Genomic DNA, 72,089 nt, shown 5'->3' on the forward strand with positions numbered 1-72,089 from the left:
AATCAATTCAATTGAACACCGTCCCCGGCACCGGCGCCATTTTTGGTGTGGCTTAAATATACTCATCGTTAAAGCTACCAACCAAAACAATATTTATAACTTCACAAACTACTCTTAGTAAAGAGGTAAGTAAAGGTCGGATCCCAGGGGACGGGTATTGATGTAGGATTTTCAATTGCAAGTAGCTATGTCTTAGGGTGTCACAAATTGGGTTGAGGTGAGATGTAATCTAAACTAATCAACAAGATGAATGAAAATAAAGTAAAGCAATTAAAGGGGTTTGTAAGCAATTGATTAAAAGCACTAGGGTGTCATGGGTTCATAGGGGATTCATGGAAATAGATCATATCATCATACAAACATCTTCTCAATTAAAAGCAAGCACTTATTGTTGTGATGGGATCGAGTTAGTGTATATCTTACAATCCTTGGGAAGATTTAGGTCCCGGAGCCGAGTCGTCTAGACTGTACAACACCTACAAGTCAACTTAGTCTCCTCCTATTAAACTCTATGCATGGTCTAATGAGGCTCGAGTTGGTTTATGTCTTACAAGCCTCATTGAAAAGATAAGGGATGGTAAAAAATGCAAGGTTTCATAGTCTAGCTTTTCATCAAACATAACATGTGCATAGGTTGAAATCACAACAAGCAAGCAAATTAATTATGAGAACATATTAGATTAAGCATAGATAAATCCCCATGTTTGTTTCCCCTAATTTCCCATTAACCCTAGCTAAAGGACTACTCACTCATGATCAAGTTTAACATGCTAATAAGGTTGTCAATCATACTAACAAAGCAAAACATGATGAATAAATGATGTGATTAACAATAATTAAACAAGGGTAAAAGAGGGATTATACCTATATGAGATGATCCAAATAATAAAGCAAAGTATAATAGAAGTACTTGATGATTGATGAAAGGTTGTCAATCCTCCAATAAACCCAAATAATCTTCTAATTACCCAAATAAAACTAAGAACAATTGAGAAATTAAGGAAAGATTAAGATGTAATTAATATTGAAATGTGTATTATAACTAAATTAAGAGAGGATTAAGATGATATTAAAGCTTGATTAAGATGATATTAAGAGATGATTCTAATCTAGGTAGTACAATGGGGTATTTATACTAAAATTAAGTACAAGGATTAGGGTTACTAAGGGTTGAAATGACTATTAAGACCCTAAGAGAAACTTGGTAATTTTGCTCCTCATAAGGGATATGCGCAGATCGTCTTTGCAACTCCCACTTGGATCCGCTCGTCCTCACCTGAGGCACGGCCTGCCCTGTAAGAAGATCCGCTTGGATCGCCTAGGAGACGCTCGGATCCTGCCTCTGGGACGCTCATCCTGAACTCAGGCCGCTCGGATCGTGGCACAGGGTTCTCCTCTAGTTTGTCTCTTTAGCAATCCGCGGGGATCGTGTTGGGGATGCAAGGATCTTTTCATCATTGCCCATTTCACTTTATTTATTTGCTTAGGCCTCTAGTGTCGGTTTCCTCTTGTTTGTTTGGTCATTAGATGTGATCCATTTAGCTCTCATTTACCTCATAAATGCAAGGTTAGCAATCCTCCCCTACCAAGGACACAAAACCTCAAAGAATATGCAAAATGGGAAACTAAAGATAGGAAATGACCCTAATAAATGCTAGAAAGCATGGGAACGAGGCTAATTCGGGGACTAAATGTGCTCAAATATGAGGAACAACACATACCTTACAGCGAGTTGTTTTGCTTGGCGAAAATCGTCAAGACCATCCCCTCGAAACTCGATCAGAGCATATCCAAGAAACCCACGACCAGAAATCCAAGCCGGGTGGACTGCCTTAACATTTCAAAACCCATTCTCAATGAGGATGTCTCTGAATGGGTTAAGAGACTTAGAAGCTGCCTTCCCAGCAGCATCGCGTATGACTGGGAGATTGTGAATTATGCACGTAATCGGGTTGATATAGCGGGTTACCGATTGGTGAGGAGGTGCAACTGCGGATGATGAAGACGACGATATTTTAATTATGATATGTATGTATATGTATATTATTTAAAAAGTGAAGTAGAAAGGTTAGTAATAATAAAGTGATTCTTATTATTACTGCAAATGTGATGTTATTTATAGGATAATAAAGTTATAATTAATTAGATTAATTTCATCCATAATCTACATTCAAACTTCTATTAATTGTGCATGTATGCATGTGTGGAATAATGGTCAAACAACCAATAATAATAGGGCATGCATTGGTAAAACCACAAACTTTTCAGTTTTCACAATGGATCTGTATTTACAATGGTTATAAGAAAAACCGTTGTTTATTGGTCTAATATGACAACGGATTTACAATAACCGTTGTTGATATATGAAATATGATAACGGCTTTATAAAGAACCATTATCATTTTGTGTTATACATACGGTCAAACAATCAGTACTGCAACTTTGAATCAGAAAAAGTAAAAATTACAGGGCATGCATTAGTCAAATCACAAACACTAGAAAATCAAAAATAATTAAACAATTTTTTTTAAAACGGGTTATGTCTAACTGTTGTTAATATATGTAATATGATAACGGCTTAACAAAGAACCGTTATCATTGATACGTGCCTAATGTATAGTCTTTTTAGCGTATTTCAGCACGTATTTCTATGCATTTTCATATTGTTTTTATAATATTTTGCCCCGAATTGGCTACTTTGGTTCGTTTTGTCCATTTTGTAGAAATGAATGCGAAAGTAGTGGAATCGTACCCTTTTTCGTCCTTTCTGCATGTATTTAGAGGAGACGGCAATTTTCCTGAGTGAGATACTGTGTTCGGAAGCGTCGTGGCACGCATTACGAGGCATTTAGACGCGGTCTTGAGCTGAAATGAAGTCAAGTCACTCGATCGAGCTGTTTTCCACTCGATCGAGTGGTTTCTACATCCAAGAAGTGGTCGATCGAGTACTTTGTACTCGATCCTTATGCTGCAGAAAGAGCTGTTGCTCGATCGAGTAACTTTTCAGTCGATCGAGCTGTTTTGGCTGAAGAGTTGGTCGATCGAGTGGTTTCAATCCACTCGATCGAGTGGTTTTGATGGGTTTGGGCTTTAATTAGCCCGCGTGATGTTTTATTTCGCTAAACTCTTTTGCTTTGCTATTTAAGCACGCTTTACTAGGTTAATTAGGATTATCTTTGATATTATCAAACACTCTACTGTAAACTTTAGAACGCTGCTTTTCCTCTCTACTGTTACCTTATTTCGGGATTATTTTCACTCGGATTTCGTGTTCTTTACGCCGGATTCGCTTGGATTGTAATTCCTTCTCTCCCTTTAATAATAATTAATCACTTGTTTGCTTTTATTACTTGTTTCGTTGCATTTACTTCTTTGCCCTAATTTTCCTTGTTGCGATTTATTGTTATTTCATTATGTTTTCTGCTGGAAATTTAATTGCTGTTAGTTTAATTAGAAATATGAGTAGCTAATTTCCTTTCATGTTGGGATTAGGGGATCTGTGGTAGAAATGTGACGATGTAGTGAATGAATTAGACGAATTGATTACGACACTCTGTCACTATAGCAATTTAATTGTATTATTTCGACTTAGTTGAGTGCACGCTTCTATGTCACCCCTTAATCTGGCTAAAATTAATCCTGGATCGAAAGATTGGACTAAATAGGCCTGCTATAAACAGTAGACTACCCTAATGAGGACGAAAGTTAAGTTAGTGGTATTTTAGGATAGAAAGTGGACCAAAAGGACCTTTCAACTTCCGTCTCACATTAGTTCGTCTGAGTCATTTACAGCTGAGTTACAAGACTACCGTAGTGAACCGAATTCCCGACATGTCCCTCTCTTCTTGATAGTTTAAACCGATTTTCTGCCCTTATTGCTTTTGTTTTTATTTCTCTTTCCTTTAAATCTCGTAGTTTAGAACCAAATTCAAACAACCCCCCCATTGTTACTTTAGGACTAGAATTAGGCAACTGTTAATTACATTACCTCCATGTGGATTCGATACTCGACTGCCTCTGCTACATTTTAGTTGAGACCGTTAGGTTTTATCTTTGATAGGGTTGCGATAGCCGTGTCAAATTTTGGCGCCGTTGCCGGGGAGGCAATTGTTTACATTATTAGTTGTTTATTTTTAGTCTTTCTTTTAGTTTAAGGGGCATCCGTTCCTTAAACTATTCTTATATCCTATTTGTAGTTTCTTCTTATGCGCAGGTCACAGGGTGGTGAACTACTACCATTCAATCATGAGATTGAGAGAACCTTGCGCGCAAAGAGGAGATTATTTCAAGACCAACAGTTAGAGGAAGAGCCCAGTTCTCATTCTAGCTTTTACGAGAACGAACTTTTCGAGGAAGATCCACCTTCATCTCCAGTTTCCAATTCATCAGCTGAAACAGTCACTTCTCCGGACATTCTAGAAATGGCCGAAGAAGCAACCATTTCCAATCACTCTGAACCGACAGCTGCGAATCTCTATAAGGGATTTGTACTACCAGGGGAGGCTAGAAAATTCGAGCCGAAGCCAGCTTATATCAATCTGGTTGAGAAAAACCAATTTGGGGGAGCTGCAAATGAAGATGCAGCTAAGCACATGGAGACTTTTATCGATTATTGCTGCTCCATACCTCCACCTGCTGGCGTGACCCAGGATCAGATAAAAGAAACCATGTTTATTTTCTCACTCCGCGATCTTTGCAAGGGAGTGGTATAGGGATTTGGACCGGCCGCTCACGGTATAACCGATCGGAATTCACGGCTTTAGCATTTTATAAGAAGTACTTTTCTGCATCGAAGACTATTGCCATTAGAGCTCAGATCACGAGCTTTAAACAAGGGCCTGACGAGAACTTTCACGAGGCATGGGTTCGCTTCAAGAAGTTGGTGCGAACCATTCCGCACCATGGGTTCGAAAAGTGGAGTCTATGCAATCAGTTCTATAACGGGTTGTATGACGATCGAGGGGCTATTTTGGATGTCACGCAATGGCCGATTTGCTGAGAACATGGGAGAGACTAAAGGGTGGAAGATCATTGATGATTTGGCCACCCATAAGGCTGAATATGGGAACTCTAGAGGCAATCAAAGAAGAGCTGCTGAATCTTCTTCTGTAGCTGCACTTGAAGCTCTCACTGCAAGATTTGATAAATATGAGTTGGGAGGAGCGTCCAAAGGAGGGATGTATCGGTGAATCTTTGTGACGACGGTCCTTTCGTCTCGTAGAAGATGTGGAGGAGAGGGACATGTCTCGGATCATTGTCCCAATTCCTATGAGTCATGTCTGCCTTCCAACACTACAGGTAGAACAACACTTATTACGAGCCGAACGTCCATCCCAATTTGAGGTGGAGTAGTCGAAATGTGCTCAATCCCACTGCTCCTCCGAATCAGCAGCAGCCGTATATTCCTCCACACAAGAATCAACAAGGCTTTTAGAAGCCTCCCTCTTTCGCTCCTTCCAATCAAGGTGCATCATCTTCTAGTGGGGTGAGTGAAATAGGTGAGATAAAGTCTATGTTGCAGACCATTTCAAAGCATTTGCAGCTGAATGATCAACAAAATCAACAGAAGGACGCGTCATTTAATTCACTTGAGACTCAAGTTGCCCAACTGGCCGCGAATCAGTCCACGAGAAAGCAGGGTCATTTAACGACTCAAAATGAGAAGAATCCACATGAGACGGTAAATCTGATAGAATTGAGAAGCGGTCTTTCTTATGAGGGACCGGAAGTGTCGAAATCAGACCCGAGGGAAGCTGTAACTAGTGATGAACAGTGTTCTGTTAAGAGAAAAGGGCTCACGACAAAGGAATTACTCGATCGACTGAAATCTGGTGTTCGATCGAGTAGAACTGAAGATGAAAGTCCTCGATCGAGTGGTTTTTCCACTCGATCGAGTGAACAGGAAGAACAAGTTGGTCGATCGAGTAGTTTATCTACTCGATCGAGTGAAGCAGAAAGTGGAGTTGGTCGATCGAGTGGAAATTGTACTCGATCGACTGACATTGATGAAGGAACTGCTCGATCGAGTGAGCAAATGAGTCGATCGAGTAGTATTGATGACGGGAAGTTTATTCGAGAGCCTGCTAGTGCTCGTGTAAGCGATATATCACCGGAAAGACCTCGTTCGAGAGGTAAGAAGCGTCCAAAGGATACAGAACTTGCACCGGAAGATACATTGGAAGCGAGAAACAAGGGACTCGAGATACCTATCACGGTTCCCTTCCCGAGGCGGCTGCAGAATACAAAGGCTAATCAACAATTTGGCAAATTTGTCGAACTTTTGAAGAGCTTGGAAATCACCGTGCCGTTCACTGAATTGCTGACTAAGGTACCCTCTTATTTAAAGTTTATGAAAGAAATTTTAGCGCGTAAGAGGAATATTAATGACAGTGAGACCGTAGCTTTGACTGAATTGCTGACTAAGTTACCCCCTAATCAATTAGACCCGGGTAGTTTTTCAATTTCGTGTCATATCGGTATGCATTTGATTGATAATGCGCTATGCGATTTAGGCGCTAGCGTGAGTGTCTTACCTTTGTCTCTGGCTAAGAGATTTGGTTTGACCAAGCTGAGTTGTACCAACATGACTGTCCAGATGGCCGACCGTAGTTTATCACGGCCACTAGGTGTCGTAGAAGACGTACCTGTTCAGATCGGGAAGTTCTTTATTCCCGTTGATTTTGTTGTCTTAGACATCCCGAAGATGCACACACCCCTATAATTTTAGGGAGACCATTTTTGTCCACTTTGCCCGTGCAAAGTAATAGACGTCGGGGAAGACTTTGACCTTTCGGTCGGGGACGAGGAGCCGATTTTTCATCGCCTAAGTTCCAGAGAGCTTCCATGCAAGCCCAGCCTTGCAATGCTCTCTCTTCTATTGATCCTATTATTGACACTCCGGATGAAAATTTGGAGAATCGTGTTTGCTATTGTTAACCCTCCGCCTCGGGGCGAGAGCAAAAAGGAGGAAAGTTCGTTTGTTTTCCTTGCTTTGCAGTGCAGGATGAAAGCAATGAAGGAGTCACAAAGGACATGGTGTAATTATTATCAATCAAATTGAAGATGATGACGCTAAAGCTGGTGATAAAGGAGCAAGGACGAGGAAAGTTCGCGCTTACGTGGATGTGAACTACTCCCCTCCTACCGTTTCAAGTGATAATTCATGCTCATGGAAGATGAAGAGGACAGTCAATATTGTTGAGGTGACGTCCTCCAGTCAGGAGCCCACCAAGGGGCTACTGAAATTTGATGGGAATTAAACGGGAAAATGCCCCGTGTAACACTTTGTAATAGATAATTTTTGAATTTGTTTTATTGCGTTTTAATTAGGACAATTAGTTTTAGACAGTTTTTAGCATAGACGTAAGACTATAGACTGTTCTTACGCGTATTTGGTATATTGGGAAATTTTTGCGTGTGTTTTTATGCAGGTTTGGGGAAGTTTCACGCAATTCAAGGAAGTAAAGACGAAATTCAAGAAGCTTACGCGAGAAAAGTCCTCGATCGAGTACTTTTTGTACTCGATCGAGTGAAAATCTGATCGATCGAGTAACTTCCAAGTTGATCGAGTAAAGCAAAAAGAGGGATTGGTCGATCGAGTGAAATTTTACTCGACCAAGCTGCTGGACCATCAAAGTGCTCGATCGAGTGGTTTAAAACCACTCGATCGAGTGAAATGAACAGAACACGGGAGTTTTTCTACCTTAAACTCTTATTTTTGTTTTCTAATTCATTTCATCCCCTAATTCCGTCTAACCCTTCCCCTAATTGCGATTTTAACTCCCCCAAATCCCCATTTTCTTGCCCAAATCTCCAAATCCGCCTCCTACATTTCATTGTTTACATTTTAATCTACAAAAGCCCCTTACTTTCACCCTTATTTGTGTTCATTTTCGCGGTTTTAAAAGGGTTTTCGGGTTTACGGGTTTTTCGACTGAAAATCCGCCATTGTTGCTTGTTTATTTGAGGATTATTTGCATTTGTTGGTTCATCATCATCAAGTAAGTGATTTCCATAACCTCTTGCATTTTAATCTCGATTATTTTGAATTTTATGAGGTGAAATTGAATTAGGGTTTCCTGTTTAGTCGAATTTTTCGACTTTAATTGTGTTATTTGCCCTTATTCTTCTTGCTTGATGATTAATCCCAACTCCTCGATGTTTATCACATGCTTAATTCGAATTCCACATGATTTTTGTGATATGGGTTCAAGACAGTCGAATTTTTCGACTGTCACTTTGATTTTTGCTGTTGTAATATGTCTAGCTAGCATCTCTGTTGCGATTTTGATGCTGATTGTTGACTAAAATCAAACCCCTGTCGATGTTTAGACATGTTTACTCTGGACCTTGCACAGAAATTGCGATTAGGGCTGCTTAAGTCGAATTTTTCGACTGTCAGACGGTTTATATACTGCATTGTCTTAATTAACTTCAGTTGATGCTTACATGTTACTGATGTTAACTGCTATTCCCATTCCCTATCGCCATTTGCATTCTGTAATTCGAAATTTTTGAGGATTGTTGGGATTTATTTGCTGTAAAGTCGAATTTTTCGACTGATAGGGCATTCACATGCTGTCACATGCTGGTTTTACGTGTTGTTTTAGCCACGGTTAGCAGCTATTTTCTCATCATGCCCTTTACCTTTTCACAGGATGGAGTCCAGTACTTTACCTACTACCAGTACTACTTCCAGCCCGTCTTTGAGTGAGTCAGTGGCCTCTGCTGTCGCCACTGCCTCCGCGTTAGTTACCACTGCAGCCCCTTTGTTCCTTGTTTTAGCTGCAGGGACGGTTTTTACTCTAGTGAGCTCACCAAGAGCTCGGTTCCGCTACCACTTCCTCCACGGTCACCACCACAGCCTAGCACCGCCGCTAGTTCCTCTTCGCGGTGACCACAAAGAGCCACTACCTGTACACCACCACCACTTCCACACTGTGGCGGACTCACTGCGGTTGCGGCTGCCTTCATAGTCGCTTTGGTTCCTTACACCGTCCGAGAGCGAGCGCGCCTTGCGTTCCAGAGACCGAGGCCGGGTCGTAGATGCGATCTCGAGCTACGCCGGCTCTTGTTGCCTCTACTCCCGCTCCCGGTATTTCCACAACCGTGCTTCGCTTACTTACTTCACCGCTCCGTCCACGTCTCGAGACGATTCTGATCCGAAGGACACTTCCCTCGACTCCCACCTGATTACCCACAGTATTATTCGTCAACGCTGTCCATCGTACGAAATTCTTTAGCTTGGCCAAGTGTGTACATGTGCCTTCCCGATTTTTGGATAAATCGGCATTAGAGAAACTCGGTATTTACGAGTCGGTCAGAATTTACTACGGGGCACGGGGATGCCTCGGCCTCATTACCATGAGGGGTCGTACCTTCTTAGAGCCGAGCCTTGAGTTTCTCGGCTCTTTTTTACCTTCTCCTCGGGGGCATACGATACGACCCGACGTTTTGTCAGTCTCCTTCCGGTTGTTCAACCGGACTTTCCCGATGCCTCTAGCGGAGTTTGGTAGGTTACTTGACCTTACCTCCTCGGGTGTGACATCAGACTCGAGGAAGGTTTACCGTCAGGTTTGGCGGTGCCTGGCCCAGACCCGTTTCCAGGAGCGAAAGCTCCACCAGGTCCACCATCCCCCCGTCCGTTGTTTTCTTAGACTGATGGGGAGCTCTATTTTCGGCCGAAAGGAGCCGAACAACACTACCAACACCGAGCTCTCCATCCTGGGCGGTTATCTGAACGTCGACTGTGAAGGTCCTTTTACCTTCAACATTGCCTACCTCACCGCCCAGTACCTCCACGACCAGGGGAAGAAGGAGGCGGGAACCATTGCCTGCGGTGGCATAGCCACCATTCTTGCCCATCGCCTTTTCCCCACTTGGCCTCGTGACCTGCAGTACCTCGAGGGAGAGAGGTCACTGAGTCTAGCTGCCATGCTCGCTCAGCATTGGCTTACCCCAGACTACCAGACTTGGAAGATTGACGGCTCCTTGTTTGTTGACTTACCTTGCGACAGTCTCCCCTGTCTTGAGCCCTTACCTACTGTGGTAAAGGGCCACCGTCTTCCTGCCTTGCCTCTACTTTACCTTCCACTCCAGCCTCGACCACCTCCTGATGCACCTGCCGCCAAGAAGCGGCGAGTTGAGACTGGAGAGGGGTCCACACCTTCAGGGAGTACCCAGCCTTCCACGGCTACTCCCGATCCGACCCCTACTCCCACTACTACTACCATTCCTACTCCTGCTCCACCTCCCACTGACCAGACACAGACTGAGCCGGTCTTCCCGGCTACTTTTAGACCACCTCCTCCCTTTGTAGCGTCTGCGGTTTAGGACCAAGGGGGCGCAGTTTACGGTTTGTTGATCGAGCTTGCAGAGCGTCAGGCTCGTATGGAGAGGGACATGGCTCTTGCCTTACACCCTCTGTACGAGTACCACTTGCGGCGACACAGACCGATCCCGGAGGGTTGGCCACACCCTTCCTTCTTCCAGTACCCAGCTGAGGGGTACCCGGTTTCTGACGAGGAGGAGGAGGACGAGGACCCAGAGGTGGCAGTGGAGAGAGCTCGCGCTGAGGAGCGGAGGAGGAGAGAGGAGGAGAGAAACCCGGAGTACAGGGCGGAGGTTGACCATGAGAGCAGTGACGACGACGAGTAGCTACTGGTCTACTCACTTCCCTAGTTTTCTGGCTGGTTTGGGGAAGTTCGTATTTTGTATGTATCTCTTACTCTTTTATTTTGTCTCCTTTAATTTTATTATTTTTATTTTGTTGGTTGTATATTCCCGTTCCCCTGTATATATCTGCTGGTGTATGCTGGAGGACAACGAGGGCGTTGTCCGTTTTGGTTTGGGGAGGGTATTGCATCCTTTTGAGTCTGCATCTGCATTTGTTTTGCATCCACGTTTATTTTTCAGTCTTGCATTGTTTTATTTCATTGAAAAATCCAAAAAAATTGAAAAATTTCAAAAATTCAAAAAAAATATTCACGTTTATTTTTGCATATAGGTTGAGTCGGAACGATAGATTCCCATGATGACAATGCACTATAACTTGTCTTTTTGCTTGAGCCTTGCACTTTTATTGATAGTTATTAGCTTTGTCATACGCATAGTCTACGAATTTCTGTTCAAATATAGCTGACTGTTTAGACTTGACCGACAAATTGGCAAACTACTTAAAAATTCTGAGCTTTAGAGCCATAACTGGTGACATTCATGACCAGTTCATTAGGAATTGAGAGTAGTAATCCTTGCATAGCATGTTCATCATTTTTGCACATTCATGATATTCAATTTCTTGTTAAATGCACATATTCGGTTTGTGGTTGGTGTCACATGCAGGGAGGTGTTTGTAAATTCCCCTTTCCTTATACTTTTCACCCATTTAGCTCCAAATTAGCCAAAACTTGCCTTTTTGACCCATTAGCTACATTCCAAATTAAGCCTGCCTAGTCAAGCTAGTTTAGTATGTTCTTTTGTGGTATGAGTTTTCGTCTGCAGTTTGGCCGTATCCCTTTTTGTATGGAGTTGTTGGAAAGTTGAGGAAAAGGAGAAAGAAAGAAAAAATTTTGAAAAAAAAGGGAGAAAACGTGGAAGAAGAAAAAAAATGAAAAAAGAAAAAAAAAAAAAAAAATGAAAAAGAAAAGAAGGCTGAAACGTGTAAGAAAAGAAAAAAAAAAGAATGTGAAAATGGAGGAAACAGACGTGCTCCTCTTGTCTGAGTTGAGAAGATGTTTGAAGATGTACAATTGAAAAAGGTTGATTTGTTTCAGTTAGTTATTTCAGAAGGTGTTTAAAAAAGGGAAGTTTGTGACCGTCTGACTCCTCCGTTCTATCCCATATTTTTTGAGGAGATTGTGTTTTGAGTCTAGTGAGTTTTGTGCCGAGTGAAGGGCACTTGTACTTAGTTTTTCAGTCAGTTGAGATTCGGATGGTTTCTTTATGGTCCTGTTAGGAACTAGCTTGACGCTTTTACCTCCACATTTCCATAACATGTTTTGCCTTTTCTCACCTGAACCTCCCTATTCCTAAATTATTTGCAAGCCCTCGGCTGTGACGGACATTATTGGTTGGAATTTGTGCATTAGTACTTGAATTATCTTTCATTTTTGTTGCATGCATGCTATGTCGGTCGCAGTTAGGTGAGTGACTGTCTTTCCTTCTCTCTTTTACATATAACATTCACCCTTTGCTTCATGAGAGAAGAGTGACCGCGTGAAAGTCCGATTTTGTTGGTCTTGCAAGGTCGATAGGTCAGCTTTATTTCTGAACAGCTTATAATTCGTTTGCGTATTGACTGCTTAGCTTTAACTGTTAATTTTTGTTGCATTAAATTGGTTCAAGTAGACAAGCTAAGCTAGCTCTGAGTTATCATTTCCGTTCCATTAGTGTATAGTTTTGAGTTTACTCGAGGACGGGTAAAGGTTCGGTTTGGGGAGATTTGATAAGTGCCTAATGTATAGTCTTTTTAGCCTATTTCAGCACGTATTTCTATGCATTTTCATATTGTTTTTATAATATTTTGCCCCGAATTGGCTACGTTGGTTCGTTTTGTCCATTTTGTAGAAATGAACGCGAAAGTAGTGGAATCGTACCCTTATTCGTCCTTTCTGCATGCATTTAGAGGAGACGGGATTTTCCTGAGTGAGATACTGTGTTCGGAAGGGTCGTGGCACGCATTACGAGGCATTTAGACGCGGTCTTGAGCTGAAATGAAGTCAAGTCACTCGATCGAGCTGTTTTCCACTCGATCGAGTGGTTTCTACATCCAAGAAGTGGTCGATCGAGTACTTTGTACTCGATCCTTATGCTGCAGAAAGAGCTGTTGCTCGATCGAGTAACTTTTCAATCGATCGAGCTGTTTTGGCTGAAGAGTTGGTCGATCGAGTGGTTTCAATCCACTCGATCGAGTGGTTTTGATGGGTTTGGGCTTTAATTAGCCAGCGTGATGTTTTATTTCGCTAAACTCTTTTGCTTTGCTATTTAAGCACGCTTTACTAGGTTAATTAGGATTATCTTTGATATTATCAAACACTCTACTGTAAACTTTAGAACGCTGCTTTTCCTCTCTACTGTTACCTTATTTCGGGATTATTTTCACTCGGATTTCGTGTTCTTTACGCCGGATTCGCTTGGATTGTAATTCCTTCTCTCCCTTTAATAATAATAAATCACTTGTTTGCTTTTATTACTTGTTTCGTTGCATTTACTTCTTTGCCCTAATTTTCCTTGTTGCGATTTATTGTTATTTCATTATGTTTTCTGCTGGAAATTTAATTGTTGTTAGTTTAATTAGAAATATGAGTAGCTAATTTCCTTTCATGTTGGGATTAGGGGATCTGCGGTAGAAATGTGATGATGTAGTGAATGAATTAGACGAATTGATTACGAGACTCTATCACTATAGCAATTTAATTTTATTATTTCGACTTAGTTGAGTGCACGCTTCTATGTCACCCCTTAATCTGGCTAAAATTAATCTTGGATCGAAAGATTGGACTAAATAGGCCTGCTATAAACAGTAGACTACCCTAATGAGGACGAAAGTTAAGTTAGTGGTATTTTAGGATAGAAAGTGGACCGAAAGGACCTTTCAACATCCGTCTCACATTAGTTCGTCTGAGTCATTTACAGCTGAGTTACAAGACTACCGCAGTGAACCGAATTCCCGACATGTCCCTCTCTTCTTGATAGTTTAAACCGATTTTCTGCCCTTATTGCTTTTGTTTTTATTTCTCTTTCCTTTAAATCTCGTAGTTTAGAACCAAATTCAAACAACCCCCCCATTGTTACTTTAGGACTAGAATTAGGCAACTGTTAATTACATTACCTCCCTGTGGATTCGATACTCGACTGCCTCTGCTACATTTTAGTTGAGACCGTTAGGTTTTATCTTTGATAGGGTTGCGATAGCCGTGTCAATCATTTTGTGTTATACATATGCTCAAACACGCATTACTGAAACTTTGAATCAGAAAAAGTAAAAATTACAAGGCATGCATTAGTCAAATCAATACCGTTGTGTTTTTAGTCATTCGAAAACGGTTTTTTGATAACCGTTTTGTTTTTACTAATTCGACAACGGTTTTTTGATAACCGTTGTGTTCTTACTTATTGGACAACGGTTTTTTGGATAGTCATTGTTGTTGGGGTTGGTGTCCTTAACAGTTAGTGCAAGGACTTATAAATCTCTAAAAGGATTAAAGGGCATACTTTTGGTATTATTATCAGTTGATCCACGTTTATCAATAACGGTTGGCTTGCTAGATAAGTTTGACGTTATTGTCATACAGATGGCGGTGATCAACTGGTCCCTAAAAGTCACACCTATAGGATACGTTTGAGAGATGTGACAGTATGAAAATACAGTCATGTAGATGCCAAATTTGACTAACCAGTTAGTCTGAGTTACTTGACTAATAATTAGTCAAAATGTGATGTTGAGATATTTTTATTTAATACGGATTAAATAAAATGGCTAAGGCGAATTAAGCGGTTAATTCGTAAAATTAAATATAAGCGATTTATATTTGATTAATGTATATTGGACAAATTAATTATACAATATTGTTTTTGTCGGACACGTATTAATAATTCAACTAATCCGTGTTATTAGTTGATGCTTTAATATCCGATAACCGATGACAGTTTATAATGAAACCGTGTCATATACATTCAGCGGATTTCGGGTCGTACCATGAGTTAAAAAATTAGAGAAAGTGGAAAGCCCACTCTCCCCATTCATAGCTCACGGCCGAACCAAAGGAGACAAAAGGGAGAGCCTCTCCTCACTTGTAACCTAATTCATTTGAGACAAAAATTTAGGGTTTTTGAGAAGAGTGCCTCTAAAAAATCCGGATCTCTCATCCAACAAAACTCACAATACCAATCCTCTCAATATTGCAAGGCAATTAGAGGATTCATTCTAGCACAAGGGCATTTCTCGGACAATCTTGGGTGCATCATTTAGGAGGAGGTCTACTTTGATCTCTCATTGCCATATTGCACTAGGACCGAAGGTTATTCCTTGATCTTTATCGTTCTATCATGTTTTTCGTTTTATGACCATAATCATATGTAAAATTTGCGTTATAATCCTATAAAGAAAGGGTTTTATACGGATATTACCCTACAAGTGGTATCAGAGCGAGGCCACGTAAATTTTTCTATGTGATTTTCATCAAACGAAATGGATCGATAATTTTTTGTTGTATAAAAACACACGGCTAAAAGAAAAAAAAAAATTGCACGGTTTTTATTTTTTTTGGCACGGCTGCTATATTTTTTTTCGTGCCTTGTATTTTTGTTTTGATTTAATCTTTGCATATTATTTGTAATCGATATTCATTATAGTATGTTAAAGATCTATCAATTGCAAAACGTTATACCGTGTGGCTGTTTTTGTCTCGGCTGTTTTTATACACGGAATATTGGGAACCGTGTCAAGTTTACACGGTTGCTTTGTCGATTTTTGGTTTTGTTTTCGATTTGTTCTTTGCGATTGTTGTTTTAAACGATAATTACAACAATATGTGAAGATCATGTCAATTGTAGTTTGAATTCTATACGGATTAGATTAAAATTGCAATTGAGTTTTGTCAAATCGTTTCGGCATTGTTTGTTGTTGCTCACGGTTTGAGCAATTTAATTTTTAATTTTTTTTTTTCTTTTTTGTTGCTCACGGTTCATTTAATAAAAATTTAATAAAAAAAAAAAAATTTTACTGGTACTTATTCACGTACAACAATTTTTCTGTTTTTTTTCTCGGCCCTTTTTATTGCATAAAACGGTTTTTATGCTCTCGCTTGATAGTGAAACGGTTCACCCACGTAAAATAAAGTTACTTTAAAACGATTTATTGTAACGGATTATCTCGGATTAAAATTAACTTGACTAAAGCGGTTTTGTCATGTAATTTTAATTATCTTTGGTGGTTTGGATAAAAAAAATTAACATAATTACGGAATTATGTCACGAATAAATTTAATTTTTAGTTGATGCACTTTATTTATCGTTCTTGTTTAATTTGAATGCTTTTAATTACGTATTTATTTATTTTTGCAAACGGTTGTAACTTAGTGTGGCCTTAGTAGAACGTGTTACCGTAATGATGGAACACGGTCTTGGTTGTATTTTGAGATCTCGTATCTCCATTTTTATTTCTTTTAATTACAGTTTTTATTTAGAATGTAAATAGGTTTATATTTGTAAATTTTAATTTGTAATTTTTGAGAAGACTAAAGATGGAGACCGGATGCTCACTCCCGCTACATGGATCAAGATGGAACATCAAGACAAGCTTCTCGGGTCCAACGGTGGATTCCAAAGTTGTTTTATGTTTTATTTTACTAGGATAGGCCACACTAGGAATTTTTATTTACGTATTGCATTCATTTATTTATTTTATCGTAACGATAGTATGCATCATTTTCCGCCTAAAAACCAAACCACCTAATTATTGCATGAAAACTGACACATATAGAGGTCACGAGTTAGTTTTCTTTTGACATTCTCATGTCACACGATCATGCTAAGCCATCACCTAAATTGATTCATTCACGCAGACGCTAGTTATTCGTTCACTTAAAATGAATTATAATTAAGTTGATGGGATCTTCCTCGTATAAACCAAAATTGAGAACGGTCTTTATAGGTCAAACTCCAATGAGTCCCTTCTTCGTCGGTAGGCATAATATGACCCCTTCTACGTCGGGTAAGTTGGAACCGATTGACCTATTTTATCTCAACACTATGGTCACTCGTACGATCCTGTGACTATGGTGGACTATAGATAGGATTTACAGAAATCTATCGACCAAGAGTTCTTACGGAAGAATTAGCTAAACAGTTGGCTTATCAATTTACAGAAATTGAGTCTTGGGATCACTTGTATCATTTTTGAGGGAGATCAATAATACAAGTGCAATGAGTCTACACGATTAAAATGAATTTTAATAGACTTAAATCACCTCGATGAGTTGCTTATTTCGTTTTTGTTTTTCTTTCTTTTTCAGTGTAGATCACGAACTTTTAAACTGCTAATAACAAATGGCTGGTCACTTGAACGACCCAATGCCAAGTGCCACATTGGACCGTGAGTCCTGGTTTCGGATCTTCATGAATTAGATGAATCAAAAATCGATATGGATCAAACTTCGGATCGGGAGGCGGCATTACGGAATGCTTTCCGCTGCCGACGGAAGCTCAAATATCTGCTTGAGCCCATGCCGTTAAACCCAGGCCCCACGGCCGGAATTAACGAGATCGACAAGTATAACGATTTCGCCTTGGAAGCAAAAAAAGTGCGATTAAAAACGTAATCATTTTTGCAATGGAACCCAAATTGCAGAAACGCTTCATAGCCCAAGGTGCAAACAAGATTTTCACCACGCTCACCAAGGAATTCTCGAAAGCACCGAGAATCGTGACCTATGAGCATACCACACGCTTCTTTGATGCGAGACTCGAAAGGGCCAACCAAGCAGCCCACACATTCTCGATGATTGAGAATGTCGAGAATTGAGACGCTTGATTGTAAAATCAGCGAGAACATCGTGATTGACCGCATGCTTCATTCACTCCACGATGGTTTTTCGCAATTTAGAGCGAATTACTATATGAATGATTTGAAGAAAAGTCCCCACGAACTGCACTCCTTCTCGTATGGACCAGAGAAGGACATGAAGTTCGGTGGGAGCATGAAACAAGATGTTCTCGTTGTGTCAAACAAGGGCAAGGGTAAGGGCAAGGTTCAGCCAGGCCTAGCAGTAGGTAAACCGAAGTTTAAGAAGTCAGGTTCAGGAAAGAGTGGGCCTGGTGAGTCGAGCACCTCATCAGGCGCGACAAAGAGCAAGAATGAAAACATGGAGTGCCATCATTGCCACAAGACTGGGCATTGGAGGCGTACATGTCCTGTTTATCATGAGGACTTAAAGGCAGGTCGTGTTAAACCTGTTGGTATGTCTTCTCTCTCTTCTACTTTTATTCATATGATTGAGATTAACCACGCAAGTTACGGAACTTGGGTACTTGATACTGGTTGTGGTTCTCATCTGTGTAATCATGTGCCGGGGCTCCGAAACATCGAACCCCTCGTAAAGGGTGAGGTGGACTGCGTGTTGGGAATGGAGCAAGAGTGGGCCGCCATCTCAAAGGGGACATATGTGATCCAAATTTCCTAGCGGATTTGAGTTGTCATTATATAACTTATTATGTACCTAGTCTTTCGAAAAACATTATTTCAGGTTTACGCACTTGACAAACTTGGTTTTTCATTTGTAATAGAAAATAATACTTGCATTTTCTCATTACACGATATGATTCTGGCAGGCAGTCTCCATGAACGGAATTTATGTTTTAGATCGGACCACCGAAATATTACACGTAATGAATAAAAGGTTAAAGGTTGGTGACAAAGATCAAACGTATCTATGGCACTTCCGTATGGGACACATTAATGAGAAACGCGTAAAACAACTCATCAAAAATGGAGCTATCTCGGCCTTTGATTTTCAATCATTTGGCACGTGTGAATCATGTCTCATCGGTAAGATGACTCGGATTTCTTCAAAGGTGTTGGAATGCGCGCTGCTGACCTATTAGGACTTATACACACGGATGTACGTGGTCCTATGTCAATCACCGCACGAGAAGGCTATAGGTATTTCATCACTTTCACGGACGATTTAAGTAGATATGGCTATGTCTACTTAATGAAGCACAAAAGTGAATCCTTTGAGAAATTCAAGGAATACCAGAATAGGGTACGGAACCTATTGGGTAGAAAGATTAAAACACTACGTTCAGATCGTGGTGGCGAGTATCTTTCTCACGAGTTTGATCAACACCTAAAGGACTGTGGGATTGCCCTACAGTTAACTCCACCTGGAACACCTCAATTGAATGGTGTGTCCGAACGGAGAAATCGAACTTTACTTGATATGGTTCGATCCATGATGAGTCACACCGTGTTGCCCGACTCATTATGGGGTTATGCTCTTCTGTCATTTGCTCTAATACTTAACCGTCCGTCTAAAGCTGTTGACAAGACTCCATATGAACTATGGAAGGGAACGGTCCCTAACTTGTCCTTTATACGGGTTTGGGGCTGCGAGGCTTATGTCAAGTGGAGACACGAGGATAAGCTCGGCCCGCGATCGGTCAAGACATACTTTATAGGTTATCCTAAAGGAACACTTGGTCATTACTTCTATTCGCCAACCGAACAACGTGTTTTTGTTGCGGCTAGTGCGACATTCTTAGAGAAGGAATTTCTCGAGAATGCAAAGAGTGATAGAACCTTCGACCTGTCGGAGGTTCCAAACAAATACCGAGCAACTATTGGAGGAACCTATTCCTTCAATCCCTACTGCGTTAACATTCCCGAGGAACCTAGGAGGTCGGGAAGAGTCTCTATTCCTCCAGACAGATACATTGGTATGGTCGAGGAACATGACATAGATGACGTTCTACTCTTAACGAGTAGTGAACCCGCAACCTATAAAGGTGCCATGACTAGTTCCGACTCAAAGCTATGGCTTGAGGCCATGCAATCCGAGATGGACTCCATGTATGAGAACAACGTGTGGGATCTTGTTGACTTAGTCATTAAAGGTTCGTCCCCTTCAATGCAAATGGCTTTACAAGATAAAGCATTCTGTGGAAGGTCAACAAGATATCTACAAAGCACGACTAGTTGCAAAAGGTTTCACCCAAGTGCCAGGTTTGCACTACGATGAGATTTTTGCACCCGTAGTCATGCTGCGTTCCATTCGGATTATCTTAGCGATTGCCGCTTTTCATGACTATGAAATTTGGCAAATGGACGTGAAAACCGAGCTTGTGTCCTCCAGTTAGTGCGGATAACGTCATTGCACATACACTTGTACGGACAAGTGGGAGCTTGTTGGGGTTGGTGTCCTTAACAGTTAGTGCAAGGACTTATAAATCTCTAAAAGGATCAAAGGGCATACTTTTGGTATTATTATCAGTTGATCCACATTTATCAATAACGGTTGGCTTGCTAGATAAGTTTGACGTTATTGTCATACAGATGGCGGTGATCAACTGGTCACTAAAAGTCACACCTATAGGATACGTTTGAGAGATGTGACAGTATGAAAATACAGTCATGTAGATGCCAAATTTGACTAACCAGTTAGTCTGAGTTACTTGACTAATAATTAGTCAAAATGTGATGTTGAGATATTTTTATTTAATACGGATTAAATAAAATGGCTAAAAAAATTAAGCGGTTAATTCGTAAAATTAAATATAAGCGATTTATATTTGATTAATGTATATTGGACAAATTAATTATACAATATTGTTTTTGTCGGACACGTATTAATAATTCAACTAATCCGTGTTATTAGTTGATGCTTTAATATCCGATAACCGATGACAGTTTATAATGAAACCGTGTCATATACATTTAGCGGATTTCGGGTCGCACCATGAGTTAAAAAATTAGAGAAAGTGGAAAGCCCACTCTCCCCATTCATAGCTCACGGCCGAACCAAAGGAGACAAAAGGGAGAGCCTCTCCTCACTTGTAACCTAATTCATTTGAGACAAAAATTTAGGGTTTTTGAGAAGAGTGCCTCTCAAAAATCCGGATCTCTCATCCAACAAAACTCACAATACCAATCCTCTCAATATTGCAAGGCAATTAGAGGATTCATTCTAGCACAAGGGCATTTCTCGGACAATCTTGGGTGCATCATTTAGGAGGAGGTCTACTTTGATCTCTCATTGCCATATTGCACTAGGACCGAAGGTTATTCCTTGATCTTTATCGTTCTATCATGTTTTTCGTTTTATGACCATAATCATATGTAAAATTTGCGTTATAATCCTATAAAGAAAGGGTTTTATACGGATATTACCCTACAATTGTAAGCTTATATGTTTAACACGGTAGAGTTGAACGATTCTTATTTAACTTGTACCGTTTCCACTTTCCAATTCTTAACTTGTTAAGTTTCCAATTCTTATCTTATTATTATACCGGTTCTAATTCTTACGATCTTATTATACTATTTCCAATACAACCCAAACTCATTATAAGTAGAATTATAATTTTTACAATCTTAACTTGTACCGTTTGCACTTTCCAATTCTTAACTTGTTAAGTCCTCCATTAATTTTCCACATCGATTATGTCGTCAAGTTCATCAACTTATAGTGGTTCATATTATTCATCCGCTGATGATAATGATGATGAAGCATCATATGAACCTCTTGCAGGACCTCCAAGTAGATTTATGTACGCTAAACCCTTTATCTGCATCATTCACAATCTAGCGTATACAGTGGACGGGCATGGAAAGGCTATACTCTCGTATAGCCTTGACTGGTTAATAGATTTAATTCGGTTAGCCGGATTGAATTTGGTTCAAATTATATATTCGGACAATGATGCGTATGATGGCTTCGGGCGGTGCGCCCTCATCGAGTTTGGCGAGGGTGAGGAGCAGGAATGCTTTCGTCAGGCTCGCAAACTTGAGCGGGTATTCTATAACAATGACTCTTCGAGACTCTAGTTTGATCATGATGATTAGTGGGTAGGCCCATATTTATGGGTTGCGAATGAATCTGACCGTCTCCTACTACTTCCGATTCTGCACCGCCAAGGTCGTATTGCCGAACAGGGGATAGTGTCGTTGGAATGGGAAAACGACTGTGTGGATTGGGCTGAAGGTGAAAGAGACATATATGGTGATATTGTCTCTCAATGCCAAAGGATGGGGTAACAAAAAACATACTCCCTCTATTCAACTCCACACTACACATTTGCTTTTTCACGTTTGTCAATGCTTGTTTTACGCGATAAATATCTTTAGCCTAATATTTTAATGTACTCCTAAAAACCTAAGTCATTATAATAAAAGTTAGATATTTTTCTAGTTATATTGTCTCTGAATTCCATAGAATCGAGTAACAAAAAATATAAATAATTAAACTTTAATTCAAACAACCACCATAATCCAAATACAACTTACAATACCAGATAATAATAAAGACTTAATTATTAGAATCTGATGAAGTATTAGGATACTCATCATGAATTTCAGTATAGAGCAAGTCGTAGATCGGCCCTTCATTATCACCGGGAAGTGCAGGTGCAATGGCCTCTTTCTCCCATGACATAAGCACGGTGGCAAGAATGTAATGCTTCCTGCAATGTGTCAGCAGTTGATGATCAAGATGGGTCACAACCCATAGATAAGGGCCTTGTTGTTTATCATCCGAATAGAAGTCCTCTTTCCCCTCAAATCTCGCTCCTAATTTTCTTGCCTGACAAAAACTATCATGGCAGTTGGCTTCGTCAAACACGATAAAAGCGAAGCCTACAAAACCTTGCTTGTTTGTAGACACAGGGTACACTTGTTTAACCGCGGTGAAACCGGAATCATGAAGCATTTGCGTCAACCACGCAAAATTAGGGTTTAAACCCTTTCCATTCACACCATAATGAACCGGGAGATTATGGAGAATGCAAGTAAAAGGCTGTGCGTAACGAGAATGTGATTGTAGCTCCGATACACCAGCCATATTTTTTTTAGAGAGAAATTAAAGAGTAAATGTTTGATAATTAAGAATTCGACCTAAAATATTATGAAGACATATTTATAGAATTATTTTGGTCAAATTGAATATTATTGGTCAAATTGAATATTTATTACAGTTTTGATAAAGTTTTGAATGCAATAGTCAAACTGAAAAATCTAATCAAATACTGACAACGGTTGAATTGAAAAACCGTTATTTCATAATAGAAAATAATAACGGTTATGAAAAATATGTAGCTATAACATAACAACTGGTAACAAAAACCGTTGCTGGTGTTAATTTAGTAACAGTTTTCGAAATGCAGATATCTTAAACTGGTAACGGTTTTCTAACAACCGTTGATAAGAGTGATTATATAACGAGTTTTTGGAAACCGTTAAACATTTTTTACAACAGTTTGTTAAGCTGCCGTTGTCAAATTATAATAACAACGGATTTCGAGGGAAACCGTTATTCATATTAGCGCGGTCTATGTTTCCGCCAACATTTGAAAAACGGTAATCTAAGTGTCGTTATTAAATGCATTAAATCGTTGTCATATGCTCCTTATTGATTGCCAGATTTGGCGTAGTGTTACCTCATTCGGACTAGGGTTAGATGGAACTTTCATGTTTATCTCTCCCACTGGTTTTGAAAATTGATGGATTGTACTTCATTTGAAAAGAAAAGGTTTTAGTGCAAAGGTGTTTATATTTCTAACGGTTTCACTTAATTGTTGTTTACGAAAATGTTTTCAGTTTTTACTGGTTGTGGTTTTTCCTTACTCAGCCACTTAGGCTGATACTTCAAAATGTTTTTGTAGCTTGCAGGTACTAATGGGTCATACGCAGGTAATGGAAAGTGACGTTCAACTATTAAAATAAATTGTTAGCTATCTTATTTCGCTTCCGCACATTTGGCATGGTTGGATTGTAGTTAGTTTTATAACTTGGAAATTTATCCAAGCTAAGACTTTTGTAATAATTTTGGACCATATCTATGTATTTCTAGTACTCTACCCTTTAATGTTTTGTTGATATTACTAACACGGAGTAATCCGTGTTGGTAACACTCCCGATTTATCCAACAATTCATTTCCGAAAAGGGTACCTTATTATTTAAAAAAATAGTTGGAAAATTGGGGGTGTTACAAGTTGACTTTCTCGTTATGGATATGGCTGAGGACTCCCTAGTCCTTATTATTCTAGGTAGTTCATTCCTACACACAGCGGGGGCGGTCATAGATGTTAGGGATGGCAGTCTTACACTACAAGTTGGGGATGATAAAATCACTTTTATTCTTTATAAACCATTAAGACATCCCAATATAGAAGCTACTTGTCATATGATAATGCTCTTGCTCCTACTATTAATGATTCCCTTGCTTATTGTTTGGACAGGAATCCGTCTGACGCCCCTGCTGTTGCGTCAAAACCATGGAGCAAGGAGGTGGATGAGATAGAGAAATTAATTTATGGAGATAAGCCTCATCCTGAGCCGGTTTACAGCTTTGATGATGATGTTGACATAGAAGCTGAGTTGGATGCCTTGGAGGCCGAGATTTTTAGAGAGGAACCCGTTAAAGTTTTTGATGAAGCTCCTATGACGGATGAAGAGCACCATCTCCTCCCCAAAGATGATGACTTGAAGAGCGATGAACACACTTGCTCGTATTTTATATTAGACTTTGAGTTTGATGAGCCAGAACTTTATTCATTGCTTACATTCTTTGCTTGGACTTTTTATTGGTGCTACTTATGTCTGTGTGTAGCACATGCGCTACTTTTTGATTTACTATTACGTGCTTTAAGTTGTATTGATTATGCCTTGCATGGCATTTGTTTTTAATGCAGGAAATTTACTCGCCAGATGAGTACTCGATCGAGTCCAGACAGGCTCGATCGAGTACCCTTGCTTTTTGGGTTTAATTCGTAGCTAGCTTGGATGGAATTGCGCGGTTGGTTATTTTCCCCTATTTTTGCAGCTGGTTTGGGGGAACTCCTACGCTCTTACCCGGTATTCTCTTTCCTTGTATCTACTTTTATTGTATTATCTCTATTTCTTTTCCATTCCATTTGTTAGACCTGTCCTTTAGGTTACTGGAAATTTTTGTGTGATTGTTATGATGTAGGCGTCACAATGAGGACACTGTGACATTTAGGTTTGGGGGAGGAGTCTTTATTAATGTTGCGTGATTTACTTTATTGTTGTGTTCATTTATATCAAAAAGCCATAAAGATTAAAAAAATTTCAAAATACAAAAACATGTTTTTCCTTTATTTTAGGTCGAGTCTTGGTGAATTAAATAACAATGATGTTAAATTGCATTGTTTTTGCATTTGAATCCCATTGTAGTTATTCATGTACTTAGTTTTAACCCGTTATTTATGAAAACAATGCTCATAATTCAAGTCTTGACCGTATTTGACATGCCTTATGCTAATTAGATTTGACAAATTATGTTGGTAAACTACTTAAATTCGGAGGTCTATAGAGTAGGCCAGGAACATCAATAAACTGGTCTCATTATCAATTAGGCTTGAGTGTGGTTTCTCCTTGTGGAATGTGTAATATCTGATTGCATAAGTATGACATTGATTTCTTGATACTTTTATTGCTTTCATTTGACTAAGTACATGTGGATAGCCAGTTCTTACCGTTCAAATAAGCCTTATATTACCTTTTTTTATCCCGTTTGAAACCTTATAGCCAACTTTAAATTGCATCCTATGATCTACAATCCCAGAATTTGCCTACCTTTTCGGGACAGTCGCAGTTGCTTATTTTTCGTGTCTACTTTGCTATTATGGTTGGGTTGGGACTTATTGTAATGTGGGTATGGCAAAAGCACTTTATTAGCAATTGTGTTGGAAAAATAAAATAAATACGAAGCAAAAAAAGAAAAAAGAAAAAAAGAAAAAGAAGAAAAAAGAATTGAAAAGGTAAAAAAAAATAGAGAAAAGAAATTTTGCTTCGTTTTGTTTTGTCAAGGATCGAAAGGATGTTTACTAGAGTCTAATGCATATTTGGAGAGTACCTCATAAGCTCTCATGTGTTGTAAAGTTGAGATGATTTCTCTAGTTGGGTTGTATCCATGCTTACTTTTGTCTAGAATTGGTTTTGGTTTAGCACTGCGACTACCGTCTTAGCCTGACATATCCATAACGTCCCTTGGCACAAACCATTTCTACCTTTGCCCATTTACCATCATTATTGTCCTTGATACATGTACTTTTGTCTACATTGTGAATGCATATTAGTCGGGGAAATCTCTATCACATTAGATTGCATGCATGTTTCATAAGTTGAGTGAGTGTTTATACTTCTTTCTATCTTCACATATAAATCACCCATACTTATGAGTGCATGAGTGAATCCGCGAGAATCCGACTAATTTGTCTTGCAAGATCGAAAGGTGTTTGGTATTTGTTTATAGTATGGTGACATGAGACTTGAGCTGCGTTTTCTATTACCCGTACCTTTGAATTTGTTTTATTGGTACACTTTGGTCATTTCTTAGTTACAGTTATGGATAGCTTGGGATTTGTATGCATTAAACATTAGCTCTGAGTTATTTGTTTTCCATTTGTATGATTGCCTTTTGTATTGTGTGATGCTTTGCTTGAGGACAAGCAAAGAGATGGTTTGGGGGAGTTTGATGAGTCATAATTATATGCATATTTATGCCTCCCCTTAGTTACTTTTGATACGGGTTTCGTGCTAATTTATATTAATTACACGCCTTTTATGTTAGAATGTTGTTACTTCCGCTATTTGGTGTTTAATGCAGGAATGATGTATTTGAGGAGCAAAGGAATGAAATGGGCATCGCGGAGTGGGCATGAAAAAATACACGAAGCATGGCACGGGAATCTAGAAGAATAAAGGAAGAGAATAAAAGAAGACAACATGAAGAAAAGAGCTGAAACAGAGAGGATCATCGATCAATCCCGAGCAGGCTCGATCAACTGGCTATGTACTCGATTGAGTACAGCCAGGTTCCATCGAGTACACTATATTCTCAGGATTTTCTGCAATTTCCTTAAGTCGGTTGTGTTTTACTAAAAATATCCAATTTGTACCCTATGTTTAGGGACGTCTTATTTTACCTAGTTATGCTACTTTACAATAAATTCTCTCTAAAAAAACTTTTAGTTTAGTTTATTGTTCTTACTTTCGGATCTAAGCTTTCCTCTATTATGGTATTATTGTTAATCTTTCTTCTATTATTAATCATTCATTTATTGTTCATCTTTTATGCTTTTAATTATATCTTTTACAATTATTATTGTTGTTATTACCATTAGTATGCGTAGCTAATCTCATAATCTAGGGTGAAAGAGGATCTAGGTTGTTAGAAAAGGGTTAATTAATAAATCGATTGTTAAATTGCTTTTGATTGTTGTTCAACTATTGTCTTACATCTAATTAATTAATTACTCATCAGAATTGGTTAATTAGTCTTGCAAACTAGGATTTTAACCGACCGGGTTAAGACTAGTATAGGCCACGACAATTGAATTAGACTGACTTAATAATAGCGATCGCATGTTAAGTTTAGATCTAAAAAGACATATTAGAATCGACCGGTCGTATGACTTTAAACAATATAAATTGCTCAATCAATGAATTAAATCTCACCCTTGGATGACTACCTAATGAACCCAATCCCTAAACTCTTTAATATTATTGAATTTATCTTTTCATTACATTGCAATTAGTTTTTAGCAAACAAACTTCCTATAATAAATTGGTTACTTTAAGACAAGCTTAAATATAAACAAACTAGATCAATTAAACTCGCCTCCATGTGGATTCGACCCTTTCTTGCCACTAGTTACCAGTTAGTAGTAATTTAGGATTTATTTTAATAGGCCAATGACTGAAAATAACCTTTTCTGGAGTGAGGGTAGAGTATGATGTGGAAGAAAGTTGCGTATGTTTCCGTTGTTGTCATGGTATAGTGATATTCTGTTAATGGGACACAGTTGTGAGAGATTGTTAGAGTACTTTCGATCTTGTTTTAGATGAGGCATTGGTTAACATAGTTGTGGTAAGAGATTTGTGAAAATTTGTGTGTTGAGCTGGAAGCGGCAAGTGGTTCGTGATCTTTATTGAGATAGTGAGTATAGAGTGTTGGGAATTAGTATTATGTTAAGTTATGGATGAGTTTTACGGCAATAAACAGGAGAACTTGATGATCTAGTGTGAGTGTGTGTAACAATTAGGGATCGTGAGTTATGATTGTGGAGATAAGTGCATGTATAAAGAAGTATGTCATTTTGCGGTAATGTTGAAGAGATGGAGTAGTGGTTATGCTGAGAATTTTATGGTATAGGTTAGATGGAGTGCAGAATAATTGGAGGCACGAGAGCTGCTAGGGAGAGAGAGCCTTGGATATGGGATGCTTGTCGGTGTTGAAGTTATAGTCGGTGATAGATGATATAAGATGAGGATAAGGGGAAGAAAACATCTAAGGATCTAGTATTAGTGGGTTACGAGGACGTAACATTTATCTTAAGAGGAGTAGGATGCGACAAAGAGAGTTTGATGGTTGTGCATGTTGTAAGTATATTTGGAAGTTTGAGTCTTGGTGTAGAATAAAGGATGGATTTGTGTTATGGTTGATTTTATTAAAGGTAAGGGCAGTGCTTTTACTAGTATGGAGATTATCAGTGTGAGTATACTTTGATAGTATTGACAGTTTGGGTGATGATGTTTAGGAGTATGAGTAAACTTCGAGGACGAAGTTCATTTTAATGGTGGTAGAATGTAACATTCCGTTTTTGGTGGTTGATCTTGTTTGGTGGATTGTCTTGGTGTTGAGTTTGCTAGTGAGCGTTATGGAAGTAAGACAGAGTTGGCAACACTTATGTTGTTAGTATTCGATAGTATTATGGAGTTAGGTGAGTTATTCTATGGTTGATGTTACGTCGTGAGCTGCATTGTTGAGATAAGCGTTGTTGGTTGAGTTAGCGTCGAGGATGTAGGATGAGAGTTAAGTGATGTTGGTTGGCTGAGTGGCATGTGTGTATGTTATGTAGGTATGGGTTTGAACTTCGAGGACGAAGTTCGTTTTAAGGAGGAAAGTGTAACACCCCGATTTATGAAGGAGCCTTTAGCAAGACATTCCCTAATAAACCGGACTGTTACCATCTCGGTTTCCCGAGGTAGTGAATAACAAATTAAACTCCAAGGCAAATTATACAATTACTTTAACTTAATTATTACAAAACCTCTTTTACATCAAATTACAAAGAACTAATATAAATAAAAGTGAAAGTCTTCTAAATAATGGTCTAGCTACTAAGTCTTCTGATCCAGTGTCTCACGCCCATCAAGCTCCCATCCTGTCTCATAAACCTGTCAAGTCTGCTCCCCAATATTTGGATCGTCACAGGTGTTCACGAATACACAGGGTCAACCACGAGGTTGAGTAGGGAAAACAATGAAACAATAAAATATGATATGCATGCTCCTCTGTCACCTCCATCTCCATCTCAACTCATATCTCATCTCATAACCCGGACAACCCAGCCATACCGATCCCCGGTAGACTATATATATCGACCGTAGCCGATCTGCTAGCTCGCAGCTGAGGACACCAGGGCAAGTCCTGCAGAACCCGCCTGGGCCTTATCACAACATCATCTTCACCACACCACATCACCACAACATCCTCCATCTCCAATGCATATGAATGCTCAAAAGAAATTAATGCAACACAATATATATATTATTGAACTGATCAATCACAAAATCATGCCGGTTACCAATTGTTGTGATATTATACTCAATACGATCAAATCAGTTAATCACCTTCCCACATATGAACCATAACGTAAGTCAACAACCATGAATCAAGTCAACACAATTCAACAACAACGATAATAAGTCAAGTGTATTTCCCTACCTCAAAGTGCCAAAGAAATCCAATTAAGCGATTCAAGCGATCCGAAAAATAAAGCAACGAATCTGATTATCGATCCTTCACGAATCCGTCACCTAAAACAATTATAATATTTATAATTACTAACTACTAAATATAGAAATCTCCCAAAATAGAAGCTTCCCGAAATACAATCCCGACACCAACTTATGCCCAACTGATAACTAAAATAACCCGATTAGTATTTGACCCAACTTCCCAAAATAGAAAGTTACTAAAGTAGAATTTCTTAAAATGGAAACTTTCCCGATATAGTAGCTTTTCATTTTAACAAACCCGACTTGAATTACTTAACTGGCTCGGGAATTAAATTGAATGACCAAAATGATAATTAAAAGATTAAGCGAATTATTCGGTTAAGAAAACCCGAATCAAACATTTGAACAATTCAACAACCCGACTCAAAACCCGTCTTTAATTATTTTAATTAACTCGGGAATTAAATTAATTAATTAAGCATACGACCAATTAACGAAACATAACGATTAAACTATGACAAAACCCGTTTCAAAACTAAAACAACCCGTCCACAACCACCTTCCCTTCGCTCGCATCCCCACGCTCACACGCGCCACCTCTCCACCGTGCCAACCACCAGTCCCAACACCCACTCTGACCCAGCCACCAACGACCACCCCCACTGGGGTCGACTGCCGCCGGCGAGTCAAACCAGCGCCGTCGTTTGTCCAGTTCACCACCGTGCCTCCCAAACGCCCTTTGTTCTCGACACCGCAAACACCGCAGCTCTCACTCATCCCCTGCCAAACCACCACCTACCTGCTCGCCGTCATCCCACGAACCCAGACGCCGTGGCACCACTGTTTCGACCTCCCCCGAGTCCACGGTGGCGCCACCCCAAACATACCCATCTAAACCCGTCTGAAAATCCCCTGCTTAAACCCGTTTGCCACCCCCTGTCAAAGCCGCCTTTCACAACCACTATCCCCACCTACAACCACCCTAACCACCACCCCTACACTCGTCCCTTATCACCCACTTCCCTTACCCCGTCAACAACCACCAGCCTTACCTCTATAAGACACGAAACAACCCCCAACAACCCGACATCAAAGCGAAAAACAGAGGAGGGGTTGAACTCTTACCTTTTTCCGCCACCACACAGCCACCATGGCCACCCACGGTCGTCGACAAATGCCCCTAGCTCTTCCTTGCTGCGCCGCCAACACCCCAAGCTCACTCTCTCTCTCGTTTTGCGTGAAAGCTGGTGTTTGGTGTTGGTGAAGAAAGGAGGCGGGTTGAGGGAGTGAGGAATGAGGGAGGCGGGTTGGTTAGGGTATGATTAGGGTTAGGGTTAGGGTTTAGTTGGGCTTAGGGTTAAATGGGCTGAACAGTTAATAGGCCAACTCAGATGGGTTAGCTCATAATTCGAATTCTTATAAACCCGTCACAATTAACTTATATCGATACAACGCGGGTTAAGCAAAATAACTTAACGAAATTATCGACTCAACAATTTACCCGACTTAATTAGTAATATAAAATGTACAATAACTAATATATAATAATATCCGTTTAATTGCTTATATAAAATACGGGGTATTACAGTCTTCCCCCCTTAAAATGAACTTCGTCCCGAAGTTCGCTCCCGTACTTAAACATATAAGGGTACTGTATATCGTACATACGGACGTCACGCATTTCTAACACGGTTAACACACACTTTTGACACATCAATTATCATAACAAACACGAAATGTTACATTCTGCCCTCCTAAAAATAAACTTCGGGACCTTCACTTAACCCAACTAACTATAACTAATAACTAACTGAGAATACAAATGTATAACCACTAAATAATTACATGAGAACACCGTCATCTTCCATCTAAATCCCGATCTCAAACTCTAACTACACTCAATCACCATGGTCACACTGGACCGTAAACATAACTCCCATAAACATAACTCAGCTCATAGGCTAACTCATAACTCATTACCAGTAGTTTAACTACACTCTCCTTTTACACATCAACCAACTAACAGACGTAGGAACAAAACATATAGAACTCATTTGCATAGGTACCCCACAACGAAACATCTACTTGATCAAAACTACCATCTACAAACAAGTGCAATATAAGCATTAAGATTTTACAATCCTACCCGACTAGAAACATGGTTACGTCCTCGTAACCTCTTTTAAATTTTCATATACATATGCAACAAAATCATTATCAACCACATGTGACAGGAAAGAACATATGATAAAAGATTGCGCATCAACATTAAGGTCGAAACAAGGTTTTATTAAGGAATTAACTGATTGTCAACAAGTAACATTTATTACTAGCTCATGCTTAACTTAAAAACACAGCATCAACCCAAAAGAACAACAAGAAAGGAACCAAGGTTTACACGGTTTCACCACCAAACAAATTTGATGATCAATTATAGACTATGAACGAGCGAGAGCAAAATCGACAAAACAATTTAAGAGCTACTCACATTGCAAACATATCACTGAAAATAGATCTACCACTACCATCCATCACACTCACAGGATCTTATTGACATGTCCGTACAACCATTTACTCACTCACTGGTTTAGGTCACGAATTGGGTCGATGAATTTAAGCAATCAACAACATACTCATAATTCATATTTTAAATTATAAAAATTGTTTGCACGATATCAATTAAAAGCATATTTCCCAATAAAAGTAACTACATATGATCTATGACAACAACAACATCACTTTCATATCCCACATATGTTTCACATTTTAGCAATCATATCTTTCATTTGTGTCTAGCAACTTAGTATACTCATTTTCAGCAAAACAAAAGGTATCGTATAAATAACTTAGACATATACATTTGCCATCATATACTTTGTAGAACACTAGCTATGATAAAAGATTAACAACTTGAACGACTTCTCGATTTGTACGGTTTGAATAATTAGGCAACTCGTAGGCTTAATTAGACATAACTATAACGACTATCATTTAAACCAATGCATATCATGCGAATCATCAAAGGGTTATCCTATTACAATTGTCAACATAGTTATCATAACAATCTTTATTATAATATAATTGATAGTAACGACTCGAGAATATAGATATACCAATTATCGTGTTCTATCAAACAGATTCCTTTATATCACACTCATACAATTGCAAGAATCACTTTAGCATTTTATGACATTGTAATAACGAACATATTCAATAAGAAACAACAACACTGTTTATTATCATGTTATAGGTTTAGGTTCAACTGAAATAATTTAATGAAATGTAAGTTATAAGTATAACTATAGGCACACCGACTCACCTAAAAGACATTAGAACTCAGATGACATTCTACATGTGTGAACATTTAGACATACTCATTACTACCATCCATGTGTAAACATTTAAACGTAATTATTATAATTATTCATGCGTGTATATTAGAACAATCAATTAACTTTTAACGCCATCAACTTACCAGGATATGACAATATAGTTTTATATTTATATGTATCCGACCACTATGCAAATATGATGAACATACTAGAGATATTAAAACATGCCAAACATACATAAATTATGCAACAACTGGACTCGTATAAAATATTTCACCCTTGATTGAGAATCAATTTAAGCTATTCAATTTCACTCATACTATCATGCCAACAACGTTATCAACTAGACTTTAATTTTATCACTTGTTAAGATACCTAATTACGGAACATGCGTGCTACTATCGTCATATAAAACATTATAAATTCACATTACTAAAGCTCATGAATTATCAAACAATTGTATGAAAATTCAACATAGAACGCTCATTTTAAATGTTTTGATTCACGTTGTAACTTCCAAAAATCACGAATAAATAACCGTTCGATTAAAACTCGATTCATATTACTTTTATAAAATACGGAGAGTTAAAAACACAGGGGAGAAGGAATTAGGTCTAAAGTACAAGAAATACATTCTTAAAGAATTTTACAACCCAGTTGGTCCAAACAAGTATGTGACAGCAATTGGTTTGAAACTTGGGTCAGTTTGCAAAACTTATTATTTAATATAGAGACATCAAGATTTTTCGTGGCTTATCAATTTCAAAACATATGCGAACTTTATGATCGATGGAGTTGGAATTATGCGAAAATTATTAATTCAATTTAAATGAGGATTTTTACAAAATCGTTGGTCAAAACATCACTGCACAGAAACTTCCTGACCACAGCCCACTAAAATATTTATTACTCCCAATCCGTATATCCTATAAGCATGAAACTAACGCCAAATGAACACTAACTCGCGAGGCTATCTCCCATAAAATTTTCATCCATAGGCAATAAACAGAAAAGAAATGGCAGTAAGGTCAATTAAAGAGTAAAATCAAACAAACGAGTTTCAGCACTAAGTCGTTCATTTTCTATGTCCCAACTCTTACAACCATACTATCGATACTAACTCATCCTAACTTAAATCTCACACTGTACTTACGTAAACATCTATCCCATTGAATCCCTTCGCATCTCGATCTACTCCGTATATCTAACTCACGATTGTTATGACTATAAACATGCAATTCGATAGTGTTTCTAATTACTATCACAAGACTATACTAGCATGGCTTTGGGATCACATAACCGCATATTACTAGACATAATAGTACTATCAGCACATTATTCAACATCCACCTAGGTAACTATCATTGACTCGCAATTATTTTCATGCCCACGACTAGCACAACACTTCATTGATTATTAATCCTGAACTCGAAATTTATTTCTCATTTCCACAACATCATATGATCACGTCATCATTCATACAAAATACTTACCGTAGCGTTGTCTGCGAGAATGGTTAGAATATATGGGTCTCAAGGTATACATCAACTCGATTATGCAATAATCAATGTATCAATCAGTTAATACTTAGGCAACGATATTTGAATTTCATGTTCAACCTCAAGCAACCTTTCTACCCTTTCTCTCATATACACTCAGGGTTTCCGGGTCAAACTGGGAGGGCGTTGGTTCGGTGTGAGGGGGCCCCTAACTCATACCTTACCTTAGTGTGCTCCTAACAGTTCTATCCCGGGATTCATTTTATTTAGACTCTTCCTATGTTCATTGGGTTCATTGGTTTAGGCCTGAGGATCGTTCGCTCTGATACCACTTTGTAACACCCCGATTTATGAAGGAGCCTTTAGCAAGACATTCCCTAATAAACCGGACTGTTACCATCTCGGTTTCCCGAGGTAGTGAATAACAAATTAAACTCCAAGGCAAATTATACAATTACTTTAACTTAATTATTACAAAACCTCTTTTACATCAAATTACAAAGAACTAATATAAATAAAAGTGAAAGTCTTCTAAATAATGATCTAGCTACTAAGTCTTCCGATCCAGTGTCTCACGCCCATCAAGCTCCCATCCTGTCTCATAAACCTGTCAAGTCTGCTCCCCAATATTTGGATCGTCACAGGTGTTCACGAATACACAGGGTCAACCACGAGGTTGAGTAGGGAAAACAATGAAACAATAAAATATGATATGCATGTTCCTCCGTCACCTCCATCTCCATCTCAACTCATATCTCATCTCATAACCCGGACAACCAAGCCATACCGATCCCCGGTAGACTATATATATCGACCGTAGCCGATCTGCGCATTTCCTTGTGAGGACACCAGGGCAAGTCTGCGAGAACCCGCCCGGGCCTTATCACAACATCATCTTCACCACACCACATCACCACAACATCCTCCATCTCCAATGCATATGAATGCTCAAAAGAAATTAATGCAACACAATATATATATTATTGAACTGATCAATCACAAAATCATGCCGGTTACCAATTGTTGTGATATTATACTCAATACGATCAAATCAGTTAATCACCTTCCCACATATGAACCATAACGTAAGTCAACAACCATGAATCAAGTCAACACAATTCAACAACAACGATAATAAGTCAAGTGTATTTCCTTACCTCAAAGTGCAAAAATCCAATTAAGCGATTCAAGCGATCCGAAAAATAAAGCAACGAATCGATTATCGATCCTTCACGAAATCAAAAACAATTATAATATTTATAATTACTAACCATGGGTGTTCTTGGTCCTAGTGTTATTGATGCTTTGTCAAGGATTTTTTTTACTCATGGCGGGCTCAAAAGCAGTTAACAATACGGTGCTTACCTTGATTCCTAAAGTTGATATGCCTCAGTCTGTGACTCAATTCCGTCCTATTGCTTGTTGCAATACTATATACAAGTGTATATAGCAACGAATTATAATATTTATAAATAATATTTATAAGTCAAGTGTATTTCCTTACCTCAAAGTGCCAGCAAATCCAATTAAGCAGTTCAAGCAGTCCAGAAAATAAAGCAACGAATCTGATTATCGATCCTTCACGAATCCGTCACCTAAAACAATTATAATATTTATAATTACTAACTACTAAATATAGAAATCTCCCAAAATAGAAGCTTCCCGAAATACAATCCCGACACCAACTTATGCCCAACTGATAACTAAAATAACCCGATTAGTATTTGACCCAACTTCCCAAAATAGAAAGTTACTAAAGTAGAATTTCTTAAAATGGAAACTTTCCCGATATAGTAGCTTTTCATTTTAACAAACCCGACTTGAATTACTTAACTGGCTCGGGAATTAAATTGAATGACCAAAATGATAATTAAAAGATTAAGCGAATTATTCGGTTAAGAAAACCCGAATCAAACATTTGAACAATTCAACAACCCGACTCAAAACCCGTCTTTAATTATTTTAATTAACTCGGGAATTAAATTAATTAATTAAGCATACGACCAATTAACGAAACATAACGATTAAACTATGACAAAACCCGTTTCAAAACTAAAACAACCCGTCCACAACCACCTTCCCTTCGCTCGCATCCCCACACTCACACGCGCCACCTCTCCACCGTGCCAACCACCAGTCCCAACACCCACTCTGACCCGACCACCAACGACCACCCCCATTGGAGTCGATCCGCCGCGAGTCAAACCAGCGCCGTCGTTTGGTCCAGTTCACCACCATGCCTCCCCAAACGCCCTTTGTTCTCGACACCAAAACACCGCAGCTCTCACTCATCCCCGCCAAACCACCACCTACCGCTCGCCGTCACCCCACGAACCCGGGCACGCCGTGGCACCACTGCTTTCGACCTCCCCGAGTCCACGGTGGCGCCACCCCAAACATACCCATCTAAACCCGTCTCGAAAATCCCCGCTTAAACCCGTTTGCCACCCCCTATCAAAGCCGCCTTTCACAACCACTATCCCCACCTACAACCACCCTAACCACCACCCCTACACTCGTCCCTTATCACCCACTTCCCTTACCCCGTCAACAACCACCAGCCTTACCTCTATAAGACACGAAACAACCCCCAACAACCCGACATCAAAGCGAAAAACAGAGGAGGGGTTGAACTCTTTCCTTTTTCCGCCACCACACAGCCACCATGGCCACCCACGGTCGTCGACAAATGCCCCTAGCTCTTCCTTGCTGCGCCGCCAACACCCCAAGCTCACTCTCTCTCTCGTTTTGCGTGAAAGCTGGTGTTTGGTGTTGGTGAAGAAAGGAGGCGGGTTGAGGGAGTGAGGAATGAGGGAGGCGGGTTGGTTAGGGTATGATTAGGGTTAGGGTTAGGGTTTAGTTGGGCTTAGGGTTAAATGGGCTGAACAGTTAATGGGCCAACTCAGATGGGTTAGCTCATAATTCGAATTCTTATAAACCCGTCACAATTAACTTATATCGATACAACGCGGGTTAAGCAAAATAACTTAAAGAAATTATCGACTCAACAATTTACCCGACTTAATTAGTAATATAAAATGTACAATAACTAATATATAATAATATCCGTTTAATTGCTTATATAAAATACGGGGTATTACAGAAAGACTGTAATACCACGGTATTCTGGGTCTTGTTACTCGGCCGAATAGGGTTAACTCGGCCGAGTAGAGCGTCGTGTGTTTTTTGGTCAGGCTACTTTCCAGGAACACTCGGCCAAGTAGTGTAATACTCGACTGAGTACCTACTTCACGTACTCGACCGAGTATCCGGTCTGACGGGGTTAATTTCCGCGGTTTGATTAAGGTGATTAGAGATTATATATAAACTTCGTTTAACAGTTACTATTCATTCTATCAAAACATAAACTGCGTTCTTCACTCCTCTAATCACCCTAATAACTCTCAAGGCAAATTGATCAATCGCAAGTCTACACTTCCGTCTTTTGTCCCGATTTCGTTGCTAAGTCTCTAGTACTTTGTAATCAGTTAATAGGTTGTCTTTTAAGGTTTTGCCCTAATTATTGATTTGGGTTATTTTGGGGGAATGGTTTATAGTGATGGTATGTGATTATTTGTGTGTAGGTGACGGTGTCATGGAGAGTTGATATTGATTGATTTTGTGTACTTTGATTGCGAAAAGGTAGGGTTTTCCCTACTCAGTTGATTGTATAATTAATTTAAGATGTGGTGATTATGATTGTATTGTCATGATTAGTATTTTTGTTGGTTTGTCTTTCTTGTTTGTTGGAGTTATGGTGGATTGGCTATGTTGGTGAGGTGCGTCCTCGGCTGAGTGGAGTCACTTGCGGGAGTGGCTTCACGCCCTTGATTCGCCCCTTGTGGAACCAGTCACAAGGGGGTTGTGCACATTAATAAACATGGGTTGTTGCTCGTTGCGATGAGCGGGGCTTAGGTGGGCAAGGCTGCAGTCCTCCACTGGCCATGTAGATTATCTCTCGCGGCAGTAATCTGGCAGGATTACACACTTGAGTGTGTAGTCAGATATGAGGCATGATTGGAATTGGAGGATGGTTGTATAGTTGTTGTCGTGGTTGTTTATTTATATTGCTTAGCTTGATTATTCAGTGAACTAACCCCGTTGTTGTTTTACAAAACTATGGTGATCCATTCAGGGATGGTGAGCAGTTATTTAGCAGGTACTTCTGTTGATAGCTCGCGGGATCTAGCTGGGATGGAGTCATCACTTGTCGAGTCTTTAGTCTTCCGCTGACAGTTTATACATCATTACCTTTGATAGTTTTGGTTGTAAACAGTTTTGGTTAACTTCAGTTGTATCTTGTTTAAACAGTTTTATCTTTTAATAAACGTTCTTGGATGGTCTATTTGATATACTTTACCTCGAGCAACCGAGATGGTAGCATCTCCATATGCTAGGGTGGTCTTGGTAAGGCACCTTGGTATGTGAGGGTGTTACACGACCCGAGCGTAAGACGGTTTCCCAACCGTCTCACGTCTCCTCAACAACCAAGTAACACCACCAATTATCTCCAATACAACACAATAATAACCACACATGGACAATGCAATACAACACCAATTATATGACTTCTCATGAACTCAATCCCAACATATGATGGATAAAATTTCCTAAAATACCAACATGATACCCAAATCGACCCATACATGAAATGATGATGAAAGACACACAAGTATGCACACAAAATATTGAAACCGAGTAGAATAAACTTACTTTTTAGCAACATGATACCCAAATCGACCCAAGGGCAATGTTTTCCATTCCAGGGACTAAGGCCCCTAGCCCTGATGGTTACAACAGTCAGTTCTTCAAGGACACATGGGGTGTTACTGGTCTAGTGTTATTGATGCTGTCAAGGATTTTTTTTACTCATGGCAGGCTACTGAAACAGATTAACAATACGGTGCTTACCTTGATTCATTGATATGCCTCAGTCTGTGAATCAATTCCGTCATATTGCTTGTTGCAATACTATATACAAGTGTATTGCCAAGTTGATGTGTAACAGACTGAGTGAGGTGCTGCCATTTATCATTAGCCCTAACCAAAGTGCCTTTGTCAAGGGTAGGGATATTGTTGAAAATATTTTGGTTTGCCAGGATTTGGTGAAGTTGTACAGTAGGAAATCCTGCTCTCCTAGGGTGATGTTCAAAGTGGATTTGCAAAAAGTATATGATAGCATTGAATGGTGTTTTTTGGAAGGTATGCTGGGTGCTTTAGGCTTCCCAGATCATTTTACAAAGCTTATTATGGAGTGTGTGACAACACCTTCTTTCACTATTGCCTTAAATGGTGAGACTTTTGGTTTCTTCAAAGCTCAAAGGGGTATTAGGCAAGGGGATCCTATGTCCCCCTTACTTTTTACCATTTGTATGGAATATCTGAGTAGAATCCTGAGTGAAGTTCAGGATTATGTTGGCTTCAAATTCCACCCACTGTGTAGGCCTCTTAAACTCACTCACCTTTGTTTTGCAGATGACCTTTTGATGTTCAGCAGAGGAGATGTGAAGTCTGTTGAGATCTTATTGAGAGCCTTTGAGACCTTCTCTTGTGCTTCTGGTTTATGTATGAATAAAGGGAAGTCTTGCTTTTATAGTAATGGTGTGTCCAGGTGGCTTGGTTGCTGAGATTAGGGAGCTTGCTGGTATGACTGAGGGGAAACTCCCCTTTAGATATTTGGGAGTTCCCATTGCTGCTAAACGTCTTTCATCTTTGGATTGTGCTAAACTGGTGGATAGAGTGGTTGAGAGAATAAGAGCTCTGGGCACCAGAAAGCTCTCTTATGCTGGTCGTCTGGTGTTGGTCAAAGCAGTGCTGAGTTATTTACACTGTTATTGGGCAAGAATCTTTATTCTGCCTGCTACTGTTCTTAAAAGAGTTGAAGCTTTGTGTAGGAGTTTCCTGTGGCAGGGTAAAGAGGTGGCTCATTCTCCCCCCCCCCTTATTGCATGGGATACTTGTTGTAAGACTCAGAAGATGGGTGGATTGGGCATTGTTGATTTGAGAAGATGGAATGTGGCAGCTCTTGGTAAATATGTGTGGTGGATTGCCCACAAGGAGGATCACCTCTGGGTGAAATGGATTCATGCTATCTATATGAAACATGAAGACTGGTTCTCATATAATCCAAAAAGCACTGCTAGCTGGTCATGGAGGAAGATTTGTGGAGTGAAGGAGAAACTGAAACAAGGTTATATTGACTCTTGGTGGATGAAGCAGGATAATCACTATACTATTCAGCAAGGATATGCTTGGTTGGGGGGCCTTACTGGGCAGCAGGTTCCTTGGTATCATTTTGTGAAGAATAGGTATAGTTTACCTAAGCATTGTTTTATGGGCTGGGTTGCAGTTCAGGGGAGGTTATTAACAAAGGATAGGTTGATGAATATGCACATATGCCAGGATTCTGTGTGTGTACTTTGTGGTAATGATGGAGAAGATCACGCACATCTTTTTTTTGGATGCACTTTCAGCAGTTTATATCTGCAGCAACTGAACAACATGTTGAGAACTCAGGTGCCTGCTACAGGATATGTTGAATGGTGGACTCATAAACGGTTTCAGAGTTTGTTCAGAAAGCAGGTTGTTGCAGCCTGTTTACAAGGTCTTGTTTACTATATTTGAGATGCAAGGAACAGATGTAGGATTGAGCATGTAGTACCTCGGCCTGAAAAGATTGTCAAATTAGTTAAGGGGGCTATAATGATGAGGTTGCAGAGGATGTGTAGGGGAAGAGAGAAGGAACGGTATAGGCAGTTTTTTCATTAGTTTTGATGTACTGTTATCCTTCAAGTTCTTTACAAACGATGATGATGTAATTGGTTGGTCAATGGTTTTTAATATTACTTACATTTTACAAAAAAAAAAAAAAAACTTACTTTTTAGCATTCTTCATAAGCTACTCGAATCCCATATGGTTCCGTTTCGCAAGACCGTCTTATTCCTAAAAAAATCATGTAATACCATCACCAATATATCCTACACTAATGTACAATACAAACCCCTTATTATTACCCACTAATTATTCATATTACGCATACTAATTACTAATTAATTAACCCAAGTGAAAACCCCCAAATATTAGGGTTAAGACTTAAACAAGGATGAGTGGAATTCGACTTACAAGTGTGGATGATGAAGAACAAGGTGAGAGATTTCTTAGAGCAAGCTTGGATCCATGGAAAAAGGTGTTTATGGGGTTTTAGGAGAAGGGAAAAGGTTTGAGAGTTTTTATCCCGATTTCTAATTTAGCGCCACTCGACCGAGTGCGAGTCCACTCGATCGAGTGTCACCCACTCGGTCGAGTGCCATCCACTCGGTCGATTAAACGCCTTACTCGGTCCATTACTACCGCACTAGGTCTAGTTTAGGTCACACTTGATCTAGTGTACTGCCTTACTTTCACTCTCGAGTACATCTTATCTCGTCTGATAGTCCTCTCACGTAATCCAAGGTATGTCTGTGGGTCCCAAAAGGTACGGGTATTATAGAATCTCACCTTTTTCTATTCCCTTTATTTAAACCCTTACTTTTGGGGTTTTTATTTTAGGTAAAATTAGTGATTAATATGAGTAATATGGGTAATTAGTATGTTAATAAGGGGCTTTATGTTGTATAAGTATATAGGATGTGTTTTGATAGTTACTATATGGTTTATGTAGCATGAGACGGTTTTATGAGACGGAACTACTTGTCCCGGATTTGCTTATAGAGTATGCTAAAAGCTAGGTTTATCTTACTCGGTTTTAATAATGTGAATACTTGTTGTGTTCATCATTCGTATTTCCATGGTATGAGTCGGTTTGCATCATATTATGATTTTGGGATTGTTGTGAGTCATATGTTAGTGTCGGAAATGCATATTAGCACGGTATTAGGGTTAGGATGACTCAAGGAGTCGGAATACTTGAGGAATTGATGTTCATGGCATGTTTAGGGGAGTGTATCTCATAACGAGTCGTATTTTGATATATTGCGTTGAATATTACATTATTGTGATTGTTGTGTATGTTGAGGAGGTGGTTGTTGTTGAGGAGACGTAAGGCGGTTGGGAGACCGTCTTATGATTGAGTCGCCTCTTGAAGCTTCCCACTCCAAGAGGGATGTTCACATTAATGGCTTGAGTTTTGGAAGGACACGTGTGGTTGAGGCACGACGTCTGGCAAGGATCTAGTTAGTGCCCGGGTCCGGTACCACGGGTGTGTCCCGAGTACCTTATTACGGACTACGGTCCGACTATTTGGTGGGCGGTGCTGCGGTGCCGTCACCGGGTGTGATGCCGCGGTTGTGTCTCTGTTATCGGTGTGACAGTCGTGCATTATCATGGTTGTAGTATTCGAGTCTCATGCATTCTATGTCGTGTTGCTTATTTATACATTTTTGTCATGTTTAGTTATTTATATTATTGAAACTGACGTGTGTTGGTTGTATGTAATTGTCACCTATTTCCGGGTGGCTCATGTTGATTCATATAGAATTTCCGATCATATGGGGAGCAGTTTGAGTACAGGTTAGTTTGTGGCATGCGGGAGACGAGACGAGCTTCAGACTTGGAGTCGAGTAGCATAGTCTCATGCTAGACGAGATAGTGTCATTAGAAAGGTTATAATAGTCACGACTTGTACTCTTTATTTATTCACTTATTCATCATATAATTCATTAAATACTCTATTTATATAAACGTTTCTTAATTGTAATTCCGATTTCACTGTCTCGGGAAACCGAGATGGTAACATCTCCCGATTACCTTGGCCTGGTAAGAAGGAGGTGTTACATCTTGGCAAATGGGTTTGTTCACTTACTTACTCGGGGAAGAGTAATGTTAAAGTGTGGGGAGATTTGATATGTGATTTTTATGTGCCCTTTATTCCCTCTTTACTATGCATTTTGACGTGATTTTGACACGGTTTTATGTTCATTGCTTGCATTTTATGCCTTATTCCCGCTCCTATGTGTTTCCATCTCATTTTGTAGGTATTTGAACTACAATAGAGGAACTGGGGCAAGCAAAGAAACCTTAGATCTGAAGGTTCTTCCCCTCTTAAGATCTAATCTTGCGAACACTATAAATAGTCCGTCGTAATTTGTATTTGAACCAAAATTCCCTAGATCTGAAATTTACCTTGTTTAAGTTGTAATCCTTTGTTAATGAAGTACTAATCTTTCCTAAATTAAGCTTTAATTACTCTTTAAATTAGTTTAGATCTACTTTAGTTGGATAGTTTACCTTTGTTATTTGGGTTGTAATTGAAGATTGGGGAAATTCTCCTTCATTATTAATCCAAGTTTGCACTTTTCCTTATTGTTGGTATAATTCTTCCTCTATTTTCCTCTCTTGTCATTTGTTTACATTTTCTCTCGTGTTTAATTGTCAAAGTTTTCTAGCAAACATGTTATTTGTAGTTATCTCCTTTTTTTTGGAAACGGTAAAGAAAGTTTTTACAGAGCACCTACCCAACTATCCGACGAGTCGGATTCGGATTTTATTGATACATTATTAGTATAATAAAATAAACTACAGATGGGGTTGACAAATAACTTAGGCTTCTTAACGGGACGAACAGAGCTAGCTAATTGAGCGAACAGTTCTTTTCTCTTCTTTATTGACTGAGCTTCAGAGGAGTACCTGCAACAAGACACACTTACGCCACGAGGACGTAGAATCTTATGGGAGAGAGATCTACTTTTTTTGGAAAAAGTAGATAAATTGTGTCTTGGAGATTCATCCCCTTGGCTATGATTCTTCTTGGGAGTGACCATTCTCCATTTCTCGTGCACATGATGAGCAGAGGGGTACCTACAAAGCATAGGTGTAAAATGGGCGCCTGATGGTTTCTCAGACGAGTAAATCTTACACTTCATAGGACGAGCTGAAAAAATAAAAGGTTGATGGCCATTAGAATCCTTCTGATCTGGAGAGCAAATAGAAGTAGCCTTATTATTCACCAGAGAGACATGGGTGTTTGAATCATTAACAACATCCCTAGTGTTATCTTGTGATATATAAGTACCAGGAGGAGACAAATTATCACAAATTGAAGACGTGCTTGAAGTCACGGCCCCAGTAGAGGACGCGTCTAAACTTCTGCTATGAATAGCAGTGTTTACATTGATATTATCAGAACGAGTCATGTCTTTATTCATTGCCCCGAGCATCTTAGATTTCCACTTTTTAGGACATCTCCTTTTCTTCTTCTTCTTCTTCTTCTTCTTCTTCTTCTTCTTCTTCTTCTTCTTCTTCTTCTTCTTCTTCTTCTTCTTACATCGTTCTCTCATATTGTCTCTCTCCTTAAAGACCTCACCCTTCAGGATCCGAATTTTTAAAGTTGACAAATCACGTCTACGGTAAAAGCTCATCTTTTTACCATCCAGCAACTTTTCATAATATTGTGCAGGGATCCTTAGACGGAAACTACCACCTCCCTTTTTGGAGAACTCAAGAACTGACTTATTAGCACAAATACTTTGAGCCTCTGTCACCTCCATATTCACACTCTCATTTTCCTTTATACTCGCATCACTTTGATCTTCCATCACCTCCGTAATCACACTTTCACTATCTTTTATACCCACGTCAGATGCCAAGATAGGAACATGCTTTTTATTGTTCCCATCTACGCCATCTTCAGTAGCAACCTCCAACACTCTTTTACCATTTTCCTTGATGAGAAGGTAATCTTTCACCACATCTAATTCCCTTAACACATCCTTATTACTAGGTTCAACAACTAAAGCCTCAACCAAATCCAATTCAGCTAACGAAAATAGTTATCTCCTTATTGTTTTCTCCCTTTGTTGATTTCTCTCCTTTAAGTATGTGTGAGTAGTTTACTCTAGGGTTTATGGGGATATTGGGTAAACTTGAGGCATGATTTTGGTTTGTTGACATATTGATTTGGATAATTATTGAGTCTTTACTTACATTCATATAAAGTGTTTGATGATTTGTTTGAAGGGATGATTTTGGTTTGTTGACTTATTGATTTGGGTAATTATTGAGTCTTTACTTACATGCATATAAAGTGTTTGATGATTTGTTTGAATGGAAGTTTGAACCTTTCGTTAATATGTTTAGCTTATTTATGAGGGAAAGTTATTGAAGGGCTTAGGTGACATGTATGTGATGAGTTTGACATGATTAAGTGAAAACTTGTTTGCAAACTTAAGGTAAACTTAAGACATTAGGGGGATCAACTTTGACTTAATAACCACCCATATCTTGTTAACGCTTGCATCTCCCTCTCCTTATATATGTTAGGAAAATTTAACAGAAATAATCCATCCTATGAGTGATCTTCTCATATTAATCCCAATTTTAGAATAACCCACAATAAATCTAACTGTATCCCTCCTCATCTCTAACTAAACTCGGTGGAAGGGCTACCTTTCCAACCGGTTAACATTTTGTTAAAATGTCACTTAGCCCCATTATTACCCTTTAACCCCATAGACATAACACTCACTCCATTAATTACCCAAAAACCCAAAAATTACCATAATTCTCCACCCAGAAAAAAATTCTTATCTTATTACGGCCAAATTGTTTCCGCTATTGTTATAAGTGTGGTGATAAATCACTCTGTAGGGTGTGTTTGGATAGAAAAAATGGAGGAAAGGGAATGGGAAGGGGAAGGAGGGAAGGGAACGGGAGAGAAAGGAAGGGGAGGGGAAATAAAATGTGGTTGTTTGGATACAATTTCCCTCCAAATCTTGCCTATTGTGGAGAGATTTTGATTAGGCTTAGAGGAGGGAAATTGGATCCCTCCAAATTTCTCTCTCTCCATTTCCCTCCACCCTCATTAGCTATCCAAACAAGGGCTTTTAAATCACCTACTCTCCCTCTCTTTCTTTTCCGAATTTTTTCTTAAAATGGGGTTGAAAACCAACAAATTTAACAAAATGGGGTTAGTTTCAAACTTGTAATACTCCGTATTTAATAATAATAATAATATAATAATAATAATAATAATAATAATAATAATAATAATAATAATAATAATAATAATAATAATAATAATAATTTATTTTATTTATAATAATTATGTTGATAATAATAATAATAATGATTATAATAATAATGATAATACATTATAATAATAATTATACTCCCAATAATAATAATATATATATAATAATAATATTATCCTCACCTAATAATAATAATTTATTTTATTTATACCAACCTTATCCTAATAATAATAATGCAATCCACCAAAAATCCACCATCAAACTTTAGAGAGAAAAGAGAGAAAGACCGTCTTTTGCCCTCCGCCTTGAGATCGTAAGGTAAACCGTCTTATACTAGCCTTTATATTATTTTATTTATACCATTGACCCGTTCCGACCTTGACCCGCCTTTGACCACCTGTTTACCACCGTTGACCACCCATTTAAGGGTTTGACCATGGGTTTACTAAGGGTTTTTGGGGATACGGGTTAGGGCTTCATTTTCGAGGGTGTTGCGGGTCGGTTTGGGGCTAGTTCTGGACGGATCTGGGTTAAGGGAAGAGAGGGGAGTAGGGTGGTGGTTGTGGGTGGTCGTGAGGGTGGCCGGAGGTGGCGTTTTCAGAGGGACAAAGGAGGGGTGTCGGGTTTGTTTCTATTGTTGTTGTTGTTACGATTGTTGTTGCGATTGTTGCTGCCATTATGGGTGGTGGCTGCCAGCATGGTGGCTACCCTTGGACCCACCGTGGTGAGGCCGACACATTAGTAGTGGTGGTGGCCACGGTGGTGGTGGTTTGTGCATGGATAGTGTGAGGAGGGTGGTGTTTATGGCGTTTGTAGTTGTTGTGGGTGTCGGTTGTGGTGAGGTCGTGGGTGGCTGCTGCTGGCCGTGGCCACCACGGCTAGTGGTGGTGGTCCACGGTAGCAGCGGTGGTGGTGGTGGTTTTGGGTTTGAGTCGGTATCTGTATTGTTTAACACGGGTTTTATTTATTTAATTAGTCGTATACGTATTTGGATAATGTATTAGTATATTTATACGTATTGGTATAAATGTATTAGTATATTATACGTATTAGATTAGTATATTTATACGTATTTATATAACGTATTAGTATGATTAGATGAGTATATTTATACGTATTTGTATTATTATCGTATTTTAGGAAATGTGTTTTGTGAGACGGTTTTACGAGACGGGCCTAGCTTGGGTGACGGTTTGCTTATGAGGATTTGATGTGAGGTAGGTTTATCCTACTCAATTTAATTGTTGCATTTGTTTATAAAATCAGTCTTTCATCATTCATTTGCATTGAGTGAGTCAGTAATTGGCATGTTATATGGTATATCGTATTTGTTGTGTTGTCTTGTATGTCGGAGGACATGGTGGTTTGTTTGGTTACTTTTTTTGGAGACGTAAGACGGTTGGGAGACCGTCTTGCGCTTAAGTCGCCTCTTGGAGCTTCCCACTCCAAGAGGGATGCGCACATTAATGGCTTGAGTTACGGAGGGACTCGTGTGGTTAAGACACGACATCTGGCAGGGGATCCGGTTGGCTTCCGGACCCGGTACGTCTAGGCGTGTCCCGGTACCTATTTGTGGTTATCGGTATGCCTGGGCATGTCCCGGTACCAGTGTGATAATCGGTATGTCTGAGCGTGTCCTGGTACCAGTGTGGTTGTTGGTATGTCTGGGCGTGTCCCAGTACCATGGTGGTGGTTGTTGATGGCGGTTCATTCATATCATGGTCGTGTTGCATGTTCACACACTTGAGTCGAGTCATACTTTATTTATTTAATGAAACTGACGTTTGTGTGTCTGTGTCTTCTCACCTATCTCTTTTGGGGTGGCCTGTGTTGATCCATATGATATCCTTTGGTCATATGGGGAGCAGGTTATGATCGGGTTGTTTGGATACTACGCGGGAGACGGGACGAGCTTGATGATATCACGAGACGAGTCTAGTTGGCTAGACGAGTATAGTTTCATGAGTTGTGCTTTTATTCATTTGTTTACGTTTATGTAAATTCACTAAATATTTATATTAATAAAATGTTCTTTGATTGAAGTTTTGAAACACTACCTCGGGAAACCGAGATGGTAATGCTCCAATTATCTTGACCGGATAGTTGGGGTGTTACAAAGTGGTATCAGAGCGACGATTTTGGAACCTAAAACCAATGAACCAAAAATGAATTTAAGAGAGTCTAAGTAAAATGAACCCGACGTGAGTACAATAGGAGATCGGTTTTGGATGAGTAGGCGCCCTCATGCCAAAGCTAGTGCCTATCGTCTCAGTTGGACACTACGGGGGGTAGTTAGGGGTATGGAAACGTGAAATGTCCATGATTATGTGAATCGTGATATGAATGCATCCGTGTTATGGTATTATTGTATGTTTGAATATGTAATGGAATATGATCATTAGTGAAAGTGGCATGAATACATATGTTTTGTGACTCGTAATAGGTTTAGAGTATGATAGAATCGTTTATGTAGAATATGATAACATGTGATGGATGGATGAATGGAATAATGTGTTGTAAATATGATTAGTGTGTTTTGATGTGAGGGACGGTAGTCCCAAATCTTGGCATGTTAATATCGTATGCGTATTCGAGCTTGCTATTGTCGTTGTTAATGCATGAATGGTAATGATTGTTGGTAGAATAGCTATGATTTTGGGAGTGATATACCATAGATAGTGAGTGTGAGACCAAACCCAATCGAGTAGAGTAGTACTCGAGCGTGTTCACCAGTCACTCGACCAGTGGGTGAGTCACTCGACCGAGTGGATAGTTCACTCGACCGAGTGGACCTGTCACTCGACCGAGTGAGCAAATTTAAGAAATTGGAAAACTTCTGGAAAGTTTCCACTCGATCGAGTAACCTTTCACTAGACCGAGTGGAGTTGCACTCGACCGAGTGCCATGAGCACTCGACCGAGTGGGCCTGTTTAGCTTAGAAATTCGTGTAAAATTTGCTTTTCTACCTTATCTATTCATTTCTACCTCGAACCCCATAACTTCGACATCGATTTATCTTAAAATAATTCAAAGTTTTCATAATTGAATTGTTGTTCGAATTACACTTAATACTCCACTTTCCTTAATTCGTTTTCTCAATTTCGACATGTAGTTGAGTTCATCTCCTGCATTTTGCAAATTGAAATGGTTTTATATATATGCATGTTTATTCAAGGTTTTATTAAATAATTGCATGACTTGTTCAATTTCATAGTAATGATAGATTTTCTATATCATTAGAGTGGTCAAAAATCGGATTTTTACGATAAATGTTTTTCTTTCCCACTATGGATGAACTTAGAAACTTGTGCTTTTGAGTCGATAATCAAATTTCCGTGTTTGTTATCGAGTCATATTGAACAAGAAAGGCTTGATACTTGTTAATGTCGAATTTTGTCTTGTATATAAAAATTTCATCTTAAAGTTTACCTTGACCTTTGATTTTTCTAGTTGGAACTTGTTTTAATCACTTTACAAAGGCTACTATCACCCCTAGTAATGTGGTACCTTGTCTTGAAAACGAACATTTCATCGTAAATTTTAGCCTAAAATTTTGAACCAAGTGAAGAATATGAACAATTTTGATTTTACCCAAATATGGTTTAATAGTATTGTAAAACTATAATATTGTTTTTGAAATTTTGTAATAAAATGGCGTGAATCAAAATTTTCCGTCTTGAAGGTTGACAAGTTTTCCAAAATTGTTGTGAAAAGTATACATAAGCTTTCGTTTTCCGCTTGTAACGTACCTCTTTTATTCCTTATTTCTCTAATCTTTGATTTTGACATTTTGTGAAGTCATATGTGAGAAATTTTCCGTCTTAAAATTTGATTTTCGAAAATGAACGACCTACCCACCAGAATATTATGATTTTTCTAAGTTATGTTTTGCACTAATCAATTCGTAATGCTTTGAATTTGGCCTAGAGTGACATGTACCATCCTATGACGGATTATTTTTGTATTAAAGTTTTCGAGAAATTTGAAACAAGTGACCTTTATGTTAAAATTTCATTATAGCATTTCGCAATTGAGTTAAGTTTGAGTGAAATTGCATTAGAATTGAGTTTTGAGGTTGCATCGTGTAACACCCCCATTTATTAGGGAGTCTTTAGCTAGACATCCCAAGTAAATAAGAGCGTTACCATCTCGGTTTCCCGAGGTAGTGAATAACAAAGTCCAACTCACAAAAGTACTTTAAATTAAAACTTAGCGATTACATTTTTATTACAATTTAACCAACTAAAACTTAATATAAAATCATTACAACTCGCAGCGGAAGTAAATAAAGTGTTTAAATATTCTATGTGGTCTAGATTTCTAGGTAGACTGGCCAAGTCCTCACGCATTCCCATAGCTCCCAAGTCAGCTAATCTTTAGTACCTGTCAAATCTGCTCCCTATTATGGTTCATCACAGGTGTTCACGAATACACTGTCAACCACGAGGTTGAGTAGGATAAAATACATTAAAACAACCAATCTATAATAATCTCACGACTGACAACATGCCAAATTCCAGTCTCAACTGTTCACATGTCATAACTCCACATTAACTGTCCACGTTATCCACCAGAGACTAAGCATGGGGCCTTCCAATTAATCACACACGTTATCCAGCAGAGACTAAGCATGGGCAGTCCAATCACAACTCACATTATCCACCAGAGACTATGCCTGGGGCCGTCCAATTCTCATAAACCATTCCACAATATAATCGTATAAAATATGCACAACTCCAACAACTAACAATATAAATCACTCAATTAACTTAATTTAATAAGCATTCATAAACCAATCATCCTCCCAATAACATTCACGTATTAAACACGGAAATAGATATAGTTGAGTAGATTATCCTACCTGGCAAGCAAATCCAAAGCAAGCAGCTTAAAGCAATCCAAACAAATAAAGCAACCGAACCCGGTTATAATTTCTTCACAAATCGTCACCTAATATGAATATTATAATTTCCCATCAATTATTAATTATTACTCTCCATTATTATTTGTAATTTATATTTATTATTCAAATTAATCATTTATTATAATTATTAAAGGTTTACGATACTTAAAAACCCGACTCAAAAACAAACCCGAGTGATCCAAACTTAACCAATTAAAACCCATCACAAATACCCAATTAATAAATCCCGTCTTAAATCAACACACAAACCAATCCCACAACCCATGGTTAACACGTGCCAATCACACCCCCAAAACACCCATGAAACCCGCCAACAACATCCACCATACACCCTGCCACCAGCACCTCCGACGGCCACCACTGCCAACTACCCAGCCATACTCCAAACACCTCCAACACCACCTCACACGACTGCAACCCCCACGCCCAAATCAACAAGACACCAACAACAACAGCAATAACCCTTCCAACACCGTGTATTAAACCCACGGCCACTACAACAACTCTCACACCCAACGGCCACCACCATTGCCACCCCTAGTCCATGGCGGTTCCAACGGTACCCTTCAACCTCACTAACGGTCAGAAACGCGACTACGGTGCTCGTCTTAAGACGGTCACGCACGACCCTACCACTCCCCTGTTTTGCCCTTGTTAACCGCCACCACCGTCACCAACCACCACCTGCCACCACTCTGACACCTCCACCAGAGTCGACTCAGCCACCCCAACACAACCCCACCATTCCCCGGTCAAGACTCGTCCAATTGGTGGGTCAATTTCGAGTTCGAGTCAATTGCTTCAAACCGACAAAGCCCTCACCCGCCACCTTTAACCGCCCCAAAAACCACCTAAGAACGGTCAATGGTGGTCAATAAAAGGTCAGGTAAGACTCACGGTGGTCTAGGGTTGCTCTAGGTCAAAGTCACGAGTCCTATGGTTGTTGCTAGGGTGATGAACGGTGGTTGTAAAAGTAACGGTCACAAGCTATAAAAATTAATTAAGTTTTTAGACGGTTTTACCTTTTATCATTTAATTGCCTCTTCCGTCTCCAAAAGCTCCTTCTTCTTTTTTATGAATTACTTTTCAGAATTATCATGGTATTTATAGTCTAAGATTAAAGAGTGTGTGAGGCCAATTAGGAAACTATTACAATTACCTTATTCTAATTATTATAGGAATTACCTATTATTATTATTACCATTACATATTATATTAGTCTTACCATAAATAGGATTTCCACATACTATCTATACTAATTTTATTATTACTATAACACTATTATTATTAAGCTTATTATCGATATAATTATTATTACCTTTAATTATTATTATTTCCATATTATTATTAAATCCCGATATAAATCCCGATCACTTATGTATTAGGCCAATAAAACCGGTCCTCCAATTCGTGTCACACGGCCCAATGACTATTCCCGACTCGCTTACTTACTTTATTATTTAATTAACGTCTTACTTGTAATTATTATTATAAATGCCATTAATTAACTATTTAAATTACATAAATTATTCTCATAAATTATTATCAAAATACGGGGTATTACAGTCTTACCCCCTTAAAATGAACTTCGTCCTCGAAGTTCGCTCATAACTACTATAACAACATTTATAAACATCCACATAACTGAGCACCATCCAACTTATGTGTACACAATTATCCATTTACAATTATCAACCACACTAATCTTATCACAAGATATCACAATAATAACTCAAAACATTTGTAGTATTACATTCCTTCCCCCTAAAAATAAACTTCGTCCTCGAAGTTCAGAATAACAAACAATAGGAACAACCAAACCATTGTTGTAACGCCACAAAACAAGAAACACACATTGTAACATAAGACAAATATTATTTCCAACACAACACCAATTAATGGTTAAATGAATAACAAAATCTTTGATTTACTTTTAAATAGAAAAACCACATCATATAGGATATTCGAAATAATCTTTATTTAAACTTCAACTACCTTACTTAACTATTGGCGAATACATTGCCAGGATAAATAATAATCTATAACAAAAGATACGCATAACTGTTTAGTTAATCTTTTCTTAATTTATATGACCCTCCGAAGTCTATCCCCAAAACAAGCCCAATTGTGCCTTCTAGGTTTAGGGTTAGATGCCTTTACTTGTCTAAGATATGTGACGTCTTCTTCCAGCTCGTAATCGGAGGCACTCTGCTGACGAGGCTAAAGTCTATCATTATCATCATCAAAAGGTCCAGTCCACATAATGTTGTAGATACCTCATTTCTGCACCTCCCGCAAGCCACCCGGTGATGATTGGGCCGCATGTTTGGTACACGGAACGATTTGTGACAATTCGTAATTTTATCGTCAAGTGATAGCTTAAATACTTGTGTCTACCCCTTGGTCGTCATATACGCGCTGTTACGGTCGTTTTGACAGTAATTAGAGTTCATTTGGAGTCCGGGTCAAAACCCGTCTCCATTTTCTAATAAACCATTAAAATGCCGACTCAGAATGTTCTGGAATATTTCGGATATTTCTATTCCATATTTCCATATTTTAATCTTTTGGCAAAATATATCCCGAAATCATATTTTTCACAATAAGGAAGTTGAGATCTACCGCAATTCCTTAACAGAAACGCGGAAAATCTTTCTTCCACAGGAGGAAACTCCTGGGGAAAGGACGCAGCACCTGCTGCGCCTCTTCCAAGAGCCGCAGTGGTTGCTGCGCCTCTTCCCTAGCTCCTTTCTGCGTATTTTAAGATCTTTTCGAGATTTATTTCCAAAGTTTTACCGAAACCCTAATTCCTCCGTGTGATTAGTATAAATACGGACCTTCATTCCTCATATTTCTCACGCGAGTGTCCGCCCTTCTCTTCTCCCTTTGCATTCTAAGACCATGCTCTTGCTTATTGGCGTCTACGTGCTTGAACTTTCGACCACGTAAGCTCGGATCCTTCTGAGTACCAGCCTCGTTTTGCACGACCGACCAATTTGACCAACTCCACTCAATCAACTTAATCAATTTAGCTTAATTCCTCTTAAGAGGGCACTTTCGTCTTACATTCGAGTCGAGCAATCACTAATCGTTAACTTAGTCAATCTCGTTTCGTCAAACATGTAAGTCTGAGGGTGTAAATCCCGTGTTTTATTATTGTACCCTTTTTATTGTATAAATTATTGTAAGATTTACGTCGAAAACATATTTAAAACCGATTTATAAAACCTTTTATTAAGCCCTTTCTTTCGGATTAACAGAGGGCAGACGTCGAGAAGAAACACATCAACTGCTGCGCCTCTTCGAAGAGTCACAGCATATGATGCGCCTCTTCCTGAGGTTGCCGATGTTTCTGCTTTTCTTCTTCTTCCTTTGTTCTTCGTTGATTCGTCTTTTTTATTCCGTTTTCTTTATTTTTCTTCATTATTCATTCGTATAATAATTTTTAACATATAATTAGTAATTTATCACTTTTAATTTCCGACTTAAATCCCAAATAACCAATATTTGCGGGTTTTCGTCATTAAAATTAAATCCGGGTTTTAGAGATTCGATTCGTTCATATCAAGTCTCTGAAATTCATCTTTTGTATATTTTCGTCTGTTATCACCTAATCTAATTTAACTTGTGTAAATAAACCTAATTATATTGCATTAGCAAACCTAATTAATTTATGTTGGCCAAAGTTTGTAATTAGTAATTAATTCGTTCTAATTAATTTGAGTCCATTCTTTATCGTTTTTATGACCAATTTGCATGTAATTAATCTGATAAATCACTTCTACTTGAGTCAAATATCATTAATCGGTCATTAAATTACCAATGAATATTAACGATATGCAGTTCCGGCTTCACAGCCAGAACTCACCTCAGGAACAGACGCAGTGACCACTGCGCCTCTTCCAAGGGACGCAGCTCTGCTGCGCCTGTTCCGGGTTGAGTTCTGTCTCTGAACTTCTGTTTCTGCTTTGACCTAGTTCATTAGCTTACGTATTAATCGGCTATTAACCGTATTATCATTACTAATCTGTTCGTTTTCTACCCTTTAATTTATTTTCCCTTTCTTTTCTCAAATTATCCGTTTTAAGTGTATTTTCGACGTAAATCATTGAACCATTGTAATTTATTGTAATTTTAATTATTGTATTTTATTGTATCTTTATTATTGTTTATTTGCTTCCACATGTAATCAACCTTAAATCCCTAATTCGACATAATGAGTGTTTAATTACGTGTTCACCGACTTAGTTAACCTTCACATGTTAGGATTAATTTATTGGATGTTGCATTGCATGCATATAATCGACAACATATCAAGTATAGAAGATTTTCCCTAATCATTAGTAGAGGCCGCTATAGAGGCGGGCGGGATTAGGTGTTCGATCAAAAGAGCTTCCTAATACGTACCCTCACCCCTTACTCCAGATCTCTGTGAACATTCGTGTTCATTGGCATCCACGAGAGTCATTCTAGACATAGAATGCTAAGGGTAACGAGTTCTTAGTGTTCATGTCACTACTTTGTGTCTTGACATGACGCGAAGTATTCGAACGGTTTCCAATTTTCCACAATAAATTGGTGGCGACTCCACAAATGCAAACACTTGTTTTCCCAAGCGACCCCGTGGGCCCCCTGTCCACAGTTTGGCGACTCCGCTGGGGAGTAATACACTTACGTGTTGCCAAGGGTGAAACTTGAACAAGTTTAGGGAATAGTTTATATGAGACAGTTGTCGGTTTTCATAACTCGGTCTTCCTAGATCGTTTTAGTCGGCCTTCTTAGGCCAAACCCCACCCATTCGACCAATCTTCCCGTCTGGACGGTCTAAATTCTTATCTGAGCCTAAGGATGGATAGCGATTGACGTCAACCATACCATGATGCTTACTCCTATTTGTATCAAGGGATTTCACTACTCGAGGAAATGGACTAGGAATCGGCCTTACTCCTGTTTGGTACGAGCCTCTCCACAGACCCCGGGTTTGATTGTTCGGTATGGCAACCCACCCTTAAACCAAAACCCTTTTAAATGCACTCAGCATACTATTATAATGTCTGTTGTAATGCTTGTATCATATGTGATCACCATTTTCTAAACAAAACCATGACGAATTTTGTAAAATTAAAAAACCTTTCAAAATGTAAATATTTTCGAAAAAGGCCCAAATTAGCGCAAAATGAGTCAAAATTCTGTCCAAATATCGAGTCAAAAATCGGGCCTCAAAAAGCCCATTTCAAAACCTCACTTCGAGTCAACACTCCTACAACTACACTACAGTTGGTTAGGACGAACATTTCAAAACTTTGTCATTTTCAAACCTCACTTACACAAGTGGCACACTCCCACTTCACAGTTCGAGTCTTTTCTTTGAGTAAGTGTGCTAGAATGGTCGATCGTGTTTTGATTCGTCGTCAATCTCCTATCCAGTTTCCAAGATGCCCGGAACTAGTCACGCAAGTGTCAATGGACACCCACAACCACTGAATGGTAATGATCTAATCCTAGCTGCGCTCGCTCGTCTCCAAACAAATCAAGAACAAGCTTATGAACGCCTTAATGCCATCGAGAACCGAATTTTTGCGGTAGAAACTAGACTACCTCCTGTAGAAGATGACATTCCCAGCCAATGTGTGAATGACAACCTTCCACCTTATGTTGGACAACCAGAAACCAACCCTCCAGTAGGTCTTACTGAAGCTGAGAAACGACTCCAATACTTGGAGGAGCAATTGATGTACCTCAAAGGGGATGATATCTATAGGGAGAACAATCGCAAGTATGAGGCCGTGAGCGCCAAATTACCAACCAACTTCAACATGACTGATATCCTGAAGTTCAAGGGACATGAAAACCCCTTGAACCACATTCGTGCTTTCAAAGACTACATGCCTATCAGAGGCATCAAACCCGAGATGTTCTTAAGGATCTTTCCTTCATCTCTCGACACCATTCCTAAGCAATGGTTCTACTCCCTAGAACACAATAAGATTGCCACCTGGGACGACGCCGCAATCGAGTTCGCTAAACAATACGCGGATAATGCTGAAATCCAAGTCAATATGCGCACTCTAGAGGTTCTTACCCAAAATGAGAAAGAAGGTTTCACCGACTTCTTAAGTAGGTGAAGGAAGACTAGTACCCAACTTGTCGAACGTCCAGATGAAGCTACCCTTGAGGAAAAATTCGTGGACAACTTAAGGCCCATTAATGCAAATCACTTGAGGTACCAAAATATTAAGACCTTCATGTTGGAGTATGTGTCCTCGACAATAATGCGATCAGATGTTTAAATCTCATATTAAGAATACATGAGGAAAAGTAATATTTTATTGTCAACTGATCCACATTAATTGGTAATGATTGGCTGACTATAGTTTGACATTAATGTCGTATGACGGCGGTGATCAGTTGATCCCTTAAGGTCATACCTCTAGGGTAACACTCTTAATTGATTAATTAATTAATTGTATGTTGATACAATTTAATTAATTCCTTAAAATTGAACGGATGATTTTGTGAGTGAAAATACGTATCTTATTGTAATTCGATTAAATAAGATTCGTACTAAGTAATTAAATTGTTTTATTACTTAGATTTTATTATTGTTTATGAAACAATTAAAATAAGAATGAATGGTTTATTATAAATACAAGTAGTTGTATTTTATAATTCTATGACCCATTTTAAGTACTTGTAATTGTGAATTACTAGTTAATTTTTGTATGTGATTTATTTTATTTATATAATGATTTTTAATAATTTAAAAATGCATTATTAAGTAACATGTCTAGTAACATGTCCAATATGTCACACTACACAAATTGACAATTGACAAAGTTAAAATGGAGGTCACCTATTATGAGGTAAAACCGAAATATAGGGTGTGATAGTGGGTGTTGTTTTATCAATTATTTTATTAGCATGCTTAAGGACATAATGATGTGCCTTTTGCATATAACAAGAACAACACCCTACCTATACTTAGATAAGAGAAAAATGGTGTCTTAAAAAGAGAGTGTGTTCCCCATACACCCTATGAAACCGTGACCCCCTTCCTCTTTCATCATATTGTGAATTGTTCTCTACAATTCATTCATTCTTACAACATAATTATTTTGATAATTTCTCTACATTCTCTCTAGATCTTGTGAAGAACTAATATGAAAGAATAACTCACACATCTCTAATATTATTCCCATTACTAGTAGTAGTATACAATAATATTAGTTGTTAATTTTAGGGTACTTCTACTAATTTCTAGTAACAAATTAGTAAAAGTATTAAGAGGGATTACCTTGGTACAAATCCTTGAGGAGTAGATCCTACCATTGGATCAAAAGGTTTTCTTGGAGCATTTGGTTTTTCTTAAAGAAGACTAATTTGGAAGGAGTTCAAATTAGTATAATCCATTCGGCCCTCATTGTAAGTAGATCGGTTTTCTTCTTACTTTGCATTATAATGTTATGCTTGCATAAGATCTAATTAGTTTTATGACGAAACTAAAATATAGAGTTATTAGAAATGTCTAATAAGAGATATACGAATCCTACAATTGGTATCAGAGCAAGAGTTGTTGCATGCATAATCGGTTTTGTTTTTCCGAGTTAATATGTTAACATATAAAACTAAAAATTTGTGATTTATGAAGATAAATGTCACGAAAATTTTGCATGTTTAACATTCTGGTCCTAAATTAATTTTAGGTCATTTTGATGATTTATGGTATTTTTATTGCTCTTTAATATGATTATTAGTATTTTATTACATTTTATTTAGTAAAATGACAATTAAAATGCTAAAAAATAGTTAGACTATGATTCTGACCTTGAAATTTTTACACGGCCTCACATACATATTTTACAAGTTGTATGTAAAATTTCATATAAAATGGTTTTATATAGCATGATTTAAGATTTTTACATGTTAAAAGTCGATTAAATAGAGGTATTTATGTTAAAAATGGTTAGACTTTGTTCCTACCCATGAAAATTTAGTATGTTGTCACATGCAATATTTACACACTGTATGTAAGTTTTTAGATCAAATGATTTAATTTGCATGATTTATGATTTTTAGATGTAAAAATCGAATAAATAGTGACTATTTTGGCAAAAATAGCTAATATAAATTTTATGGCATAAAACTTTTTCCCAATGTTGTATATATGATATGAACATCAGATCTAAAGTTGCATGTTAATTTTCGTATGATTTTAATGGTTATTAATTTTTATGGGATATAAATTGATAAATAGCAACTTTAATAGTCATTAAAATAAAAATTCGACTTTTGGGCTTAAAATTTGTCATTTCCTGGTTCTAGAAACTTGTTAAAAATATTCAAAATTTTAATTTTGATTTATTTCATAATTTTATGTTTAATTTGGAATTAAAGGGTTAAAATTATGTTTTATACGATTTATTTGTGAAATAAATTAAAATAATTTAAAGGGCAAATTTTATTAAAATTTTGGGATGTTGGGAATTTTCCAGAATATACAAAATTATGATTTTGAATTTTTTGAATTTTTATGACTTTTTGGGAATTATTTCCTTATTATTATGAATAATAGTGATTAAAGAGCAATTATATAAATATCAAGTTGAATTATTGTCAAATGTTTAGTGAAGACTAAATTTTGAGTCCTAAGAGGGTTAGGATAATTAACTTGGATATAGATTTGATTTATGTAATATTATGTGATTTTAATAAGTTAATAGTCACAATAATCCATGAAACCGGACTATATATACGATATTAGCTTAAATAGGGTGATTTGGCACATAACATGGCATGTTTCATACATATATTAATGCTGCATTTTTAGTATGATTGTCATATTTTATTTTTATATAATTTTGAATTATGTAATTTGTACTTAGTATGGCCTTAGATTTAATTGGTATTTCCCGAAATGAATGGGGGTATCGATTCGGTTGTAATTAATGTGATCTCGTATCACTTTTATTTTATTTTATTTTAGTTTTTCTTTTTATAATGTATAAAGTATAAAAGCTTTGTAATTTATTTATTTCGGAGTTCCTTGAAGACGGTGCAATTCGAGAAGGTGGTCCGACAAAGATGGTGTTACCTTGAAGTGCGTGCCAAATGAAGTTCAAGGGACCAAAGGAGTTGGTTTCCGAATTTTTAAATAGTTTATTTGATTTATTATTTTAGGAAGGCCATACTAGGATTTTATCTTTATGCTTTGCATTTGTTTTATATGTTTGCATGCATAGCCAAATCGCCATAACTTCACATGCATATTATTTTATCGAGTCATCGACCGTGTCAATTATAATTATCGTAGTTCACCGCTTTAGTTCACTTAAAATGTGATAGATAATAAATTGACATGACCTCTCACTAAATTAATAATTGAGATTTAGCCTTACCAAATAGTAGAACCCACGAAACCCAATTTCATAAGGGAGTTAATCCGGCTTCATCGTAATACAAACCTTGTTACGTTGGGTAAGTGGGTAGTAAAATGTTATTACATCGAAATTTGGATTGAGCTCAACGGAAGTATTCGTGACCGTAGTCGCATGTGTTCCGGGCTAAAGATAAATATTAAAGTAATTTTATCGACCGAGAGTTCTAGAAGTAGAATCGATTAAAGAGTTAATCCACCGAGTTATATTGATTAGGGATGAATCGGCTCACCGTGCCCGAGTTGATATGAATTTGGATCTCGGGATCATTTATAATAGTTGGGTAGAGGTCACTATATAAATGCTAAAACATTCTTAAATGTTTTATAATATAACGATGAATATTTGTTTTTCCCACTATTTCGTTGTTTTATGTTGTTCTTTATTATCGCTCCTACACATATATGATATCAATTTGATTGTAACACGAGTCTCCGCTAAACCACCATTACTTACGATAAATAGAATCTCTTTCTAAAATGAACCGTATCATAGGTTGTGGACTAGATCTATAGGAATCGTTCTATTCCATAGAACTCGATAGGAATCGTCCTATGCAACTATAAGATTAACATCTTGAATTCCTAACATACCTATGTATGAATTCTTGTGAAGAATATGTATAGAAGTAGTACTTGATCAAAATATGTTTTGATAATGTCTTCTATGCATCCACGGTTCAAAAGTCTTATTGCTCAAACTAAACACTTGTCATCAAAACACTTAAGTTGTTATGCACATGACAATGTAAAATTGGTAAATTAATTTATGAGAAATTTTGATTGACCAAATACCACTACAAAGTTCATCCTTGTGAAGGATTAACTAGGAATTTATATGAAGATAAGTCTTCATCAAGTAGAAATTCTTGAAGTGAGTGGGAGCAATAAGAAGCAAGTATCTATCTTAATTGTTAAGGATAGAACTAGGTTTGAAAGAGAAAGTGTTAGACACTAAAAATAGAGACAAATTCCTAAATAAGTAAAGATCAAGGAAGTTGGTTGTGTGACACCAACATATTCCTTCTTGACTATGTATGACATTGACATGGCCTTCTTGCGAATTATCACGTCATGAGTATTTGATACAAATTTGTGAATAATGTTAGAAAATACCACATTTCATGATTATGGCAAAGGGTTGTAAAAACCACCTTTTTAAATGGGTATTTAGAGGAGGATGTGTTCATAACACAATCCAAGGGTTTTATAAATCCTTAGAATACTAACGTTGAATAATCATACGACGACTAGCAAGAATAAATTTAGAAATTTACTTGAATGGAACTAGGGTAGTTTCCCTTCCATCCATATACATATAAATGTTATAGTGTACTCATTGTATAAGACTCAAATTGGTGACTCCAATTATTTCTCGATTCTCGATTGAAATTTCACTTAGAGACTAGTTTTGACTAGTGTCCCAACCATCTGATTGGGAATCTCTTGGTATGTGTGGAAATCTTGTATTCAAAGCAAGATTAATTCATTACTTCTTTCTAGAAAAGAATTATGAATAGAACAAGATATTCGCCCTATTTACAGTTTGAAGTGTATGGTCGAATACAATTTCAATCAAAAGGGGTTATTACTTCTTCATCTCTTTTACCTACGAACTAGGTAGATACTTGGTATCCACTTAATGAGGTAAGAAGAGAAATTCTTTGAATAAGTTCAATGAATGTCTAAAAGTATCAAAACCTAGAGATTATGACCAAAGTATTAGTACTTTGTTAATATAGGGAACAATAAAGTGAAGACTTTTATGCACCAAAAGGAGTGTGATATAGTATCACAAGTTCACCTTCATAATATTAGAAAGTGACAAAGAATCTTATACGATATGATTGTATCTTTACTATAAAATTGGAAGTTATTTCTATCACAATTTGTCTAGTATTTATTTATTCCACTAAAACAAAACATAGTTAAAGCAATCAAGTACAATTCATATATGATATGATTAGGCATGGTACCTGAGTTGTAGCTTGTTTCGAAAGAAAACATGTGATCTCTCTTCCTACATGATCATGAGAACAAAGGGTTAGTGGCTCGTGATGCTGTCTATTAGAGAAAAGAGGATTATCTCTTAGACAGAGTGGGAGAAAATGTTCAAGAGCCACAAACCGAGAATAAGACGTAGGAAGTTGTTCCTTCTTGGTCAAAATCAGTAATTATTTCTTCGAATTCTAAGTAGACAGGAGTCATGTTATTAACAAACATGTAACTTATTAAGTTGCTTTATCTAGTTTCAGCTCCGCAAAAGTCCGAAGCAAGCATAAACATGAAAATGTTTATTTAGCTTGGTTGGTTGGTGGCAAGGGATTTGCACGTAACAACAATGCTTCATTGTATTCGGATATGATTTGATATAGTTGGATTTTAAAATCATCTTGGATGAGTTTTGTAAATCGCAACTATCCTAAAGTAGGATGCGAACTTAAGAGGAAGTCTTAAGTAGATGTCAAAGAGTTGAATTGTATGTTTTGATCATGTGATAAATATTTCTCGAATTATCGAGTAGTTCTGTTTATAAATGGAGTTTATTGGAAGTAATGTGGTGTTATTAGTCTTATATGAAAGGGACATATTGATCATTGTGAATGATGGAAGACTTAGGAGAAGAATAATACATCTCTAAGGTATCCAGACCTATAAAGATAGTTCTGTGAGGACATTAGCGTTAAATGAATATTCTTATATTGATAAGAGTCTAGTCATGTTCAAAAGTATTGAACATGTAGAAATTGAATCCACTTTCTTCCGCTGCGGGATTCATTACGCTTAGATGTATCACCATTCTTAAATTTCGTATACTTGGAGTATGACGAAAAGTTACAAATCGAATTTTTGAGAGAAGTCTCAATATAGCCATATAGTTCATTGATTAGTTCTCTTGGAGCACTAAAGAAATAAATCTAAGTGATTAGAATTGATATGGATTTATGTGCAAGCAGTTACACGATAACCATATTCTAATCACACTAGGATGGTTAGAGAACCATCTTGGCTATATTAATTAAGGAGGATATCTACTAGATATGCTCTAGGCAGTAGAACAATGAGATATTTACAACGAAAATTGAGTACACTTGCAATTATGAAAAAAATGCAAGTAGGAAGGGATGTTATTAGGATTCGGTTTTATGAATTGGAGGAACCATGGTAGTTCGTTCCAACAACCGAAGGTCCTATCCGTGCACACTGTGAGGACAGTGGGAGTGATTCTAAGGCTAAGGAACCTATCTCTAGATTGGATCTGGACATGTACTCAAAAGGTTGTTGTGATAAAGATTATACAAAGGGAAATGGTACAAGGTTAGGGAAAGTGCAAACTGTTGCTAAAACTTGCTAACCAAGGCCTTTTCATAGGCTAAATATGATAAGTCATGCCATTTCAATTGAGTTGAGATGTATAGTTGTATTCAATATTGAGTATGGATTATAGATTATGTAGTAATTGATATGCTATCAATTTTACATATGTGATAATGCATTCATCGTTTGAGTTTTATTAAAACTCTTTTATTACTTTGTTATATCCAAATAGGTTGTAAGGACAACGTTGAACCCTATTAAAGTGAACTGGATTAATATTGTATTGGCCCCTAGTTGCTTATATGAGGTGACGTCTCGATGTAACTAGAGTGTGATGCGATTGATGGCAAGTTCAAGTGCCATAGAGTCATAAGAGATGACTAGTCGATCACATAGGCAGACTGTATGGGACACTCTGTCGGGCTTATGACCGCTTATAGAGTTCTGGCAATTTTTATAGCCTGGTCGTGGCGAGAGCTACTATAGTATTCTTATGATTCGATTCTTTGACTAATGACTGTTCGCCTAAGATGGCACAGTTTCAGAGTGACTTTGATTTATGTTCTGCGACCTTCGTAATTGGGGTCTAATGGACATGTTTTGGGTCATGATGAGTTGTGGCTATTCGAAGGGAAGAGTGCAATTGGAATTGTCCATCCCCGTCAGGGTTATCTTATATCTCAAGGCCACTCGAGGAGTAATGAACTGGAAATGCGTGGCCACGCTCGGAAGGTATCTATGGTAGATAATTCCGGTCAGACATTTATTCTCCAGATCGAGGAAACCACTCATGATATGATCAAATGCAAGTACGACCTGCAAGACACCTTGCATTGAGTGGGAGATAGTAATAGGACAAGAGAATTGGTGACGCACACTTGTCGCGGACAAGTGGGAGATTGTTGGAGTATGTGTCCTCGACAATAATGCGATCACATGTTTAAATCTCATATTAAGAATACATGAGGGAAAGTAATATTTTATTGTCAAATGATCCACATTAATCGGTAATGATTGGCTCACTAGAATTTGACATTACTGTCGTATGACGGTGGTGATCAGTTGATCCCTTAAGGTCATACCTCTAGGGTAACACTCTTAATTGATTAATTAATTAATTAATTGTATGTTGATACAATTTAATTAATTCCTTAAAATTGAACGGATGATTTTGTGAGTGAAAATACGTATCTTATTTTAATTCGATTAAATAAGATTCGTACTAAGTAATTAAATTGTTTTATTACTTAGATTTTATTATTGTTTATGAAACAATTAAAATAAGAATGAATGGTTTATTATAAATACAAGTAGTTATATTTTATAATTCTATGACCCATTTTAAGTACTTGTAATTGTGAATTACTAGTTAATTTTTGTATGTGATTTATTTTATTTATATAATAATTTTTAATAAATTAAAAATGCATTATTAAGTAACATGTCTAGTAACATGTCCAATATGTCACACTACACAAATTGACAATTGACAAAGTTAAAATGGAGGTCACCTATTATGAGGTAAAACCGAAATATAGGGTGTGATAGTGGGTGTTGTTTTATCAATTATTTTATTAGCATGCTTAAGGACATAATGATGTGCCTTTTGCATATAACAATAACAACACCTTACCCTATACTTAGATAAGAGAAAAAGGGTGTCTTAAAAAGAGAGTGTGCTCCCCATACACCCTATGAAACCGTGACCCCCTTCCTCTCTCATCATATTGTGAATTGTTCTCTACAATTCATTCATTCTTACAACATAATTATTTTGATAATTTCTCTACATTCTCTCTAGATCTTGTGAAGAACTAATATGAAAGAATAACTCCCATATCTCTAATATTATTCCCATTACTAGTAGTAGTATACAATAATATTAATTGTTATTTTTAGGGTACTTCTACTAATTTCTAGTAACAAATTAGTAAAAGTATTAAGATGGATTACCTTGGTACAAATCCTTGAGGAGTAGATCCTACCATTGGATATAAGGGTTTTCTTGGAGCATTTGGTTTTTCTTAAAGAAGACTAATTTGGAAGGAGTTCAAATTAGTATAATCCATTCGGCCCTCATTGTAAGTAGATCGGTTTTCTTCTTACTTTGCATTATAATGTTATGCATGCATAAGATCTAATTAGTTTTATGACGAAACTAAAATATAGAGTTTTTAGAAATGTCTAATAAGAGATATACGAATCCTACACTTCAAGGATCTAACTGTACTAGGTACGAGAATTGAAGATGACATCCGTAAAGGACTCTTGTCCAAAACGGTAAGTCGTGGATATCAAGGCTCAACAAGTCGTTCCTACGGCTCTACTAGCAAGACTGATGAGGTTAACCTTCACGAATCATCAAAGAAGAATAATCCACAAAGGAAGTTCACAAACATTGGCGATACATACTCCAATGCTTTGAAGAGGTTGATGAAACAGGGTAAGCTCCAACCCATAGGGCCTACACCTGATCCAGAAAAGAAGTCCAAGTTCTGGGACGAAAATTCATACTGTGAATATCATACAGGTAAGGGACACGATACGGAGAAATGTTACAAGCTAAAGCATGTCATTCAGGACATGATCAAAGACGGTCGCCTACCCATACCACCTGGTGGTAAGCCTAACAATACTCAGAATCCACTTGGAGTTCTCATGATTACAAATGAGGAGTCCACTTTGGATTGCTCACATCTTATTTCCCCAAGAGAGGAGGTAATCAATGGGATATGGACGGATAGTGAGGACGATGTCTACATCCAGGATCTTCCCTTAATCAAAAGAGCTGAAAGCATCATAGATGAGATCATTACCACGCTAGGCACCAAAACCAGTTCGAATCAGCAAAAAGGATGGAGAAAGTCGATCAAATGGACAAACAACCAAGGAAATCTCTTCAAGCTCACCACTGGAGAAGGAGAGATGTTCAAAGGAGAACCAGAAGACCACGAATTCGAGTCAGAGTCGGAGTCGGAGCCGGAATCAGAGTCGGAGTCTAGAGAAGTTCCTAGAGAGTCTCTTCCTGTCGTTATTCCCAATCCCTTTGTTTTTCCTAGCTTAGAAAATGTCCCCACAGCTGTCCCTTTACCGCCACTAACTACTCAACAGATGGCTTCTTTGTTTCAATTATTTTCAAAATTTAATATGAGTAAGTCAGATTCTGCTTACTCTTTGTGTTATTCTGAATGCAATTCTGTTTACGATGATAATGAGGATGACCCAGACCCAGACTCAATCGAACTACCTCCCTACATAGCCAAAGAAATATTACAAGAGGGGAAAGGGGCACCAGTTATAGAGAACACGGAACCCATCAACATAGGAACTGAACTAAAACCTCAAGAACTTAGGATAGGGACAACTTTGAGCCCAATCGAAAGGGCTAGTTTCATAGACCTCCTACACGAGTTCAAAGACGTTTTTGCTTGGTCCTACAAAGACATGCCAGGGATCGACAGGGATATTGCCAAACACAGAATTCTGATCAAACCAGGTTTCAAACCTATTAAATAGAAGCTTCATCGAATGAGGACAGAATGGGCTCTTAAGATCAAAGAAGAAGTCGATAAACAATTCAAACTCGGGTTCATCAAAGTTTCCGAGTACTCAGACTGGGTAGCCAACATTGTACCCGTACCCAAAAAGGATAGGAGAATCCGTGTTTGTGTTGATTTTAGAGACTTGAACAAAGCAAGTCCCAAGGACGACTTTCCTCTACCACATATCGACATATTGGTAGACAATACAGCAGATCACCGTTGTTATCCTTCATGGATGGGTACGCGGGATATAATCAGATCAAGATGGCCATAAAGGACATGCATAAGACTGCCTTTATTACTCAATGGGGTACCTATTGCTATACTGTTATGCCGTTCGGATTAATCAATGTTGGAGCTACATATCAACACACTGCAACCATGCTCCTACATGACATGATGCACAAAGAAGTCGAGGTTTATGTAGATGATATGATCGTCAAGTCCAAGGATAGAGAGGGGCACATTAATAACCTTCGAAAATTTTTCTTAAGACTACGAAAGTACAACATGAGGCTCAACCCTCAGAAATGTGCATTTGGGGTGACGTCAGGCAAGCTTATAGGATATGTCGTCAGTCAACGAGGAATAAAAAATTGACCCTTCCAAAATCAAAGCTCTAGTCGAAATGCCGCAATCTCAGACAGAGAAGGAGGTTAGGGGATTTTTAGGCAAGGTTTAATATATAAGTCGATTCATATCGAAACTTACCATGATCTGTGAACCCATTTTCAAAAAGCTAAAGAAAACAGATCACACCATATGGGATGACGACTGTCAAAAGGCGTTCGACAAAATCAAGGAGATACTAGCCAAACCACCAGTGCTCATGCCTCCTCAACGAGATCAACCTCTTGGTTTATATCTCACAGTGACCGAAATAGCCATGGGGCTATGCTAGCGCAAACCGTCGGAAAAGAAGAGAGAGCTATCTACTACCTTAGTAAGAAATTCTTGGAGTATGAATGCAAGTACACACCGCTTGAAAAGACATGCCTCGCTCTTGTGTGGGCAACAAAGAAGCTACGCCATTATATGCTTAGCTACTCTGTCAAAGTATACTCCAAATTGGATCCTGTCAAATACCTCTTCGAAAAACCCGTTCTCAATGGACGCTTGGCAAGATGGACCCTAATGCTTTCAGATTTTGATCTCAAATACGTACCTTTGAAGGTTATAAAAGGGCGCGCCGTCGCCGAGTTTTTCGCAGATAATCCCATCAACGACACCCAAGCAATAGACACATGGTCATTTCCGGATGAGAACATACTTCAAACCAATGTAGATTCTTGGGACCTTTATTTTGATGGAGCGTCGAACCTAAGAGGGTTTGGAATAGGGGTATTGCTCATTTCTCCTGAAGGCGAGCATACACCACTCTCTGTTAAACTCGACTTCGAGGTGACAAATAACGTAGCAGAATACGAAGCTTGCCTCATTGGACTACAAGCGGCAGTAGGCTTAGGCATCAAGAATCTTCGAGTTCACGGAGATTCATCCTTGATCATCAACGAAATTACGGGATCTTGGAAAATTCGAAGTGAAAGTCTAGCACCCTATCAGGCCAGGATAGACCAAGTTGCCCAATTCTTCGATCAAGTGACCTACCTACATCTACCTCGCGAAGAAAATCAGTTTGCAGACGCTCTTGCAAAACTTGCATTTCTGATTAACATGCCGGACGATATGGTAGAAATGCCTTTATACATCGAACGGCGGTCAGAACCAGCCTATGTGCACCAAATCACAGATGAAGAGGAAAACCCAGGGGAGCCTTGGTTTCAGGCCATTCTGAACTTCAAGCTCAATGGCACATATCCGCCGGATATGGATAAGAGAGGACAACATGCTATACGCTTACTCGCCTCTCAATACGTCCTTATGCAAGGAGAATTTTACAAAATAACACCTCTTGGTGTAGTTTTGCGTTGCCTTGATCATTCACAGGCACAGAAGGTGATAGAAGAGGTCCATGATTGAGAATGTGGCCCTCACATGAGTGGACCAATGATGGCAAATAAAATCACTTACCTGGGATATTACTAGACCATCATGGAATCCGATTGCATCAAATATGTCAGACATTGTCACAACTGCCAAATCTTCGGGAATGTTCAACACGTCCCTCCTTCACTACTCTACACTATGACATCTCCTTGGCCATTTTCTGCCTGGGGAATCGACATCATCGAGAAGATCACTCCAGCTGGAACAGGAGGTCACTGTTTCATTTTGGTGGTTATCGACTATTTCACCAAATGGGCAGAGGTAGTATCTTACACTAGTCTTACAGCCAAAAACGTGGCAAAGTTCAAACAAACCAATATCATCTGTCGATATGGTTGCCCACATGAGATCATCAGTGACAACGGATCACATTTTCAGACTGAGACTGAACAATTGCTAGCCAAGTACAAAATCATGCACCACCATTCCTCGCCATATAGACCACAAACTAATGGCGCAATGGAGGCAACCAATAAGAATGTTGTCACAATGCTCAAGAAAATGATCGATAATTATCGAGATTGGCCCAGCAAGATACCATTCGCCTTATGGGGATATCGCACATCCGTGAGAACGCCTACTGGGGCTACCTCTTTCTATTTGACTTACGGCATGGAAGTTGTACAACCAGTTGAACTAGAAATACCGTCCTTACGCATTCTACTCGAAAGTCAAATTCCAGAAACCGATTGGAAAAGAGATAGATATGAAGAACTCAACCTCTTACATGAACGAAGATTGCATGCGTTACATAATGTGCAAACATATCAGGCATGTATCAAACAAGCCTTCAACAAAAGGGTTAAGCCTAGAAACATCAAATAAGGGGACTTAGTTCTCAAATCAGTTAGAGCTCTTTTACCTGTCGATCCACGAGGAAAGTTCAAACCCAACTGGGCCGGACCATTCTTGGTCAAGTCCATACTCCCGGGGGGTGCGGTTAGAATCACAGACCTAGATGGGAATGAATTTGGTAACCCGACTAACCTCGACCAACTAAAGCGATATTATGCCTAGAATAGGACAAAATGCGCCTCGCGTAAAACCCGCGTGCCACTCATGCGACACGAAATAAAAACGGCCCCCGGCCCGCTGAAATAAAGCTCATGTCACCTTGCTCTTGCATTTTGACAATTCATCATCCTCATATCATCAAATAAATTGAATTGTGTCTTAGAAGTAAGTAAAGCTCATGCTCATTTTCTAGTTCGCTACAAGCTCTTGCTTAGAACAATTATTCTTTTACATTTACTCGAACTACGCGCAAGGGTTTGATTTCGTTTTTTAAATGAATACATAGGCAATCCTTCACAGGATACAACCCGTTATTTTAAATGTAAATAGAAGGACATTTGCATTGCATTTGAAATTCGACAAGAATAATAAAAGAAAAATCACAATAGTTTCATAACTAATTAATCTTTTATTCACTTTTCCATAAATAATAATAGTACGCCACATAATATAAATAATAAAAATAGCAAATAGGCTAGGATTCTAAAAACCCCACCACTTATTACAAATAATAATAATAATAAATAATACTACGACTTAGGCTACTCTTCCATCTTTCCCTTGCCTTTGTCATTTTTATCATACTTTTTATCTCGGCCACGAGTCGGGCGCTCCTGCGTTATCTCAGACCTAATCATCAAAGGTCTCTCTCGTGGTCTAGCCTTACCATTTCGATCAACCACCATCTCTACGGCAGGAGAAGCCTTCGGTTTCTTCGATGGATGAACAACTCGAAATCCGGCTTCTTCTTCTCCCTCAGTCAAATGCTTCTCGTTCTCCTTTGCCACCTCCCGAATCTTGTAGTCAACAGGCTCGCACTTCTTTAATTTCTCGCGGTCCTCGGTAGTAGTAGCCTTCCTCCATTGCAAATAGGAATCCGAAACCCACAGAGCACTAACGGAAGACTGTAGGAACCACATGTTTCTCTGAGCCCACCTGAGGGCTCATTCTCTACGACTCTCGGCAGTATGTGCCACTGCAGTCTATAGATACCTCATTTCTGCACCTCCCGTAAACCACCCGGTGATGATTGGGCCGCATGTTTGGTACGCGGAATGATTTGTGACAGTTCGTAAGTTTATCGTCAAGTGATCGCTCAAACATTTATGTCTACCTCTTAATTGCCATCTACGTGCCGATACGGTCGTTTTGGGAGTAATTAGAGTACATTTGGAGTCCGGGCCTAAAATCGTTTTCATTTTCTGATAACTGTTAAAATGCCGAGTCAGAATGTTATGGAATGTTCCGGATATTTCTATTCCATATTTTATAAATCTTTTAATCTTTGGCAAAAATTTCCCGTAATATTCACACAAAATATAAAGGAAAACAAAATTATTCCGTTATTCCATAAACTAAACACGAAATCTTTCTTCCGCGGGAGGAAACCACTTGGGAAAGAACGCAGCAGGTGCTGCGCCTCTTCCAAGAGACGCAGTGCCTGCTGCGCCTCTTCCCAAGTCCTTTTCTGCGTATTTTTCGTATCTTTTTCATATCTTTTCGAGATTCACTTCCAAAGTTTCTCCGAAAACCCTAATTTCGTGATTAGTATAAATAGAGACCTTCGGTTTCACAT

The sequence above is a fragment of the Silene latifolia genome, chromosome 6, assembly GCF_048544455.1.
Source record: "Silene latifolia isolate original U9 population chromosome 6, ASM4854445v1, whole genome shotgun sequence".
NCBI lineage: Eukaryota > Viridiplantae > Streptophyta > Magnoliopsida > Caryophyllales > Caryophyllaceae > Silene > Silene latifolia.